This window comes from Salvelinus fontinalis, chromosome 3 (assembly GCF_029448725.1).
Source record: "Salvelinus fontinalis isolate EN_2023a chromosome 3, ASM2944872v1, whole genome shotgun sequence".
Taxonomy (NCBI): domain Eukaryota; kingdom Metazoa; phylum Chordata; class Actinopteri; order Salmoniformes; family Salmonidae; genus Salvelinus; species Salvelinus fontinalis.
In genome coordinates, this window is record NC_074667.1 from 11727023 (window position 1) to 11799111 (window position 72089).

Sequence of the window (72089 nt, forward strand, 5' to 3'; positions counted from 1 at the left end):
TTGGCGAGTGTGAGATTTTTTTGTTTACTTGAATGGGTCTGTGTATAAGACAGCTTCAAGTTACACGTGGGAAAGTGTTTATGTTTACATATTTGGAAGCGGACATGTGAATGGGTAGCTTTCTTTTGAATACATGTGTGTCTGTGCTGCTGCTGCTGTGTGTGTGTGTGTGTGTGTGTGTGTGTGTGTGTGTGTGTGTGTGTGTGTGTGTGTGTGTGTGTGTGTGTGTGTGTGTGTGTGTGTGTGTGTGTGTGTGTGTGTGTGTGTGTGTGTGTGTACGTGAGAATGCGTGCGAATGGGAGCGCGTCCAAAACTATTTCGGTGCACTCATCAAGAGGGGACTTAAAGGTCATCGTCAGGCACAGGGAGGTGTTTGTGCGTAAACAAGTCCCCGTTACCAAGGTTGTGTATCCGCCCCCTCCCGTAGCGACGACGCAGGCTATTTTAGGGGAAAGACGCCTAACCAGTCATCACCCCCCCCCCCCCCCCCCCCCCCCCAGCAACCCCCTTTCCCCCTTAACCCCCTTAAAGCATCCCAGCCACGGCAGCTTGTATCCAGGCTCCCTCCAGCTGATCTCTCCCAGGCAACCATCTCATCCAGATGGGGGCAGTGGTCCAGGTATTTGGCCTTGGTCATCTATCATTGTCCCCCAACAAATGCTACAAAGTGTCCCTCCTCGACATTTCAACTCTGGCACGAATGCACTGTTCCTGACATGAAGCTTAAACAAAGTGAGCGATTCATGGTCGTTCAAGGAAAACCTGTTAACGCCAGAGTCCCAGGGAAACACTATGGAGAAAACAAAGGGAGCAGTCATGGTGATGGGCCATGTTGCTAGCAACTGCACACGTCACTAGCTCACCGAGGCTACCCAACAAAAAGTACCTGGTAGAATGCATGACATACGGTTTTCTCACTTTGTATTGTTTGAAAGCTTGGGACAGGACTTGCTAATCTCCTCCCAAAAACCATTATGGCTGATAAATATATCCAATGTCCAATCCAAATATATCCAATAAATACATCCAATGTCATATAAACATTGGATGAAGACAATGCTAACAGTGCTAAAAATACCATTACAAAACAGTGACAATGCTAACAAGTAGGCTACAATATCCCTCTATTTTGTGACGTTTCTGGTTCATCTCTCTCCTTTTCTCTTCAATTTCATTCACGTTAAGTTTATTTCATATACAACCGTGGCTGCAGTTATGTTGTCTTTTCAGGGTTCGACCACCATTTACACATTTTTCACTGCAGCCTACAACAATAGCCGCCACTGACAACAACACAGAGAAGGCAGCAATCCTGCTGCTTCGCTCTGGACCTCGCTGTGATCTCCCCTTGTGGGTTTAATCAGGAAAAGGTTCAGCATTTCAACATTAATCCTCTTTGTTTTGTTCTCCCTACATAGAGGGAACGGGCCCTTTCTCTCTCTCTTTCTCCCTCCCTCTCTTTCTTTCTATTTCTCTCTATTTCTTTGTCTCCGCACCATTTTAATTAAAGTAATGGCAGAGGCAATCCAGAGAGGTGTAAGACTCTTTTGTTTCTTTCGGGATGACATCAATGTCATCGCCATGATGCCGCTTTCTCATTTAGGAGATTAAAGGAAAGTCACACTCAGCTAAAGGTTTAGAGCTGTGTGTGTCCCCGACATGCTAGTGTGCGATTTAGTACACTCTGCCTGCATATCACACCAAGCTAAGAGGTAGCCTTTGCTAGGCACCGCATCACTAGCCTTTGCAAGAACAGATCGGAGGTGGGATAAGAAGACACAGTGCGAGGGTAAGAGAGTGTACAGCCACACTAATCAAACACTGATGACTTGCACTTTAGCTGACACAGAGATCAATGGCGGTCCAGTTCACTCCTGTTTTTCATTAGCGAGAAGCAAAGGAAAAGACTGCTTCCCAAATGGCACCTTTCTCCTTTTATAGTGCACTACTTTTGATCAGGGCCCATAGGGCTCTCCCGTAAGTCTCTGGGGAAAAAAGTGTTGCACTATATAGGGAATAGGGTGCTATTTGGGACGTAAACAAACTCTGTTGGATAACCCTTGAGCAAAACCATTGATTGGTTCTGTAGATCTCCAGGACTGATTGCAGCACATTGTCACCAGGGAGATGAAAGGGAATGTATGGTAGGAAGTTGTGTCTGTGGATTTTCAACTTGTTATCAGAATCAGGAACCTTCTGGGTAGAAAACACACACACAACCTGAGTCGCATCCAATGCCACGGATTTCCCTTTTATTAATCAAGAATGGACTGTTTACTCTTAAAGCTGTCAACTCTCAGGTTCTTTCAACGTCCCACCCTGTTTTTACGCCATGTCTCAAAGACATTATCACTATGTTACATTACATCAGAGGTGCGTTCAACTTGGCGAATGTTTGCAAACCAATTGGAGAAACCTGATGAAGACCTACGGGTTGATCCCTTGTCATTAAAGCACATGGCAGTATGCGGTCTTTTTTTAACCTTTAGTGCAAACTAATTGGAACATGTTCTATTGTTAACTTGTTTCCTTGCACTCCTGTTTGTCCGTCAGTCAGTCTGGCCTCTAGTGCTAAGAGGGTGCTGGACAGACTACGTACAGTAGCTGGTTTAGACTCTATAGCCTCCCTGCTCCCTGCTCATGGCACAGAGATCTGCTGAGCTGGCAGTCAGACAGAGTTCCTGTTAGAGCACATGGCGGGAGTTTTCCAGGAAACTCACACACACACACACACACACACACACACACACACACACACACACACACACACACACACACACACACACACACACACACACACACACACACACACACACACACACACACACACACGCACACACACACACACTTCTATCCACCCTTTCCATTGGCCCCTGAACAGTGTCACTGTGAGAGCCAGTGTAGACACAGTTGAGGAAGGTGAAATGTGCTGCCATATCTCTGAGTGGTAAGATACGATGTTCCCTTTGAGATGGGAGCAGGGTAGCTGAGTTGCCAGTTCTGTTTCTGCTCTAGCAAACACAGGTGGTTGTTGTTGTAGTCAGGTTTGACTGTTGGCTGGAGCCGTAATGGATCTGGCAACCAGGCTAGTAGCAATGGGAAGAAAAGAGATGGAGAGTAGCTACTATAGAACAACCTCCTGTATAGAGAGAGAGAGAGAGAGAGGAGAGAGGAGAGAGAGAGAGAGAATGAGGTGGGTGTTTGTTCCCGGGTGGCGCAGTGGTCTAGGGCACTGCATCGCAGTGCTAGCTGCGCCACCAGAGACTCTGGGTTCACGCCCAGGCTCTGTCGCAGCCGGCCGCAACCTGGAGGTCTGTGGGGCAACGCACAATTGGCATAGCGTTGTCCGGGGTTAGGGGTTAGGGAGGGTTTGGCCGGTAGGGATATCCTTGTCTCAGTACGTAAAATGTAATAAAATGTATGCACTCTACTGTAAGTTGCTGTGGATAAGAGCGTCTGCTAAATGACTAAAATGTAAATGTAAAATGTAATGAAATTACAAGTGACAGTATGTATCATAGTGTGTCTGTTTGGAACTGATTGATGATGGGTGTCTTATCTGTCGAAGTGTGGCTGCGTGTGCCGCTGTGTTGGTAACAGCTGTGTTGGTCAAGTGGCTTTGATCATGTGTGTGTGTGTGTGTGTGTGCGTGTGTGTGTGTGTGCGCGCGCACCGCATGTACACTACAGAGGTAGGATAGGGTGTCAGGCCAACGATATCCATCACCTAGGGCAGCTTTCCCTCTCTCTGCTTAGTCAAGGTGTTGGCTTTGTTCCAATGCCTCCATCCATGCCGATTGGTTTTCCTCCTCCCCTCTTTTTAGGTCTAGGGGAGAGAGAGTGTCAGACGGGAGAGGAGGTTGTCCTTGATTGGTTCAACAGACACAGTGTGACATCCGATCGCTACTCTGAGCACTCGCCACAAATCATCATCTACATTCTTAGGAAAATGGGTTGCAAAAGGGTTCTGCGGCTGTCCCCATAGGAGAACCCTTTTTGGGAAGGGAAAGGGTATATTTAGTCAGTTGCACAACTGAATGCATTCAGTCTTCCGCATTTAACCCAACCTCTCTTAGTTAGAGAACTGCAGGAGGCTGCCTCATCGGCACCCGGGGGGGGAAGTTGTTGGCTCGGGGATTCGAAAAACAACCTTTTGGATACTGTCCCAATGCTCTAACCGCTAACGGGTTCTACATGATACCCAAAATGGTTCTACCTGGAACCAAAAGGGTTCTTCCTGGAACCAAAAGGGACTCATCAAAGGGTTCTCCTATGGGGACAGTCGAAGAGTGTACTTGAGGGGTGTGAAGCGCGAATGCTAAACCCCTACCCCGTGTAAGACAATACAATGCTGTACGTACTCTGTGCTCAGCTGGGGTTACTGTTGCGGCTAAATATAACTGATTCACGGTAGCTGGGGTTGGCTTTCACTGTCTTACATGAGCACTGGGGCCTTCTCGCTTTACGCAAATACACAGAGACCGAACCCATGGACATGCTGGAAACCACGTGTAGATAAGGTTACGGCTATGGACGAATACACATACAGTGACTTCAGAAAGTATTCACCTCCCCTCCCAAAAAATGAATATATATGTATATACATATTTTTGATTAGATAAGTTTTCAACCCCCCCTGAGTCAAAACATGTTAGATTCACCTTTGGCAGCAATTACAGCTGTGAATTTTTCTGGGTAAATCTCTAAGAACTTTGCACACATGGATTGTACAATATTTGCACACTATTTTTACAATTCTTCAAGGTCTGTCAAGGTGGTTGTTGATCATTGCTAAACAGTCATTTTCAAGTCTTGCCATAGATTATCAAGCGGATTTAAGTCAAAACTGTAACTAGGCCACTCAGGAATATTCAATGTCGTCTTGGTAAGCAACTCCAGTGTATATCTGGCCTTGTGTTTTAGGTTATTGTCCTGCTGAAAGGTGAATGTGTCTCCCAGTGTCTGTTGGAAAGCTGACTGAACCAGGTTTTCCTTTACGATTTTGCTTGTGTTCAGCTTTATTCTGTTTCTTTTCAACCATAAAAAACTCACTAGTCCTTGCCAATGACAAGCATACCCATAACACAATGCAGCCAACACCATGCTTGAAAATATGAAGAGTGGTACTCAGTGATGTGTTGTGTGGGATTTTCCCCAAACATTTCAGGACAAAAAGTTTATTTCTTTGCCAGTTTTACTTTCATGCCTTGTTGCAAACAAATATTTCTGAAAACAACAACACACAATTTGTAGACATCGCAGTACTTGACTTTTAAAGGTAGTTTATCTTTGAGTCGACATCTGCAGAGTTTACCTCTGAACGTCAGGGAAACTGCCTTTAAAGTCAAGTGCAGTGCGGTGTTTGCACAATAGTTTGCCAATAGAATGCCCCCCCCCCCCACTCCAAGGTGACTCACCTCCAAAAGGCCTTAAAATAACAGCTGGGTCCTCTATTTGGATCTCAGTCACGTAACACACACACACACACACACACACACACACACACACACACTTGGCAGAGGCAGCTGGCCTAAAGGCCAAGGGTGGTTTTCTCCATGTCAGGGCATGCAACTGACACCCTCCATTCTCGTCCTATTTCTTCACTTCATTACATACGATCAGTCACATCCAGTTTCACTGTACATTTCCATGTGAACTGGTGCAACCTTCTCCATTTTTTTGTTACTGCATGCAGTAAACAGTGCGTGTGGCATGCTATAGAAGAAATGTGCGTAACACTTTACATTTAGGTAACGTTTATAAAGGTAAGTCATGTTTATTTAGTCGTTTATAAGTGCATTATAACAATGAATAACTACTGAAATGTGTATCTTGATACTTTATGTTGCTGATTAAATAAACGTGTCTTTTCAGAGACTTTTGTATGGATAAATGTTTGAACTGATAGACCCCCGCCTTCAACCTTTGCATGCAATAGCATTGTTGATCCTCTCAATATTTCCCCATCTTTCTGCATGGTTTGCCAAATCGATCTTCTTACTCATTGCAATTTTACACACGTGTTCCCAGGGAGAAAAAACAAGTATAAACATGTCGTTTACTTGGCGAAGAGTGATAGATACATACATCATCTGAAACTTTCCCAGCACAAATATCCCACACTCTGGCACAGACAGCATGAATCAAAATGAGGAAAATCTCTTGAATTCACTTTTCAAACGTGATATTAATGAGAGTACTTTATCGAGATACTTTATTTATTTTTTACATAGTGTATTTTCACTATCAGGCTTAACTCCAGTGTTTGGGTGAAAAATGTGGCCTTGTGTTTATCCCCAAAAAACTGAAAAATACATGAAGGATGCCATGCCATGCAATATTCATGTGGACAGCCCCTACAGCCCCCCCCCCCCCCCCTGAAAATAGCATTTACAAACCAGGGTGTCCTGTTTAATAATACAAATAAACAAAGTGGGGGTGTTGGTATTGAATTAGCAGAGGGGTGGTCGGAGTTACAGAGTGTTATTGGGGGTGGGGGGGGGTGGGGTGGGGGGGGGGGGGGTGGGGGCTGTAGGGGGGTTCTCAGAGCCTAGTTTAAATATAAAGTGCCACGCATTCCAAAAAAAGGACCTCACACAACTTGCCAAAAATCCCCCCCCCCCCCAATCCCCCCTCTTCGGTCTCTCAGAAGGGGTCGACTTTGAAAATGTTAGGTGTCGCGGGCCAGTGGCGGTGCGTGTTGGAGTCCGAATGGTCTCCAGGTCTATTTATACAACCTGCCATGCCTTTTGGAAGAACATAACACCCTCTGCCCCCTGCCCACCTCCCAACACCCACCTGCCCTCCCAGGTGGGCAAGGGAGCAAATAGTGGGCGAATTTGAGGGGGTCATACACAACTAACAGGTCACACATCGATCCAGGTTTGAATTCTGGAGGGGCCAGTCAGCACATTGTCAAACTGGCGTCCGGCCCAATAAACAGGCTGTCCGTCCTTCTCCCTCGCTTACCATAGCAACCCGGAGCACCTGTCCCACAGTCCAGATAAGGGGGACTTTTTATGTCGATGAATATCACGTTAATGAAGATTGGGTTAAGGCTGACAGGGTCAAAGACAGTTCTGGAATAGTCTGTGATTTATCTGGAATTTAGATGGCCCTAGTGCCAAGAAGCACCCTTTAAATACATACAGTGGCAAGAAAAAGTATGTGAACCCTTTGGAAATACAATTTCTGCATAAATTGGTCATAAAATTTGATCTGATCTTCATCTAAGTCACAACAATAGACAAACACAGTCTGCATAAACTAATAACACACAAACAATGATACGTTTTCATGTCTTTATTGAACACACCGTGTAAACATTCCCAGTACAGGGTGGAAAAAGTATGTGAACACTTGGATTCATAAACTGGTTGACCCTCCTTTGGCAGTAATCACCTCAACCAAACATTTTCTGTAGTTGCGTATCAGACCTGCACAACGGTCAGGAGGAGTTTTGGACCATTCCTCTTTACAAAACTGTTTCAGTTCAGCAATACTCTCGGGATGTCTGCTGTGAACTGCTCTCGAGTTCATGCCACAGCATCTCAATCGGGTTGAAGTCAGGACTCAGACTGGGCCACTCCAGAAGGCGTATTTTCTTCTGTTGTTGATTTACTCCTGTGTTTTGGGTCGTTGTTCTGTTGCATCACCCAACTTCTGTTGAGCTTCAATTGGCGGACAGATAGCCTTACATTCTCCTGCAAAATGTCTTGATAAACTTGGGAATTCATTTTTCCGTCGATGATAGCAAGCTGTTCAGGCCCTGAGGCACCAAAGCAGCCCCAAACCATGATGCTCCCTTCACCATACTTTACAGTTTGGATGAGGTTTTGATGTTGGTGTGCTGTGCCTTTTTTTCTCCACACATAGTGTTGTGTGTTCCTTCCAAACAACTCAACTATAGTTTCATCTGTCCACAGAATATTTTGCCAGTAGCGCTGTGGAACATCCATGTGCACTTTTGCGAACTTCAGATGTGCAGCAATCTGTCCTCCCATAAACACCATCATTGTTTAGTGTTTTACGTATTGTAGACTCGTCAACAGAGATGTTAGCATGTTCCAGAGATTTCGGTAAGTCTTTAGCTGACACTCTAGGATTCTTCTTAACCTCATTGAGCATTCTGCACTGTGCTCTTGCAGTCATCTTGGCAGGACGGCCACTCCTAGGGAGAGTAGCAACAGTGCTGAACTTTCTCCATTTATAGGCAATTTGTCTTACCGTGGACTAATGAACATCATGGTTTTTAGAGATACTTTTGTAACCCTTCCCAGCTTTATGCAAGTCAACAATTCTTAATCTTAGTGCTTCTGAGATCTCTTTTGTTCGAGGCATGATTCACATCAGGCAACGCTTCTTGTGAATAGCAAACTCACATTTTGTTAGTGTTTTTTTATAGGGCAAGGCAGCTCTAACCAACATCTCTAATCTCATCTCATTGATTGGACTCCAGGTTAGTGTGACCCCTGACTCCAATTAGCTTTTGGAGAAGTCATTAGCCTAGGGGTTCACATACTTTTTCCAACCTCCACTGTGAATGCGTGATGTATTCAATATAGACAAGAAAAATACAATAATTTGTCATGTGTGTGTTATATGTTTAAGCACACTATGTTTGTCTATTGCTGTGACTTAGATGAAGATCAGATCAAATTTGATGATCAATTTATGCAAAAATCCAGGTAATTCCAAAGGGTCACAAACCTTTTCTTACTTGATTATCTAAGTATTCTAAAATGTTCAAGTCTTTACTGTATTTGAACCTGTAACGGCGTTCCGCTTCTTGACATGACATATTTATTAAATTAAAGACGAAAACACGAAAACACTTTAACAAACTACAAAACAACAAACGACGTAGACGCACCTGAACATAAGAACTTACATGACACGAAGAACGCATGAAACAGGAACAGACTACATAAACCGAACAACCGAACAAACAAACCGAAAACAGTCCCGTGTGGCGCAACGTACATAGACACAGACACAGGAGACAACCACCCACCACAAACAATGTGAAAACACCTACCTTAATATGGCTCTCAATCAGAGGAAATGAAAACCACCTGCCTCTAATTGAGAGCCATATCAGGTCACCCTTTAACCAACATAGAAACACATAACATAGACTACCCACCCAAACTCACGCCCTGACCGTCAAACACATACAAAATAACAGAAAACCGGTCAGGAACGTGACAGAACCACAAATACTACTAATACTGCAAATATTTCTAATTTGTTGACACTTTATATTAAGGTACCTTATTAAAGGTACTTTAATGTAGTGTTCCCACAAACTCTCTAATACATATGAATTTCGTCAATTTTCTTTTCCAAAAATTCCATATTAAAAAGATTTCCGTATCCCTGTCATTTCCATGAGTGTCCAGGTCAGCAATACACCTATCAGAGATTGATTTTGATGCTCTAGTGACTTAAGTGGACGAGAGAACATTGATGGAGATCAATGAAGGAAGCCGTTCACTCTCTCTGTCTGTCTCTCTTTCTCTCAGTCTCTCAATCTCTGTCATTAACTCGCCACTTCTCTGTGTACACGTCTTTCAACCCGTAAATAACCTGCATGTCATCAGGATCAGAGTTCAGTTTGGAAACGACTTAACTGTTTTGGTTGTGTTACTTCTTTCTTGGTGAGGTTTTACCGCATGTCTGGGGGAAATTAACCTCGGAAATGCTCTATTGAACTTTTTATGATGCTTGGTCTTTCTTGTCATGTAGCTTCCCTTTATACCACATTGACATCAAAGCTTGTGTCTCTATAGATATATCCTGTCAATCACACACACACACACACACACACACACACACACACACACACACACACACACACACACACACACACACACACACACACACACACACACACACACACACACACACACACACACACACACACACCTTTTTGGACACCTCTCTTGAAAAGCACTCAGACATTGACAGTTCGGTAATACTTGACATTCAAGCCATGCCTGATGTCTATAAGTGGGCCAAAGAGCAGAAGTTTCCAGAAACAGGTGCTGCTGGTTCCTGCTGGCTGCTGCCTGCATGCTGGCTGAGCTGAAATACTGCCAGTCCACATTCAGAACAATAACCAACGCCCTCAATCTCATCCTCCCTCATCCTCCCACTTGGCAGCTAGCCCGGCAGACTCAAACATCCCCTTTCCCCCTCGTCCTCCCTCCTCCCTCCACTCTCCCATCTAAACATATCCTGCTTGGCCCAGTGGACAACTTTCCATGTGGCTTCGGGTGACTTTGGATACTTGTCTCTTCCCACAAACCCCAGCCCTGCCTGGCTGCCAGTGGAATGGTACAGACAAGATGGAGGGAGGAAGAGGGGAGAGACAAAGAGAGGAGACCTTCTCTTTCCTACTTGAATCATGACTGTGTACACTCGTAGAAAGAAGGTTTTCCAAAAGAGTTCTTCGGCTGTCCCCAAAGGTTGATCTTTTTTCGGTTCCAGGTAGAACCGTTTTTGGTTTCAGGTAGAAGTATTTCGTGCTCCATGTAGAACCCTCTGTGTAAAGGGTTCTACATAGACCTCAAAAGGGTTCTACCTGGAACCGAACGGAGTTCTTCAAAGGGTTATCCTGCGGGGACAGCTGAAGAACCCTTTCAGATTCTAGATAGCACCTTTTTTGAAAGAGTGTACCAGATATGCTCCATTAACAATAATAGAGAGGAGAAAGAGAACGCTCCCATGTTCCCTGTGTTTTAAGCTACCATGCAAAAGCTATCATTAAAAAAAATCCCTGGCTTGGGAATGAAGGGAGAGAGGGTGCTGTGATTTGGGGTTGAGATCCAGCCTGCCTGCCCCACCCCTGGAATGAATAGCCAGGGATCAAAGAGATCCGGTGTAGGGAGTGAGTGTTTGTGTGCGTGAGTGCATCATTGCATCAGTGGGTGCGTGTGGTTGAGTGTGTGTTATGTATGTGTCTGCATGTGTGTGCTTGTAAGTGTTCTATTTGAGGGCAAGCAATACAAATGTACTGTGGTTATGTGTCTCTACTCTCTTCCTTCATTTCCTGTTGTCACATCCATACCCGGGGGGGATTTTTTCTTTGTTCTTCTGGTGGGCATTTTGTGTTGGCCTGTATTGCAACATATGAACTTCATTTTTGTGGGGGGATAAATCAATTACAGCAAGTGCTGGCAATTGTATACACACTAGCTGCCAGGAACACAGAAAAATGAAGTCGGATTTCTAACAGGCAGAGCAGCAGACGCCTTGAAAGAAAGGGAAGGCTCTTTGATCTGCTGGGATGTTAGAAATCAGCAGCATTATTCACAGTCAGGGTTACGTAACTGCAAGGAGCGGTGAGTGAACAATGAGTGCATGCCTGTCTCTCTCTCTCTGTTATCCCTCTCTCTCTCTCTCTCTCTCTCTCTCTGTCTCTCTCTCTCTCAGCAAAGCAATCCACTGTTTTCACAGGAAATAAAATATTTATATTCAGATCTGTCTATGCTATTAACTGTTCAATGCAATACTTTAACTTAGTTTCAGCCATTGGTGAATAAAAAAGCTTAGGAAAAAAAAGAATATTCAAATATCTTGGCCTGGACGGTCTAAAATAAGTGTGTTTCCATAAAAGGAGATCGAAGAGTCTAGGCTGGCTGTAATAGGTCATAGCTGTCGCCGGGCGGGAAATGCAAGGTCAAAGGTCACCGGTGGAAAAACCCAGTCAGTTGGCTTGAGAACAATATAGGAGGAGGTAAGAAGGTTTTTCCTGAAGACAGCAGTTGTTGCAACAGCATGTTGCCTTAATGCCTGGATTCGTTTGAATCCGGTCTGCTTCCCAAATGGCACCCTATTCCCTATGTAGTGCACTACTTTGGACCAGAGCCCTATGGGCCCTGATAAAAAAGTAGTCCACTATATAGGGAGCAGGGTGCCATTTGGGACACAGTCCTTGGACCCTTTTTTAACTTCCTTTGACACAACCCAGACAAAACAAGGAGAGGCCAAAACAGCAAGAAGAAAAGAGAGCTGGAGGGCAAACATTTCAACATTTGCTTCATTTTGCGATGTGTGTTTACTGCTGTCGATCCTTTTGAAATGAGCAAAGTGAAGCCAAACGATTGCACCTCTTAACCTGCTGTTGGATTTAGGAACATGTCTGTTTTCATTTTATTTTTCAAACGAGTCTCCCTCTTGAAACACATGTCCGTTTCACTTTCATTTGCGAGCCGTCCTGCGTGACAAGTAAAAAGTGTGTGTTGAAAATTAACGTGGATTTGATACAGGGTCTTGGTGCCACATTGTACTCTATCCCATCTACTGCATCTTGTGTATGCCGTTCGGCCATCACTCATTCATATATTGTTATGTACATATACTTATTCATTCCTTTACGCATGTGTGTAAGGTAGTTGTTGTGAAATTGCTAGGTTAAATTACTTGTTAAATATTACTGCATGGTCGGAACTAGAAGCACAAGCATTTCGCTACACTCGCATTAACATCTGCTAACCATGTCTATGTGACAAATAAAATTTGACATCTGGAGTATGTGTGTTCCTGTAGACTGTGTTTGTGTGCGTGCATGTCCTACTACTCTGCATGCGTGTGTGTGTCCTCTTTGTGTCTATGTGTCTATATGTGTGTGTATGTCTGTCTGTGTGTCTAAGTAAGGAGTGGTAAATCAGGGCTAATTTGGAGGTGTGAGTAAACTGTAGAGTCAGGCATTCCGGGGCTATAGCTAGCTGCTGCACCAAAGACTGCACAGTGAGCTGCAGACGCCCTGATGCATGGCTGTTGAGAGAGAGAGTGGTGACACAATCAATGACACATCGATGTCCTGGAATGACGCCAGGATCACACTGCAGTCAGCAGCTGCTTCTGCTCAACTTCCTGTCATGTGCTCTCCTGGTTGAAGTTTCCCCTAGATGCAGGTCGAGGATCAGCTTCCACTCCCCAACCCTATCCTTAACCATTAACCATTAGAAGGGGAAATACAACACTGACCCAAGATCAGCATGTACGTGGAAACTGCTCCAGGCGAAAAAGCCCCATGCCCCTTTGCTTTGCTTTTGTCTGGCTTACAGGGGACACTGAAGCTTCTAGCTTTTACCTTGTTGACACACTTTATCAGCTGATTCCAATCTGGCTGCAAATCCTGAGTAATGTCTATTGCACAACAAAAGGCCCTCCTGTCAGCCGGGGTTTGCTTTTTCTCCGCTTTCTTCTCCCTTTCTCTTGTTTAAATCTGTTTTAGCTGTCGCCTTCATTTTTCCTCCCTCGTCTCTTGCTCTCTTTTATCTCTCTCTCTCTCTCCCTTCATCTCTGTTCTCACAACTTGCTCCAGTTTTGTGATTGGACGGCGCTCCAAGATCTGAGAGAAAAACATTCTGAGGCGTGGAGGCAGTGTCGTTTTTCACGTGGGGGAGAAAAAAATGAGAATTTCACAGCCTCGATTCACTGCAATATCAGCGAGCGAGAGAGGGAGCAAAAGAGAGTCTGAGAAAGAGAGAGAGAGGGGAAGAGAGGGAGAGGATTTTGAAATTATTTCATCCATCATGTGAATCGTGGCCAACAAAGGATCCTGGCACCCCTTGACATCACTGTCTAAAAATAGACGTCGCCGTGGCAGTGCTGCAGGACATTAATCATGCAGTAGAAGAAGAAACAGAGGTAGTGGAGGAATGAGCCCTCCCAGCTCCCGCTTCCATCTTAATTAGGTACCTCCAGCACCAGAGAAGAAGAGAGGAGAAAATAACGGAGGGGTTGGATGACAGGGGGATTTAAAAAGCAATTGACTAAGTTGGAAGCCACGTAATAAACGATCCAATCGTCAAGAGATGGACGCTTCTTGGCACTGATGGTGGCGCAAAATGGCTTCCTCTCACTTCTCGTGTTGGCGAGAGCTATGTGTTTAAAGTATCACGTTATCCCATTTGATAAGAGAAACAGGAAAGCTGTGATACCGTCTGGGGCTGATACGAAACTATCTTGATGACCCTCGAGACGAGGTCATGAAGAGATAGGTGGCCGTGCACTTTGCCCGACTCTGTTTCTCAACCAATCACTAAAAATGTGTTTACTGAACCCTACAATGTCACATTGCTTATACTATTACAAGATTGAAAACAGAGGACTTCTCATTCTGGTTGTTACAATTCAAGCTCCTCAAAGCACTTCTGTGATGTCCGTCTTTGTCCCCTGGAACCTAATAGGTGACACACTGCTGGAATCAGAGTAAGAATAACCACACCACTGACAGGAACTGCATGACTCCAATGAAAATAGCCCAATCTATAAATCCCTGTTTTCCATTATGTTTTAAAGTGGAAAGAAAAAAACAAGAGAAACTATGTTCTTGTTTTCCAAACAGTGGTGACCTGATTTCGCCCAGCTAGTCTGGCAGTGGTGACCATTATCCCAGCGCTCTTATCAGCTGACTCTGGATCAGATGGACAGGGATGAGGGAATCTCTTCCACGCCATCCCGCCATGGATGGGATACATAGGTCATAGGTCATTTGGATTTGTTGTGTTGTCCGCCCCTCTTTCTGGCTAAACCACTTGTTACTATAGGTCTTACACAACAATGCTGGATTGTAGCCGGTGCATAATGCTGCTCCGACCATCTGCCACCTACTCATTTGCAGTCACATTCCTTTGTCTGAGTACATCACGTAAGAACGGATGAATCACGTGGCATAAACAGTTGGACGATTGACAAAATGCGCTTCACTGAATACTGAACCACACACAGAATGGAACTGTCTCTACTCTCTAAGTACTGAGGAGATTAACTGAATGTGTGTGTGTGTGTGTGTGTGTGTGTGTGTGTGTGTGTGTGTGTGTGCGTGCGTGCGTGCGTGCGTGCGTGCGTGCGTGCGTGCGTGCGCGTGTGCGCGTGTGCGCGTGTGTGTGTGTGTGTGTGTGTGTGTGTTCTACAATGTACTGACATAAACAAATGAGAACAGACTTTGTCTCTGCAACGATCCATTCCACTCACACTCATCATCCCCAGTGTACATTGCCCGACGTTGAATGTCGGCATTTCATAGATAAGATTTGTATTCTTTTACTTTGCCGACTTGCATGGACAAAGGTTAATAGTTTGCAATAAAAATGATCCAGAAGAGAAATAAGTCCAATGGCCAGAGAGCTTTCCCTGCCCCTACAATAATGTGGAAGATTTAGACAACAGAAGAACCGAAATAGCCCCCCCCCCCCCCCCCCCCCCCAAAAGAAATGTAATACTCACAAACTCACACACAACCAAAATCACTGGATCATTGGCTCAAAATGAAAAGAGGCGGGGTGGATTTCAAGGGCCTACTTTGGTTTCACAACAAAAGGTTGTGCAACGCTCGGCAAACGCCAACAAGGCTGTAACACATTTACCAAAGGAGGTTCGGGGGTGGAAGTGGGCTCTCCTTTCTTAAAGGGGACGCACCATCCGTGTGCCTTGCTGTGTAGGGATATTTAATTACAAAGCAGTCCATTTCACAGATCTGAGGGAGATAACACATGCCCCCCCTATCAGGAGCAAAACCCATGTGGCGTCAAAGCCGCTCTGTATTTAACGCTTTTTCAAAGCCGAACACAACACAGAGGAACAGGAAGGATGTGAAATATCTACATTAAAGAGTGAGAATCTCAGAGATTACACCCCTTGGGGCTGGAGGGGCTGGGGGGCTGGGGGCTGGGATCTCCATTTCATCGTTGCCAGAGGGCAGAAGATGAAAACAACGCTATTGGACGAGACCTCCCACTCCAAATCCGAGCACCCTCTTTCTTGAAGCAGTACAAGACAAGACGGCCCCCGTCGTCCCCTTTTAGAAGACGCCTCATCAAAGTGGTTATTTGAAAAGCAGAACTTCAAGGCCAACATTCAAGCATCCACAAATTAGGAATTGATAGAAGTTGAGGAAAAAAAACTTGGCTCTGAAATATGGGATAGAGAAAAGTTATATTTAAAACATAATACAGAAAATTGTCTGATGGGAAAATCGTCTCGCAATCTGATTAAATTGTCCTGCATAAAATATATTTCAATCGAAATTGTAAAAAGTGGTTTCAAATGCTTATTTAGGTTTTTGTTTAATTTATTTTGCGAGGCCAAATCTCACTTAAATTGTTAACATCAGATACGAGGCATCCAACTGTTGATAGTCACTTCAATAAAACATTTCCAATGGACAATAAAAGTCTGTTCCGGACCAGTCTGCTTCTCCGATATCATTGTCTTGACAACAAGTCAATGACATATGAGCTATAGCAGAATCAATCTGGTACTTGGACAAAAAAAAAAAACTTTTCCTTCAATAAAACAAGGTCTAGAACTGTAGAAGGCCAATTTTGTGTACTTGCTTCAATTTACCTTTCCTCCTAAACATTGTGAACACTCACCCAGTAAGCAATTCAACATTTTCCTGCAGCAGTTAGGTCATAAACGCCCAATATGGGCCCCACTTAGCGGGTAGCTATTTCCTCCGCATGCAGATTGACGTGGCACATCCACATTGCCTGGTGTTTACTTTTCGCCAGAGAGCGGTAACTAGGCAGCGGGGCCCACTTTCACGATACACACAAGGTTCACTCTCTGTGTGTCGATCACTATATTTGGGCCGTCCATAAAACCTATTTTCCAGATAAAGGCTTTGGGAGAGTCAACAGAACACGCGTTCCTTCCTTGGTGTTGGCTGCTGGGTGATTAATGGCGGCAGAAGCTTGCCTGTTTTCTGTCTAATTATAGCGAGAGCAGCTGCTGGATTTGACCCTTCCTTCTTCCCCTCTCACCTCCCTCACTCCCCAGCGTTCCCCCACACACCTATCACAATCCCCTTTTTTTTTCTTCCCGGGACAGCAAAGGACCCTGGAATGTTAGCATGGGTATCCCCCCCCCCCCCCCCCCCCACCACCACCACCACCACCCCACCCACATCACTAGCTTGCTTCAAGCCAGCCGTATAACACACCCGGCAAAGCACAGTGGCCCCCACATGATTTCCAAAATCCCCAAGGCGAGATCTTTTAAATCGCTGTTGCGGCAGGCCAGGGCTCAGACCATTGTGCATGTGCAGCCACGACCGGCGGCCATTTGTCACGCGGGGCTGTTGGGTGACCTTTTGAACAGAGTTTGGATTTGGACAACCTCCAGATGAGACTATGCTATCCTAGTTAGCCTAGGCAGGTCGTTGGGACACAGCTATCACGTTTAAAATGCACACGGCAAACACAACCTTAAACAACCTCGGGGCCTTACAAACAAACATGGAAATGTTAGTGGCACTTGTTGCTAGCGATTCGTTGCGTCGCCACGAGGAGATGGTAGAAGCAGCACAGTAAGGCCGCTAAGGTTGAACTGAAAGAACGTTGGCCATCCGACGCGTTCGTCCTTTCAGACAAGCCCTGACATTTCAGGTCTAAAAATACAGGGGGGAATGTTTTAAGGGAATTTGTGGGAGAGTTATTTACATTACATTTACATTTAAGTCAGTTATAAGCAGTAGAGGCTCAAATAACCTCAAGAGACAAACATTGACATGGCAATGGTTAAAAATGAGTTACTATAAAAGTGTTCAAAGGGAGGATACAGTGCGCTGCTCTATTTGGATTGCTCCAGATTAACTAGGCCTAATACTGTAGGCTACATGGACTGGCGAACACCCTCAAAGTTATTTAGAAATTGTTTTGTGGAATAGCTATGGCTTTTAGTTCGATATTACATTTGTGTCATTCAAAACCAAATCGTGGATGTAAAATACATGTAGTTACATTTCTCCAAAACAATCACCATTCCCTAGGTTTCATTCAATTGAATGTAGGCCATGTGCTTTTTATTGATGTTGTTATTTGATAACTCCCTCAGGATCTATGTGAAAGCTGTGTGGTATAAATCAAAACGTTTAGGCTTCTGAGGCTATTTTAAGACGGAGGTAGGTAACATTCGTTCAACAAACCTGTATTGGAAAGTTCACTGTTGCAAATTCCACATGGCCGACCTTGTGCGCACACTCCTTGTGTGTTTATTGTCATACGGCCTTCCAACTTCATCTACTGTTTCCTTCACAGGAACCATCATGTATTTTGGAGTCAGGAAGAGTAGAGAAGGCTGATTGGGGGGGGGGGGGCAGCTGAGCAAACAAAGGGAGCGAGAGAGGGGGGGAAAGCCTTAAATTCTTTCTGAGTGTGCCCCGTAATTTGAGCAAACCTATTAATCTCGGACGACTGGCTCCTTTTTCGCCCTCAGGGTGTTGAGTTTCGGTGACAGATGAAAAGGAATGAGCTGGCACGGCTGGAATTCGAAGCAGAGAGCTGAGCGCCAGCCAGCGTTGCAGATGAGCTGGCACCAACGTAACAGAAAGCCCGGGTCAGGTACGAACCGTCTGCTCCCCTCCCTCCCTCCCTAGACATCAAACGAATCAACATCGATCCGCACAAAATGGAACCTGACAAATCGGCTGCGGCCAAGTCTGTGTAGGTCTACTGTGAAATAGCTACAGTGCACATTGGGTGAATCACTGCATCAGTCATTTTATTACATGAGCCTAAAGTGCTCGCCACAACATTGGGGGGAAAGAGAGAACATACAAAATAAGTGCAAATATTTTTTAGCAATGTAGGCCTAGCCTACTCATTATCAGTGAGTGGTTTCCATTTACTGACCAATAAAATGTAATTCTACAAAAACAACAGTGGGCTAATGTTTGATTTATGTTGAATTTGCTACGTCTCTTAAAAATGACATGAATTGAAAGTACAGCTACAACGTGTGCCATGTAGGGCTATATCTAGGCCTATTTCCTTCCAAAATAGAGCTTGCTAGCTTGTAGTCTATAAAACCTAGAAATTAGTTAACCTGTGGTTAATTCAGCCATCCCTATGGGGAAAGAATATGGTTTTGGGATCAACGCAGAAAATAAAGGGCTGAGGTTATCGCAGGCTTCAAATATCTTATACGTTTTGTTCTATGAGATAATATCAGTGATTTAACTTGACCTTTATGAAAAGAATGTGTAACATAAATGCTTCAAAATTCACAAAAAGGGACATTAACTGACGAAGATTATCTCATAGAACAAAAAGTATAAAAATCTCCTTAAACCTGTGTTTACAACAGACCTTATTTCTGGAGTTTATCCAAAAACCCTACAAAAACTCCATTTATTTTCCTATTGAATGTGTCCAACAAACCATGGCGGAGCTAGTGCCTATAAAAGGACGGCATTACCATTGCTCTCTATACCAACCTGGGACCGTGTTGTCGTCAAACTGGGTCAGTAAAGGGTTAAGTCTGGATTTGGCCGCTCCCCTGAATGGTGGGTGAATGCGAGGCGAGGCCGCAGAAAAACACAAGCCTTCCATTCATCTCGTCACCGTGTGATCAACCTTGAACAGTGGAAGGCGTGTTATTGCACCGGAGGTCCCGAGCAGGCAGCAGCAGAGACGAGAGGGGGACAGGGGGGGACGGGACGGTGACTCAGGAATTCCACTGAGGCGTGCACATGACCAAGCACCTCTTTTGTGGAGGATGATATTCTTGAGGACTACAATGCAGCCATTGACTCAATGGGGTTCTGATGGCGAACCATGTCAAACGCCCATGTGTGTTTTGTTCATGTGTGCACTGTAGCCTATAGAGGGGATGATTATATATTCATTTTCAGATAGTTGCCAATAAACAATTGATCCAGAGGGGAAATGAACAAAAATCATCATCTACAAAATAATGCATTGTTTGTTGTTTATGCTGTTGGGTTACTAGGGAGATATCTAGGTTATCACCGAATGAAATATGTATCCAGTCAACATTGGCTGTGGCTTGCAGATGAATAAGAGATTATCTCCAAAGCTGGTTAACCCGTTTCGAATGGAAGAATCCCTCTCACACACAGTGCACACTACATGTTTGCTTCTACAGTAGCCTCAACGAATGTAGTCAAACTATTACTCTGGATCACATGCATACTTCTTGACAAGCATGCAGCGTTGAGTTGTGGGAGAAAGCCAATACCTCCAATCAAAGCTCACATGTACTGAGCTCACAAGTAGTCACATGACGTAATCATTCGTGACTTCACATCCTTACTATGTTTTGTTTTGTATTAGGGCGTGGATGCAATGTGTCAAAGGCAATGGCCCTGGGGGCGAAGTGACAAGAGAATAGATCTGAAAGAGATTTAACTGAATATTGTGTAGATCTTATTGATCAACATGACTTCCGTACATTCTGGCTCCATCGCTAGCCTAACTACCTATGAACATGAAATGAAACAACTCCCTCCATTTAGGCTGACTTAACCAGAGATAACGCACGGCTGTTTCAATTGTGCAGAATCACTCGAAAATTAACATCCCCAATAAACAGTGGTGTGGAATTAGCTTAGTGAACTGATTAAATTAACATTTAAGTCCTTTTGGGTTAACTGTACCTGTACTTCTAGTATGACATACTAAGAATACTTTTGTTTTTACCAGCATAGGAGACACGCGGTAGATTTAACTAACTTAGTGGTCATTAAATGTACAATAGCCTCATAACTGCTGTAAGCAAAGTAAATCACGAGTATTAAAACCATCTGAGGAATTTTTTATGCTGGCCTATATTCAACTGTATGTTTACTGCTGTATAGAAAATCTCCCCTCACTTCTTTTCCTCCCTCCCTACTCCCTCGCTTTGCTCTCCCCCGCCCCCCCCCCCCCCAATCCTCCCTGGGTCCCATTTTGTTCTTGTCAAAGGTATTGCATCACTGCCCATGAGTGATTCATAATCGGGACATGACTCTCTCTCCCTATGGCTTCACTCATTACTAATTGCAGTGAAATAAGCAAACCAGACACTAGTTATTATTACAAGGTCAGAAATTGTATTTGGCAAGTTTTTTTAAACAAGTGCATACAAGTACAGCTAGAAGCAATTCAGTTTGCCAAGTGCTCGTAGAGTCATATTAGTTAGTCACATTCTATGTTTAACAGGGACTGCCACCAGAACTAAAAGTACATCGAAAAAAAGGGGGAGGAAAGTAGTCTGTTATGATGAGTACATACCTTTATCTTCAAAAAATATATAGAAACACAATGTATTGAAAAACAAAAACAAAATAATCAAAAAAAAATTATACAGCCATGTTTACGAAGCATACAACTTCCCTTGTGTCCAATATGTACACGTCCATCAGTTTCTTTTGGATGGTATGCATGGTACGAGGATTTATATTCAGTTGTAATGGTGTACATGTTGGTTTTTGTTTGTTGTTGTGGTAGTTTAAAAAAAAAAAACGCTGGTAAAATCAAGGGTCTCTCTCCTTTTTTACTTTCACGTCCCCTGCCAAGATGGTGGCTATTTCGCCCTGCATGAAGGCCCATGGTACGTTGGAGCCCACCAGTGGGCACTTCTCCCCGCTGGGGCAGTACACCTCTCCCGTAGCCCCCTGCTGTTTGATACTCTCCCGGGAGCAGGGGAAGCAGAACTTGTGCGAGGGCACTGACGGGCACTGGACAAAGTGCGTGTCCTCCAGTCTCTCGTGGCACAGGGTGCAGCACAGTGGCACGCTGCCCGGCACTGACGAGTCTGGAATGCTCTGCGGCGGTGCCCCGTGAGGGTCCATGCCCTGCGAGTGGGCCGTGGCCACCACCTCCCTCTGGGTCAGCCGCCGCTGGCCTGCAGAGGACGGGGACAGTGGGCTCCCGCTGTTGCGCCGGCCCGCTGCCGTGGTGGAGTGCACCTGGTTGGCGTCCTTGGGCGAGCCAGTGTTGCCGGCATTGTCAGCGGCGAGGATGAGGGCTGCCATAGGCGACTGGCCGTTCTGTGCCGTGGCCGCCTCCGGTGGGGTGGTGCGACTGTGGGGGGAGATGGTGGAGGGTGGAGCGGCAGAGAAGCCTGGCAGGGATGCCGGCGGCATCTTGAGGACCTCTGAGGGCGACGGCAACCAAGGCTGGCCCTCGCCGCCATTCATCTTGGGGGCGGAGCCCTCGCCGTCGGGCTCGGGGGAGGCTTTCCTCTTCATGCTCCGCGGGTGCTTCCCTCGGTCTGTTGGAGAAGAAGGAGGAGGGGTGGGGGGTAGAGAGAGGAGTTAAGGGTTAACAAACATTCCAAACACCACAGCAGCAGCAAATGTGCATGCACTGTAAATTAAATGAAACATTTCTCTCAAAGTTGTATGTTATTTCATATGTAAAACAAAACGTGCAGAGGAAAAACAAGTTGTCTAGTCGGTAGCCTGCTGGGGATCTGACTAGAGGAAATGTAAACATGCATAAACAACCATTCAACAGAAAACCCACGTCAACAGTGGCAAAGTAGCTGACTAAGAACACTGCCAGTTCCTGTTTTAGTCTTCCAAATGAACGCATTCCTGTGTGAAAAAAAAAATACAATCCTACCTGGTTTTGAAGAAGTTGCACTTGTCTCATATCCCATGACGCGCTGCATCGCCGCATGGTCTTTCTTGAACCTGCTGTCGAATGTGTGGAGAGCCATCAAATCCCTCACTGTTTTGCCCTTGCCCATCCACTCCTCTGCCCGCTTGTGGCTCTCAGACATGTCCGACATGCTATCCGGTCTATGCTTGTCTTTCATATCCTCCCCGCGCTTGCCGTGGTCGCCTTGACCAGGAACATTCAACGCGCCCGGCATACCCATTTGAGCGGGCCGACCATTGAGTGTGTGTACTGGACCCATGTTTCCGTTTACTAAAGGCACCAGATTGGGAGGAACCGTGCTAGTCCTGCGAGGGTTGGGGCTCTGGCGGTTCAGCTCCGGTGGGTCGTCAGGTTTTGGAAATCCATTTGGCACAGGGATGCCGTTAACTTGCCTCCCCGGTTGGTACTCCGGTCCCAACCTTGGCGGTCGGTCAGAGAGGGGATAGCGATCCAGAGGCTGAGGCGGACGCGAGCCGGGGTCTCCAGCCGAATGGTTGTGGGACTGAATTTCCTTCCCTGAGTGCTGAGGTTTGCCTGGCCCCGGAGATCTCCCGTCCTGGAATCCATGAGCCCTCTTCAGCTGTCGGGCAGTCTCAATTACAAACTCAATCCGGTCGGCTCCCTCGTAGTTGACACATCCCCTGCAAACGGGTTCGGTAAAATCCCAGATCATCGCCCATGGCATGCGGGGCAAGTCACACAAATAACATGACTGCCTCCTCGAAGCAGCTACAGCCGCGGACGACATAGTTTTCGTGAAAAGTGGATACCAAATTCTCCAAATCTCCCTGGGATTCGTTTTATTCTGTAGAAAAAAAGGAATCGCGAATAATTTTGTATTTTCCCTCTAGCCAAGCAGCCTTAAAACAGCCAAGTTACACTGAGAAGTTCATTGCAGTTGTGTACTTTACTACGGCGCGCCTCTATCTATCTCGCACTACAACTCACAGCTCGAACTCAATGTAGGGCGGTGACGTCACCGACGACACACCACTAGTGCCTCCAGCAGCTCCAATTCTATTTACTTGATTCTTCGACAGCCCCTCCAGCGCATGCTCACCCTTTTTTTTCTCTCTATCCGTAGGCCCTACCACTTGTGCAAGGAGTTAAACTGCCAGCAAGCCCTAAAGAGAAACTGGTTAGATGCAGTTGAGCCCTGCTGCTAAAAATAGTTATTTAACGTCAACGTAAATTGTATCAGATGTTGATGATAGGCTTCTGATTACTGAGAATCAACATCCAAAGACTTCAAAGCAACAATTATTGCGGCTCCTAAATTGTCTCACGAATATATAATGCCTTTGCATGCAACTCAACAAGTGGCGTCACCTATCTTGCGCCTTTAGTTAGCCTATGCATGCTCTCCGGGGCTGGCACTAGAGCCCTATTTAGTAAATCCTCATTCCAGTCACACTGCCAGCACAACGTCACGAGACAGATAGCTTTCACCCAACCATACAATTCGACGCTGTGTTACTATGGCAGATTTTACCCCCCCTTCCTTCGTCCTTTTAAAATGGGATAGCCTCTTTCCAATCCATAGTTTACGAGTTCAGCTTTGCACTCTCGACTTGTTTAGACATACACATAGATTATAATAGTTGCATGATGAAAACTAACGTCGAAATGTTTATCATTTTAGAAATATCCGTTATTAACTGGTGTTTGGGCTACTTTGTCAATCGCTTGCTACACACGCCCCCTATTCTAAGCAACAATGTATCACATAACGAGGTAATTGATACCTTGTTGCAGTCATACTATGACGTGGCGCGTGCCTGCAACATTGTTGCAATTCGACATTTGAGAATATAGCGCCTAACCACCGTGTGATAGCGATGTTCTTCATCGTTATCACAAAGAGCGACTGTGAATTTCCTCATCGTCCAAATATTGGATGAAGTTCAGCATGACTAACTCACACCAATCAACGCCTCGTGATTCAGTAAACTCGACAACTCACAGCCTGTCTGACTGGCGAACACGGAAACCCCCAGATCAAAGTCACAAACCGAGACATCGTTTGCACTTTTTTTCAATTACAGCTCCTTCAATTCTTAAGTCTAGAGGCTATTCGTGTGGATAGTTCATTTACTTTGATAATAATTCCACATAGCCTAAATGTCATTCCGGTCTGGTCTTGTTAGACTGCGAGGAAGGTCAACAAAATAGCCTTAGGCCTACTCAAAAACGTGTTGCTATTGCATGAACTGTGTTTGTAGCCTATATAGCTCATTGTAAGATTTGGCAAAAAAACGATGTCTTTATTGCCAACCGACCGAGGAGTTTTCCGTAATTTACTTTCTCTCTTTGTTAGGGTTAGCCACAAAATTGTAGAGTGTGAGGCAATACCGCATATGAGACCTGCGGATACAAAGCAGTTTTTTGTTTTCAAGCATGTAGCCTACTTTATGATGACGTTCCAAACAGGAAGTGGTTTTTAGTCACGTACTCGCTTCTTAACTCGCCCATCCGTGGAAAAACAAACTACCCATCCTGGCTCGCTGCCAAAGATCACAGACATGCGGGGTAGGACGAGCGAGTCACAGCAAGCTAAAGCCAAATACCAAAGGAAATGGTTTCTGAAAGAAAGCATGCCCTTTGTTAAATAGACAGTCGACTAAATGTGATGAATAGTTTCATTTTTGGCTACACCTATTTGTTTCTAATAGGCTAGACATGGAAAATGGCAGCTATTCATTGTATAGTGGGCTCCTGAGTGGTGCAGCGGTCTAAGCTACCTCGACTTTTTCAATCCAAAATGATTAACTGGAATTAATCAATAAACACAAAAGCTGACAGAGACTGTGAGTACATTTTTAATTAGGCCTACAGTTGCATATGACAGAACTACATGATGCATACCTGCATAAAGTAAGCTCAGCCCTGTGAGTTTTATTGTCCAATCATGTTACTTTCTCTGTGTATAGGAAACCCCACCGTGCAACTGACTAAATATACCCTTTCCCTTCCCTTGAAAATATAATTAATATGAACAAGGCCAGACATTTTTCCCAGGATAAAAAACTAAAACATGTCACCTGATTAGAAAAACTCTGGTCCCATCATAGCCCATATTAAATCATTTTACAACAGATTAATCATACCATATAAGGTTCAGAATTTTAGCTGGTTAGGTGGGTTACCAGATCAGGAAAAACTACAGACCCCAGAATTTTGGGGACTCCGGGACCTGTGCTGCCACCTCTACTCTGTAATACTACTAGCCACTTAGCAATTTTATGAAGTTGGCTTTAGCTATCCCAGTGGTGGAAAAAGTACCCAATTGTCATACTTGAGTAAAAGTAAAGATACTTTAATAGAAAATGACTCAAGTAAAAGTGGAAGTCATCCAGTAAAATATTACTTGGGTAAAAGTTTAAAAGTATTTGTTTTTAAATATACTTAAGTATCAAAAGTAAATGTTATTGCTAAAATATACTTAAGTATCAAAAGTAAAAGTATAAATCATTTCAAATTCCTTATATAAAGCAAATGAGACGGCACCAATTTCTTGTTTTTAAAATGTATGGAAAGCCAGGGGCACACTCCAACACTCAGGCATAATTTACAAATTAAGTAGATCAGAGGCAGTAGAGATGACCAGGGATGTTCTCTTGATAAGTGTGTGAATTGGACCATTTTAAGCATTCAAAATGTAATGTGTTCTTTTGAATGTCAGGGAATATGAATGGAGTAAAAAGTACATTATTTTCTTCAGGAATGTAGTGAAGTAGAAGTAAAAGTTGTCAAAAATATAAATAGTAAAGTACAGATACCCCCCAAAATGACTTAAGTATTACTTTAAAGTATTTTTTACTTAAGTACTTTACACCACTGAGCTATCCCAACTAGGTTCCCAATCTCCAGGCTATCAATCAATTTAACAGTAGCTATCTTGTCTAACTGTCTTAGCTGGCATAACTGCTTGCATGTTTGTTAAGCAAGCAATAACTAAATGTTGAATAATACTCACATTCCTTAAAATCTTTTACCCAGATTTTAGCAGAGATGCAGAGACGAATATTTAGTTTCTTTAAAAAAGAAGGATACTAACAGCTCAAGAGGTATGCTTCGATATGCAGAAAAATAGACACATTTGGACATCAAATGAAGCATAATGATTATGGCTATAGATGGCAAGGGAAAGCTGTTTCAGGTGTTTGAAAAATGCTAAATTATCAAATTTACGGATAGCCCTTCTCCGGACCATACCCTAGCCATCCTCATGTACTTTATGCCATCTCAGATTTTTGGGGTGCATGATGCCCCTGAATGTAAACAAACTAGTTGTGGAACGATGACTGGCCAACAGGAGAGCAGTGAACCACTGACAATGACTCAGCATTAACAGTAGCAACACAGTCATCTCTTACTCAATGGTTTGTATGACTGTATCACGTCGGTGTGGATCTGCATCGACCAGACAGCTGACTTGATGTAGCCGTGGCCCATCTTGTCTCGTCCTTCTCTCTTGGCTGCAACACTGTGACATGCCCTGTCTCGCTCGCCCAGTCAGCTGTGTGGAGAGAGAGAGAAAGAGAGAGAGAGACACGAGGGGGACACGTAGGCTACTGTAGGTGCACCAGTGAACAATGTGTCCTATTTCTCTGCAGCCCGAGGCAGAAGAGGCAAATGAGCACTGAGCAGTAATAGCAGTGTGGGCTATTTGCATCCAGGACAATGTGCCCATGTGAACGGTGTATAAGCAAATCCCAAGCGATGGCTGGGAGAGATACTGTAGTTATTAAAATAGAAAGGAAAAGTTTTGACCCAAAATAAGAATGTACTTGGAGGTCAGATAGGTTGGATGTGGTGAAGTTTGCATTGTGATTTGTATGTTTGAGTATGCATTTAATAATGGAGCACACACACACACGATGCGAGTGTGCACATGCGCACGTGTGTGTGTGTGTGTGTATCTAGACTCTAACAAAATACATACTCAAGCTAACACAATATTGTGTTTCGTCATCATGGCTGCCATTCAGCTTAGACATTTCCCCACTACCATGCCAAGACATCTACAGAGCAGCAAGGTAACCCACGTTTCAATTAAGACTCTTTAGTAAGCTGGTTAATTAGAGTTGGAACATCTCTTACGCTGGTGTCCTTGTCTTGAGCTGGGCCGGCGTGAAGAAAAAACAATCCCCCTTATGCGGTGCGATTACAGTTTACACACACATACACAAAGTCAATCACAGACACAAACACAAAGTAACAGACGCTGCACACACACACACACACACATGCATAACAATCCACCTGAGCATCAATTGTGGCTTGTCACGAAGGTTGGAAGACCTTAAGACCTGCTGATCTGCTGATGGGATGGGGAGGGAGGGATGAAGGAGGGGGGTCAGGGCACTCTGGTGGCTTATGTGGCACGCTGGTATCGCTCAGCGTCCCCAGGTGCTCCGACTTGGTGGCAGCTTGAACAGCGGCTCACACACAAACACAGATGACTACATGTCACGCAATCAGAGGTTGCCACAGTGTCTTGACATGAGCCTGCTATTGTTACTTTTAATCTTGCTTCTTAATGGTTCGAGGAAGAGAGTGGCAAGAGTGGTTAAAGAGAAATTAGGGTAACTTAAAGCTACCCTTATAATATTTGATCATTAACTAATATCTTACCTTGTGTCTTTTTTATGTGTTGTTTTTGGCAACATCTCAGGATCATTATGACGTATGATACTAAGACATTATTCATCGGTTGCACATCCGTCACTTGCATCGTTGCCATTCTTATCAACGTTTTACAGATGCCGCAGCATATTAATGTCTGACTAATGGTTAGTGATGTCTTTCTGAATGGGGGCTAATGACTGTTTCGTCAATGTTACACTATAGTGGCTTGGAAATACGAGGACATTGCCAAAGTAGACAAATAATTAGTAGAAAACAACTTTGCCCTCATTATGATGTCGTCAAGTTGACTTGTTCGTTAGAAATAGATAGCAATGCTAACATTAGCTGGCTAAAATGTCGGTGCTCTCCTCTGTCTCAGTTAGCCAAAGTTATACGGTATCTAAAGTAAATCTGCCAACGTCACAATGATGGCAAAAGCTTGTCCTACGAAGTCTTTGCCTCCTTTTGAAATGTCATGGGGTTTCCAAGCCACAGTGTTGTACTTTAGATGAAATCTTCATCAGCATTCAATGAGACTGCATTGACTCAGCTGGGCCTCAATCCTAAAACTAACGTTCAAATCAATATTGTGATGAAACGTGCAACACATGAATAAGAGTGTCATATGACAAGTCCTACCGTGCATTATGACCACGTTATAAATGCATTATACCTGTTGGCTTAAAGTCAAGTGTCAGTTCTTTCAAGTCAGCCATTCCTTGCCTGCATAACTCTCGGGCCCTTGAAAAGTTTCCCAGTTGGTTGGAGTTAGTCAGATGTGATATTTGCAGACATGGCCTCATGGCGAGGAAGAGGGTCAAGGAGTCAGTTTATTCAGCTTAGCCGTTTCACATGGGAGGAAGTCTGCTCGATGGGAAAGAAACCCAGGAAAAGCAGACTGGAGAAGGTGACGTTGAGGTCAAACTGTAGCACGGTGTCCAGCTTTTTTCAGATGGACTCCTGGCCATTCGCAAAAGTATCCAACGATGGCAAAAACAAATAAAGACGATAACTGAACCACATGACTCCATGCATTTGCTTGCCAAAGTTAGGGAGGGAGGATATGTTTGATTAAAAAAAATAATGAATCTTATCAATTTGCCCTTGACCAGGAATGTTTACGGTTCGGCAAACCCCCCTTATGACTCAGTCAATGGACTTTTGTTCCTCTGTAATCTGTCAGTAGACAGACTCAGTAACTAGGTGGTTGTATGCGCAAGCCTTCCAGTATGTGACTGAGGCAAATTAACAGCATGGAAGTCGTTTAATAATTGAACAAATGCCTTTGTAGTGGCTTCTCTTTGATGTGTTTAAGCCTTTCAATTTTTAAACAGTACTTTTCGTGAATTAAGCATTACTGTACACAGCACACGTACTTTGAAGTTATGAGCGCATGCTGCTGCATGTAGCTTTCGAGAGCAAAAAGAAAACAAATGGCCTTTTACTTTTGCCTCTGTCGGGAAGCAACTGACAGAGTTCCAGATAAATAGCTGTTTGGCTCCCAATGCTTATAAATGATCAGCTTTATAGTACCAAAGGGAATTTCCTTTCCGAGGTATTTGATTTAATGTGTGCATTTAATTGACATGCATTCTAAATTAAATTCGTAGTATTTTTGTCAGAGGACGTCTTCGGTAGTTGCCAAGAAAGTGTAGGCTTACAGTGGCGCCTAACCTCCCATTTAGGGAAATTCATCTTGTGGGCGGAGGTTGTTGCAACATGGCCCTATTCCTACGTTATTAACTGAAAACCATTAGCTAGTTATAGACCTAATGGACTAATGGACTTATTTTAGAGTGGGGTCGATGACATTGTGTTGTTACTAAGCTTGGAGCACTGACCTAGCACTATTGGCTATTTTGCTTAGTCACATTTGGTTCTGACAGACACAAAAGCAACATGCTGTGTAAACTCATCCGAAAAACATTATTAAAAAAAAGATGTACAAAAGAAGACTTATTCCCGATTCCCTGAAATCACACTTTAGTTTATCGTCATCAACATTTGACTTTAAATGTGGCGCAATGGAAGAAAAAACAAATCCTCATCATAATACTTCCATGTTTTTATTGTCAGTGCAGGAAGGAAAGGGTTACTATGGAGATCACTCCTATCAGGATATTCTAAGTAATGAACCATTTCCTGTTTACAGACGTGTTTTTTTCTCTCTCATCTTAATCATCCGAGCTTGACACAATCTATGCCCTTGCCTCACATAGAAAACATATCCCACATTTAAAGCCCTCTTCACTGCTCCCCGAAATAGCACTTAAAGCTAGGTTACAGTGTGCACACGGACGTGAATAAATAGTGTGGTCTACGCTTCAGACAACTGCCCACAGCTCGCTGAGTGTGCATGCACTAAATCGCCAAATCACTTCCTGCTTTGCTGCAATGAATCCACTCTCTGACCCTGACAGCCTGTTATGGTTCGAACGGCTGAGGCATATGCCACTTAAAGAGATAGCTTCTTGGACGGGGCAGAAGAAAAATGTACTACCCTATTGATTGTCCACAATGCTTCTCTGGCAGATCAATAAGCAGAGGTAACAAATGCTGATTGAAAAAAGAACAATACATTGGGCGCTGCAGCATTGACTTTGCAGCGTTCTTAAAGCGGCGACAGTCTCGAGAAGCGGCATTGACTTCAGTGCTTTGATCTTTGATGCAGTGTTGCAGTACGGAGTGATGCAATATCCTGACAATGTCACAGCACGAGCACTTTATTGTTTAGGAAGGGGTGTGATGTTAAAGCATCACTTTCACAAAGCAGGGTTTGCATTCAAGTCAACGCTTGGAAACTGCATAGGCATTTGGTGCAGATCTAGTCCTCTAGTCCTTACAAGTGCAGTTAGTCAGACTACAGAGAAAGATGCCATTTTGGGCGCTCAGGCTTACCCTCAATATAGCGACTGACGACACTGTTTATAAAATGGAAGGCCAACTCAAATAAAATGGCGCGTTTGGAGAGAGAGGGGAAAAACACTTTTGGACGGTGTGCATCTGGAAACGGAGGAGAGGCGGTGATGTCACAGGGGCAAAGTGAGGAGACAAGAGAAAAACAAGGCTTTCTTTTTCCCCTCTCTTGCTCGCTCGCTCTCTCTCCCTCGCTCCCTCCCTCACTCCACCCTAATCCTCTTTGCAGGCCTGGAGGGAAAAGGTGGCGGGCTGCCAAGGCAAAGGCTGCTGGGAAAACGCAGAGGCTGCCAAGCGGGGTCCTGTCGCCGGCGTTAGAAGCACACATCTTTGTTCTCTGAGACCTGGTGTTCTGCCAAGGGCCTCATTTCAGCCAGGCATTATGGTTGCCCTGGATCGAAGCCAAACTACTGAGAGCTTACTCCCTTCTCCCTCCCTCCCTCCCTTTTTTCTCTATACCATCACTCTCTCTCTTTTTCCATTCCTCCCACTCTCTCTATCACACACATACACACACACACAAACACCCATCGCTAGGCTCTTATTCATCCCTGGATCCCTCGACTAGGGCTTCCTGCCAAACATTCATCAGTTGCCATGGCAGCAGGAGAGAGAGAGGGAGAGGAGTGGAACATCAGAACGAATAATAATGAGTCACTCCTGGAGCCAGATGTGCCACATCTGCAAAGCCACCACACTAAGGGGGAGGGAGTTTGGGGAGGATGGGCGGAGAGGACTAGCAGTTAAGCAGGATGGGTGAGTGAAGGAACGGGGGACGTGGGGCATTTAATCAAATAATAGTCTGCATTCACTAATATACTGTAAGGGAACATTTTGAAAAATAGCAAACAACCGAGCATATGATCGCATGCTCTTCACAAGCATGTGGGGAAATTGCTGGAATCTCCCCCGCAATTTCTCTAGTGTGGGAAAATATGAAGAGCAAAATCGCAAAGCAGTTGAGGACACACATTCCTAAGAGGATAGAAGAGTGAAATCATATGATATGCAAACTGAGAAGCTACACTAGTGGACACCAGCAAAAATAAGGCTTTCATTTATGTGAAAAAGAAGATCCAAAGATCATGCTAGCCAACGTTCCTCAACTCGACAGTACCTCAACCAAAACAAATCAATATTAGGCCATTACACATTTCTCCTGGTGGAGAAAGGCGAGCAAAACCCAAAACACACCATGTTTGTGCATTGGTGCAAAATACCATAGAGTTTTGCTTATCTTTGAGATGCAGCATCTGCAACATACTTATTGCACGTAGGCTATCCCTACTCGGATGCAACTCTGTGTCTTGGGGTATTTTCTGCCACGCTCTGCAAGTTTCCCCTCGATTCACTCTTTCCGATATCCACATGCATCTTCGGGGAGCGAATGGGAAACTCATCAACAAAGTGCTGCTTAAATTTCATGGATTATTTTACGGTCTGGGCCGTTACGGGAGAAAACATTTTTGTTCCTGTTTTCCCCGTTTTTCCTCTTCGCCAGTTAGTTCGCCAGGGTGCTAAGCCAGCTATTCTCCATTCAGGTACGTAACACAGGGCTGCCAGAAATAACATCAGCGTCGCACAGCAAAGTTCACCATGATGTAACTAAGCCCTGAAGCAAGAAACTACAAATAATGACAGCTTACGTAATGTCCAGACAGACAGTGTTTTCAGGCCACTACAAGGCAGCAAGCCCATTAAAGGGGGAGTTTCTGACTTTAAAAGATAATAGGGCAAAACTTTAAGAGTCTGAAGTGTCAGGTTGAAGTGGATGACAGGAGGTGAATATGTATTTTTTCCTGACACTCAAGCTTTTTTTCAGTGTCTCACAGAGGAACAAGGCAGATTCTAGGGGATGGTGCTGGGCTGGCCATTGCCCCTTCCAAAGGTACATTTTGCCCACCCACTCAGAAATGACACAACATGATGATTAAGGACTGGTAGGACCATGTGATGCAACATGTTGATCATGTGACCAACTGTGTCACGGTTACCTTTTTTACCACCTAGCAAGTTGAGAGTTGAGCAGCAAGAGGGTCCAGTATCCTAGAGTATACTAGCAGGTTTAAAAAACAGGTTGTCTACCCAACAGAAGACAGTGTTAGCCCCTAAACTAAATCCTTGCTCGGGGAGGTAACACTTAAGTCTTTACCCATCATGCAAGTGTACTTCAGAGAACCATATCTGCTACATATTTATCCTAAATGGTAATAGATTCTCTGCGAGACTGTGTTAGGTCACTAAGCTTACTCTGGGAGCTAACACACAACCTCCGCTACTTATATATCCTAACCGGTAATAGATTCATTGCTAGCAGAGCCCATATGTGCACGTCAATCTATTTCTGCCTGGTCTGGATGAGAGACTCGTAAAAAAAAAAAAAAAAAAAGCCCGTCTCGCTAGTCCTTGTGTCAAGGAAACGGTTTTACGACATCTAGCACATGAATCAAACCGTCATCTGCGCAACATTTTCAGACATTTTCCAACTTCCCCTCTGTTTTTGTCATCCGGCCTCAGCCGCTATATTCCTCGAGAGGCCTCGCCATGCGGTCACTGCCGCACTAAAACTATCAATCCCCTTCAAACCGCCAACGGCAGCGGAGAAGCTATTTATCTGAGCTATGAAATTGCTTATTCCAGTTACTAATAAGCACGCACCCATTAAGAAAATTACTGTAAAAACTGTTAAATCTCCTTGGATTGATGAGGAATTGAAAAATTGTATGGTTGAGAGGATGAGTATGGCAAATAAGTCTGGCAGCCCAACTGATTGGCAAACGTGCTGTAAATTAAGAAATCATGTGAATAAGCTAAATAAAAAGAAACTATACTATGAAACAAAGATAAATGATATAAAGAATTATCGTAAAAAGCTTTGGAGCACATTAAATTACATTTTGGGGGAACAAGCCAACTCAGCTCCATCATTCATTGAATCAGATGGCTCATTTATCACAAAACCCACTGATATTGCCAACTACTTTAACCTCTACACCAGGCCTGGGCAACTCCAGTCCTAAGGGGCCTGATTGGTGTCACACTTTTGCCCCAGCCCCAGCTAACACACCTGACTCCAATAATCAACTAATCAGGATCTTCAATATAGACATATCTGATATGGGCAGAAAGCTTACATTCTTGTTAATCTAACTGCACTGTCCAATTTACTGTAGCTATTACAGTGAAATAATACCAGGCTATTGTTTGAGGAGAATGCACAGTTATTAACTTGAACATTTATTAATAAACCAATTCGGCACATTTGGGTAGACTTGATTCAACATTTTGAACAGAAATGCGATGGTTCATTGGATCAGTATAAAACTTTGCACATACACTGCTGCCATCTAGTGGACAAAATCTAAATTGTCCCTAAACTGGAATAATACATTGTGGCCTTTCTCTTGCATTTGAAACATGATTCAATTTTTTTTTTTTAACACATTTTTTTTTAAATGATCTTTTACCAGATCTAATGTGTTATATTCTCCTACATTAATTTAAAATTTCCACAAACTTCAAAGTGTTTCCTTTCAAATGGTATTAAGAATATGCATACATGCTTGCTTCAGGTCCTGAGATACAGGCAGTTAGATTTGGGTATGTCATTTAAGGCGAAAATTTAAAAAAAAGGGTCCGCTCCTTAAGAGGATTTATTAATTACTTTTTCATTGGCAAGATTTAAAAAAACTTAGGGATGACATGCCAGCAACAAACGCTGACACTACACATCCAAGCATATCTGACCAGATTATGAAAGACTTTTGAATTCCGTAAAGTCAGTGTGGAAGAGGTGACAAAATTATTGTTGTCTATCAACAATGACAAGCCACTGGGGGCTGACAATCTGGATGGAAAATTACTGAGGATAATAGCAGACGATATTGTCACATCAATTTAAGCCTACTAGAAAGTGTGTGCCCTCAGGCCTGGAGGGAAGCTAAAGTAATTCCACTACCCAAGAATAGTTAAGCTCCCTTTTTTTAACGAGGCAAGTCAGTTAAGAACAAATTCTTAATTACAATGACAGCCTACCCCGGCCAAACCCGGACGATGCTGGGCCAATTGTGCGCCGCCCTATGGGACTCCCAATCACAGCCGGATGTGATGCAGCTTGGAATGGAACCAGGTACTACAGTAATGCCTCTTGCACTGAGATGCAGTGTCTCAGACCACTGCACCACTTGGGTGTAAAGCCATAACACGTACGTTTTCCAGCAGTAGATTATGATAGATCATGTCAAAAGCTGCACTGAAGTCTAACAAGATAGCCCCCACAATAATTTTTTCATAAATTTCTCTCAGCCAATCATCAGTCATTTGTGTAAGTGCCGTGCTTGTTGAGTGTCCTTCCCTTCATGCGTGCTGAAAGTCTGTTGTCAATTTGTTTACTGGAAAATAGCATTGTATCTGGTCAAACACAGTTTTTTCCAGAAGTTTACTAAGGGTTGGTAACAGGCTGATTGGTCGGCTATTTGAGTGGCACAGCAGTCTAAGGCACTGTATCTCAGTGCAAGAGGTGTCACTACAGTCAAGGGTTTGAATCCAGGCTGTATCACATACGGCCGTGATTGGGAGTCCCATAGGGTGGTGCACAATTTGCCCAGTGTCGTCCGGGTTTGGCTGGTGTAGGCCGTCATTGTAAATAAGAATTTGTTCTTGACTGACTTGCCTAATTGAATGAAGGTTCAAATATATATTTTTTAACCCTGCTATAATGGGGATAAAGAGTTTCTTGTCTAACAGAACACAGAGGGTGTTCTTTAATGGAAGCCTCGCAAACATAATTCAGGTAAAAGCAGGAATTCCCCAGGGTAGTTGTTTAGACCCCTTGCTTTTTTCAATCTTTACTAACGACATGCCGCTGGCTTTGAGTAAGGCCAGTGTGTCTATGTATGCGGATGACTCAACACTATACACGCCAGCTACTGCAGCAACTGAAATGACTGCAACACTTAACAAAGAGCTGCAGTTGGTTTCAGAATGGGTAGCAAGGAATAAGTTAGTCCTAAATATTTCCAAAACTAAAATATTTTTATTTGGGACAAATCATTCACTCAACCCTAAACCTCAACTACATCTCATAATGATTAATGTGGAAATTGAGTACGTTGAGGTGGCTAAACTGCTTGAAGTAACCCTGGAGTGTAAACTGTCATGGTCAAAACATATTGATTCAACAGTAGCTAAGATGGGGAGAAGTCTGTCCATAATAAAGTGCTGCTCTGCCTTCTTAACAACCCTATCAACAAGGCAGGTCATGCAGGCCCTAGTTTTGTCGCACTGTTCAGTCGTGTGGTCAGGTGCCACAAAGAGGGAAAATTGAAAATTGCAGTTGGCTCAGAACAGGGCAGCATGGCTAGCCCTTAAAAGTACACAGAGAGCTAACATTAATGACATGCATGTCAATCTCTCATGGCTCAAAGTGGAAGAGAGATTGACTTCCATATTACTTGTTTTTGTAAGAGGTGTTGACAAGCTGAAGGTACCGAGCAGTCTGTTTAAAATGCTAGCACACAGCTCGGACACCCGTGCAAACCCTACAAGACATGCCACCAGAGGTCTCTTCACAGTCCCCAAGTCCAGAACAGACTATGGGAGGCGCACAGTACTACATAGAGCCATGATTACATGGAACTCTATTCCACACCAGGTAACTGATGCAAGCAGTAGAAGAAGATTTAAAAATCTGGTAAAAAAACACCGTATGGCACAGCGGGGACAGAGAAGTAACACAAACATGGGCACAGACACATGCATACACACACATGATAATATACGCACTATACACAGACGTACACATGGATTTTGTGTTGTAGATATGTGGTAGTGGAGTATGGGCCTGAGGGCACACACTTAGTGTGTTGTGAATTCTGTAATGAATGTATTGTAATGTTTTTAAAATTGTATAACTGCCTTAATTTTGCCGGATCCCAGGAAGAGTAGCTGCTGCCTTGGCCTCTCTTTCTCTGGATAATTTACATATGAACTTTATACCTGTGTTGTTTTATGTTCGCTCCTCCTCCTGTAATCTGTTTTATAGCATTGTTCCCATTCCCCTTTCTTTCCCTATTTTGAGCCACTGCCTAAACCTTTCGACACCCCCCGTGTCCTGACTTGTCCTGAAGAGGTCATAGATACAATTGGTAATTGTCCGGGGTTGTATTCATTAGTGAACACCGTAGCAAGTCCTTCACCGTTTGGGTCTGTTTGCTTCTGGTTTTTCATAGAGAATACAACCCTTTTTATAGCCACGAGGGCCGAATACTTGCTTGAGATTTGTGCAAATATACGATTTGTAAGTACACATATCTCCCTATAGCAGCAATGCAGAGTTAACACAAATGTTGAATTTACGTCTGCGCTGCTCAAGCTGAGATTCGGACCAACGAGCGCATTGATCTCCAAACAAACATTTCATAGTGTGACAGTGTCGCTTAGCAACAATGCATCAGTCCCAATTAATTTCCTTTTGGTTCATAGCCTCGGGTCTAGACTATAGCAAGGCTGGAGAGTGTCAGTGCAAACTGTTCTCTGCAAAGTGCTTAATAATAGGCCCTTCCTATAGTCTATTCTATAGCATTTAGGTTCAGCTACAGCATTAACCGCTTTGGGCTAGAATGTATGTAGTACATCTAAAAGCTCTGTGCCATAACCTGCAGACGTAACGCCCCACCGCGACTGCCTTGAATGACACACACTAACAAACAGCTCACACACTGACACACAACTCATCTACACCTACACACAACTTACACACACTAATAAGCAACTAATGTAAGCCTTACACACTCATTCAAGGCTTACGTGAGCGTGTGTATGAGTTGTGTGTTTGTGTGTGTAAGCCTTGAATGTGTGTGAGTAGTGTGTGTGTTAGTGTGTCGTGTCCCAGAGGTGAGGCAGGGCACTTGGCAGACTGTATTCTCTGAGCTAAGACGAGCTGAGTGGGCTAGAGAACATCAGTGGCTTTAGCCAATCTGTTGGGCTGTCTCCCCAGCCACAACCCACCTGTCGACACCCCTCCTCTCCCCCTTTCTGTCTCTACACCTCTCTAACTCCATTCTCCCTCTCTCACACCCACCAAAGCCATTTCTCTCTCCCTTTTCTTCCTCTTAATTGTTCTGGTTTCTCTCTAGCTCTGTATCGTTTTTCATCTCTTTCTGTGACAACAGAGCACAACACAGCCCTGGGCGGCGGGGCAGAGTACACTAGGTGCCCTTGGCAAGACAGATAAACCGGTGTTATATGATTACGTGGCGCAGCGTTATTGTGCAACCCATGACTCACACTCAGCTTTAATTGCAGCGCCGCTCGCTTGTGCATGTTTTAGTGTGGGCGGAAAGAGAGACAGACAAGAGGGAGAGGGTTAGCACTTTTGCAGGTCAGCATTCGGGGAGGGGGGGGGGGGTGTACAGGCGGTAAAGCCAGGGGGGTGGAGGCTACCGGGACTCGGAGCATGGACCGACCGCAGTGGCGTGTTTTTTTTTACTACTCGTTTACACATGAGTGAGGCACATTTTGATGTAAAGCGAAGGCCGTTCGGCCAACAGGACCGATAACGTCAAATCCTGCACTGATCAAAGACCATGCTGCACTGACAAATACACAAGATCATCTACATGATTGTTTTGTATTATGTAAATTGCATGATATCATTACAGAAAGGCCTTGAGTTTCACAACAAGTAAGAGTTCAGCAAGTAAGCCTATGAGTAACACTCCTGACTGCAAAGCCGATTGCACTCGGCTAGACTTGGCAAGGCAGTCACAGCGAGAGGTCGGCTTATCCTCTCTTCGCCCGGGGCAGCCATTTTGGAAATTAATTTGGAAAGGAATCACATCTCAGGCGACCCTGAGAGACCGAAGCGGGGTGTAAAGCCATTTGTGTGGGTACGAGGGGCTGGGCTGGACTGGATGACCTTGTGGTTCGACACTCACACACACACACACAGCTTTCCTTCATTTTCAGTCGGACTATTGGAGAACAACTTGGCGGGAAGCCTGTGCATGTGTGTCTGTGTGTCTATGTGTGAGAGAGAGAGTTTTGAGTGGCTTCAGCTCCCTGCCAATTCCTATTTGTGCCAAGCCAACCTGCTCCTATGTTAGAAAGGATGGGGAGCCAAGTCCAAACATGAATTTGTCATTCTTTGGAGGTCAAACAGAGATGAATCATTTTCAAGGCAGGCGGAGAAATGGTCGATTGTTATACAGTATAATCCTCCCACTCACACGTTTACAGTATATACCTTTATTTATTATGTTTTAATTATTTTTCAATATATTGGGAATAGTGACCAATATATTGGGAATAGTGACCTTTTGCAAGACACTGAGTGAATTTCAAGGACACATTATAATGTTGAGGTGTTAAACATAAAATACATAGATAATGTTGAGGTGTTATACATAAATACACATGCTCGAGTAATTGTCTATCAATAGTTAACTAAGTAAGCAATGAGGTTTTTATTCCTAGAAACAAGAAGCAGTGTAGTCATATTGTTTTTTAAGACTTTTCCAGGTGGAAAAGAAATTGCTACTTTCTTTTCATATTTTTTTGCATTGATAAAAAAGACAATTAAAACGAATTTCTGAAGTTGACGTGTACTTAAGCCTGACGAGTTCATCATTTTCCGGATTGTTTGGTCTGTCACCTTTTTGCGGCAACCTCAGTGACACGTACGATAAGGTGTTGTCAAATAAACTGCACTCTGATTGGCTCACCCAACTCCCAGGTTGGATTACATCACCACAAAGCACTGTTTTCACCTTCATGCCAAAATCAGTACTCATGGGTAACGCCCCACCGCGACTGTTTCTGTGTCACAAGATTGCCCAATGTGCTGGATAAGGGAGTTACTGATCCATCAAGCCATGTTCACCTCACTCTATCAAAGTTAGCCATTAACCCAATGTTAGGTGCAAAAGTAAACTATTAGAGGTTACAGGTAGTAAGGACATAATGATAGACACAAGTCTAAAGGTCATAGATGATTCCAAGAACGGGGACTTACTCAGAAAAAGATGTGCTACACACACATAGAAACTATTCCTGGCCTGGGGTTGTCTAGCAGTCTAAGCCGCAGCCTCTGGAGCACATGTACAATGTACCACTGCCAGCATGGGTTTTAATCCGTCTCACTGCTCTTTCAGCACCCTTCTACATCTCACATTTATCTCTATCTATCCAATGAACATACAAAATACTTAAAAAATATATTTTCAAAATATAGCGGCGAGCAGCAATAAACGGGGTTCACAGGATAACAGAAAGGACACAAGATCAGTTGAATAACAAAGCAAGCACTCTAAAAAATCTATCCTGATGGAACTCATGGGTCCTTGAGGCAAATGTGTTCAGCATGAGGAAAGACACCTACATACAAAGTTCAAGTCTTTAGGTCAAACAGGGCGGCGGATATGAGGGTCTAAGTGAGACTGCTTATAACAGTGCCACCTATAGGCTAATCGGTGCCATTCTTTTTGACCAATTTACTCATGGCCTCTAGTTACTGTGTGCCAAATTAGAAAAAAGTTATGCTTGAGTTATTTGACCATGTCAATAAAAGAGTTATCAAAGACATTCGCTGTGAACCCCTAAAAATAAACTATTCTGAAGTGCCATGTAAAAAACAAACCTGTAAACATGTAGCTAGGTTGCACTAGTCCAATAAATGTACGGAATAAACATTAGACCAAAAAGGTTATCCTTGGTGAGTTACCCTGCACAACTACCCTGTACAAAGTGACCAGTCAAAGTTCACAGCCCCTTGTGTGTGGTACTCTTTAGTAGGTCCTGACTAATTTCATAGTTAGAGGTCGTATCTGACGTGAGTTAAACACCAATTATTGCCACCCGTGAACTTTTGGAGTGTCACAATGGGCAATTGGGCAATGTCGAGTTCAAGGGCGCTGTGCACCGGTCACATGCCTTCCGAAGTTAAATTGCCCCATTGATGCAATAAGCCCACTAGTCCAAGGGCCAAGACTTTATCTCAACGAGACAAGGTATTTACGATGTGTAAACAGAAATACTATGGTGTGGCCTAGATGGTCCTATTGAAATATCTAACACGCTCAGTAGGACATTTCACAATGGTTAACAATGCAATCGATAGAGTTATCTAACTGGTTGTTGTCACTTTGAAAGATTTGCTAAAGACCTTGGATTGTCTATCGATTTCTGCTATAATTCTCGTATACACATACACCTAACCTGGAAAACAGATGAATTTGAACATGACTTTTGTGCGGAAAATACCTTTTGTTTTGGAATTATTTTCTGTGCTTAGCATAGCAGATGAATTCATGGCTGAAAAAAGCCAATATGACGAGTCCCTTAAGGCTGAATAGCCTACTGGAGACCACAGTTGAAACAAAGCCAAGTTTTTATTGGTGGATTTCCGCCTACTGCCATCTTGACAGCAGGTAGCCAGCTGTTTTTCTGCTCGATTGTTCTGTCCGAGCTCTCTGCATTTTTAACAATGGGGAACAATTCCAGGAAAAGGCAGGAGAAAAGAGGCCGTCTCTGCTCTTCCGCTGCCCTCCAAGGCCTTCGGTCTTCCCAACACTGATTTCTATCTGCTATATTCCCGACTTTGGATACACGGTGAAAAAATACACAAACATATAATGTACACGACAACAATGCCTCACCATTTCCTTGACAACTGTCACGTTCCTGACCTGTTTTCCTTGTTTTGTATGTGTTTAGTTGGTCAGGGCGTGAGTTGGGGTGGGCATTCTATGTTAATTGTTTCTATGTTGGGTTAATTGTGTTGCCTGATATGGTTCTCAATTAGGGGCAGGTGTTTGACGTTTCCTCTAACTGAGAACCATATTAAGGTAGGCTGTTCTCACTGTTTGTTTGTGGGTGATTGTTCCTGTGTCTGTGTCTGTTTGCACCACACGGGACTGTTTCGTTCGTTCGTTCGTTCGTTTAGGTAGTCTGTTCCTGTTTCATGCGTTCTTCGTGTTTATGTAAGTTCTTGTTCAGGTCAGTCTACGTCGTTTGTTATTTTGTAATCAATTCAAGTGTTCTTCGTGTTTCGTCTTTCATTTATTAAATTCATTATGTCTACATACAACGCTGCATTTTGGTCCGACCCTTAGTCCTTCTCCTCATCCGAGGAGGAGGCATTAGACAGCCGTTACAGAATCACCCACCAACCAAGGACCAAGCGGCGTGGGAGAAAGCAACAGCGATCGCAGGATTCATGGACATGGGAGGAAATATTGGACGGAAAATGTCCATGGGCACAGCCAGGAGAATATCGCCGCCCTCGTGAAGAGCTGGAGGCAGCTAAAGCCGAGAGGCGGTGGTATGAGGAGGCAGCATGGAGGCGAGGCTGGAAACCTGTGAGTCAAGCCCAAAACTTTCTTGGGGGGGGCTACAAAGGAGTGTGGCGAAGTCAGGTAGGAGACCTGCGCCAACTCTCCGAGCTTACCGTGGAGAGCGAGAGTACGGGAAGACACCGTGTTATGCGGTAGAGCGCATGGTGTCTCCTGTACGTGTGCATAGCCCGGTGCGGATTATTCCACCTCCCCGCACTGGCAGGGCTAGATTGAGTATTGAGCCGGATGTCATGAAGCCGGCCCTAACGCATCTGGCCACCAGTGCGTCTCCTCGGGCCGGCATACATGGCACCAGCCTTACGCATGGTATCCCCGGTTCGCATACACAGCCCAGTGCGGGTTATTCCACCTCCCCGCACTGGTCGGGCGACGGGGAGCATACAACCAGGTAAGGTTGGGCAGGCTCAGTGCTCAAGGGAGCCAGTATGCCTGCATGGTCCGGTATATCCGGCGCCACGTCCCCGCCCCAGCCCAGTACCACCAGTGCCGGCACCACGCACCAAGCCTCCTGTGCGTCTCCAGAGCCCTGTTCCTCCTCCACGCACTAGCCCTATGGTGCGTGTCTCCTGCCCATTACCACCAGTGCCTACAGTACGCACTAAGCCTCCTGTGCGCCTCCAGAGTTCTGTGCGTCCTGTTGCTGCTCCCCGCACTAGCCTGAAGGTGCGTGTCCTTAGCCCGGTACCTCCAGTTACGGCACCACGCACCAGGCCTACAGTGCGCCTCAGCCGGCCCGCGTCTGCCGTCTGCCCAGCGGCGCCTGAACTGCCCGTCTGTCCAACGGTGCATGAACTGCCCGTCTGCCCAACGGTGCCTGAACTGCCCGTCTGCCCAACGCCGTCTGAGCCGCCCGTCTGTACTGAGCCTGCAAAGCCGTTCGTCTGTACTGAGCCTTCAAAGCCGCCCGTCTGTCATGAGCCTTCAGAGCCATCTGCCAGACAGGAGCCGCTAGAGCCGTCCGCCAGACAGGAGCCGCTAGAGCCGTCCGCCAGACAGGAGCCGCTAGAGCCGTCCGCCAGACAGGAGCAGCCAGAGCCTTCCGCCAGACAGGAGCAGCCAGAGCCTTCCGCCAGACAGGAGCAGCCAGAGCCTTCCGCCAGACAGGAGCGGCCAGAGCCATCCGCCAGACATGAGCGTCCAGAGCCGCCAGCCAGCCATGAGAGGCCAGAGCCACCAGCCAGCCAGGATCCGCCAGAGCCAGCCAGCCAGGATCCGCCAGCCAGTCCGGTGCTGCCCCTCAGTCCGGAGCTGCCCCTCAGTCCGGAGCTGCCCCTCATTCCGGTGTTGCCCCTTAGTCCGGTGCTGCCCCTTAATCCAGTGGGGTTAATTGGGAGGGTGGCCATTTGGAGGAGGCTACGGAACTATGACTATGGTGGTGGTGGGGTGGGGACCACGTCCGGAGCCGGAGCCGCCACCGTGGACAGATGCCCACCCAGACCCTCCCCTAGACTTTAGGTGGTGCGCTCGGAGTTCGCACCTTGAGGGGGGGGGGGGTTCTGTCACGTTCCTGACCTGTTTTCCTTGTTTTGTATGTGTTTAGTTGGTCAGGGCGTGAGTTGGGGTGGGCATTCTATGTTAATTGTTTCTATGTTGGTTTAATTGTGTTGCCTGATATGGTTCTCAATTAGGGGCAGGTGTTTGACGTTTCCTCTAATTGAGAACCATATTAAGGTAGGCTGTTCTCACTGTTTGTTTGTGGGTGAATGTTCCTGTGTCTGTGTCTGTTTGCACCACACGAGACTGTTTTGTTCGTTCGTTCGTTCGTTCATTTAGGTAGTCTGTTCCTGTTTCATGCGTTCTTCGTGTTTATGTAAGTTCTTGTTCAGGTCAGTCTACGTCGTTTGTTATTTTGTAATCAATTCAAGTGTTCTTCGTGTTTTGTCTTTCATTTATTAAATTCATTATGTCTACATACAACGCTGCATTTTGGTCCGACCCTTACTCCTTCTCCTCATCCGAGGAGGAGGCATTAGACAGCCGTTACAACAACCCTACATTATCTAGGAAATGATGTAGCCTAACCTTAAAGAGGTGTGTGTGTGTAAGCATGTGAGGGGTTTTGTGCATCCAGTGTATATGCAAAGGCCCTAAGTCTATCTAATACCCCCCCCCCCCCCAAAAAAAATGAAACAAGGTAGAACTCCAAACTCAGGAGATAAAGATGTACTGATCCAACTCCAGGTTCTACACTTGAGCAGCATCATCATTCGGCGGCAGAACAGTTACCAGTTAGGTTTGCAAGCTTGATTAAAGCACTGATGAGTAGCTTCATGTAATGACAGTCAGCAAGACACAGTGCAAGGCCTGATAGTGCATTTTGGGTTATGAGAGTTCTGCAGCATTTCCACTCCACTAGAAGTGCCCATAGGCACTTGGCTAGGTCCCCAGTTGGCAGCGTCTCTGCAAGATTAGCAGCTCTGCTAGCATATGCTGCCCCCCCAGCTAGAGATGGGAAATGATGCAACGAGTTGAATAGGGCTACTCGTATAGCTAGCCTGATTTTTTCCATCAAGAAAGGCAGCTGACTTTCTTTTTATAGACTAAAGGCATTGCAGAATATTGCTCCTGTTGTGAGCTTCACTTTGATATTTCTGTGCCACTGTGTGGGTGAGAGTTTAGATGTTTCCTCTCAGAGCATAGACCTCCCCTTTTCGAGCACTGTGAAATTGTAATGGGTTTAGTGGTCTGTTTGTTTGTGTGTGTGTGTGTGTGTGTGTGTGTGTGTGTGTGTGTGTGTGTGTGTGTGTGTGTGTGTGTGTGTGTGTGTGTGTGTGTGTGTGTGTGTGTGTGTGTGTGTGTCAAGGTTCTGCCTTTTGACCTGAATCAGCAGCTAGCTCCTTTTTCTAGGAAAAAGGGAAGAGGAAAATATGTAAATGTAATATATATATATTTTTTCATTCGCAGGAGGAAGAAAAAAAAGGGCACCCAATCAATGATAATTTTTTTAACAATATGGGCAGTCATACTCTCTCTAAGGAGGGCTTATATACAGTGTGGGTTGTTGATGGTTTGTGACCTTTTGAGGCCCATGTTACACAGTATAAAAGGGTAGTCATAGATGTCATGTACCATGGCTTGGCATGAAATGGACCCGCATGACCCTAATTGCATCAACTCAACTGTCAGTCATGGTTAATTTCTGGCAATCAAACACACACACACACACACACACACACACACACACACACACACACACACACACACACACACACACACACACACACACACACACACACACACACACACACACACACACACACACACACACACACACACACACACACACACACACACACACACACACACACTTCCCTTTTGATAAAAGGCAGAAAAACCCCAACACCCACAATGCAGGCTTGTGACATCAGTTGTGACCCAACACAAACCTCCCTACCTTTGTTATCTCTCAAAACATTGAATAAAAAATAGAAAAGGAAAAACACACACACACACTAGTGTATGAATGGCAGCCCCCCAAAATAGCACTAAATCAACACCATGTGATGAGGACAATAGAGAGAGAATGGGGGTGGGGACCCAGGCTAGCCACAGGGTGAGTGTGTGTGAGTGTACGTGTATGTCTGTATGTGTATGTGCTTGTGCTTGTTTGTGTGTGTGAATTCATGTGTGTAGCAGTGTGTGTGTGTAGTGAGTGAGGGTGGTTTACAGAACGATGAGACTCAGACAGCCCCTGCTTACTCAGCAACTCCTGTGCCAGGGCTTATTTCAATCGCTCTTTTTTTAAATGAATTGCGTCGCGCCGGCCCCACTGAATAGCCCTGAGGTGCGTCAGACCCTTCACAGCTGACTGGCCTGATATATGCCTGACAGGAAAGCAGGAAGCTGGCGTGAGAGAGAAAGAGAGTGGGGGAAGGAGGGGGGAGGGAGGAGAGTAGTCCTTGAGGCCAGAGAGAGAAAGAGCTGGCAAGAACGAAAAAAACATTGTTTCTTCCCTCAACCCCATGCCGAAGAAGGAAGGGAAAAACCTGCTGTGTGTCGTGATTGTTTACAAGTCGCCCAGGGCAAAGGTCAAATCATGGCAGCCATCTTTGTCCCTGCTGCTACTTTGAGTTGTTGTTGTTTTTGTCGTCCTGGAAGCACAACCAGATGTCACCTCAATGTCCTTTTGATTCACTTCACCCTTCTCTCCTTTCCTTTTCCTTCCCTCAATTTTTATTTTTATTTCCCCTTCTTTCGTTCTTTCCCCTCTTCCATCACAGCGGGAGAACAGACAGGGTTGACCCAGATCTCCAATTGTGTATGTGATGGCACACAGGGATGAAGGGAGGGAGGTAAAGGGGGATGAGGGGGGAAAGAGGCAGAGAAAGGACTTAAAAGGACTCAGGATAGAGTGGTTTTGCTTTGTGAGTAACGCAGCACTCCAGTGGATGAGATTTATCTGGAACAGCGCACATGAATAAATACTATGGTATAAATACTATAGTATTCAGTGTAGTATTTTAGCTGACTTTACTGTAGTATTTACTGTAGTATACTATAGTATTTACAGTTAACTACAGTATAAATACTGTACTAAAAGAAAACTGTAGTGTATATATTATAGTAATTAATGTAGTGTTTTTGCGGATTGTAGTACACTGTAGCATTTACAGTAGTGTTTTTGCTAACTGTAGTATACTTTTGCGGACATTACTGTAGTATTTACTATAATGTTTTTGTTTTATTATCTTTGACATAGAAGTGGAGGCTTTCTCATTGAGGAAACCTACTGGAGAAATACTAAACGAGACAATTGTTTATAACCTGTAGGTAGGTAGGACTGGGGTCTAAACAGATAGTTTAGCTCTTTAGATAGCTTCTGCTCTTTTCTATAACCTGTAGGGAACACAATATATGGTCTATACTTGGCATGTAGGTTTCTCACTTATGTATATGGGGGAGGGGAATGGGGATGGAATATGCTAATTAAATACTGTATTATTTACCATAATTACAAAATGTAGTGTTTTTACAGACTAGTGTTTTGGTGAACATTACTGTAGTATTTACTACAGTGTTTATTTGTGGATAATACTGTGGTATTTACTATAGTATTCTACAGTATACATCAACATTCTATAGTATGTACTAGACATGATTGAGTACTACGGCGTGTAGTATAGCATTCTACAGTATACTACAGAATTCTATAGTAAGTGGTCAAAAGACCAATCGGTGACAAAAGATCAGACTTTGGCGGCATGTGTAAACGCAGCACTATTGTCTGAGTGAGTGAAACATAAATAAATTCTACGAGGAGGACGAGGAGGTGGCACAAATTTCAGAAATAGACCAAGTTTTGGTAAAAGGCTCCTATATACATCAAGTCCATAATTATTGGCACCCTTTGAGAAAGATGAGCAAAAAAACCTATGAAATAAAAAGGACTAATACGAAGCTATATTGCATGTTGAAAGAATTGGAAAATGATATTATTGTATACTAATACAATTGCTCAGAGAAAGAGATTTTGTTTAACAAGTAATAAAACATTTAAAAGATAAGGGTCAACATTATTGGCACCCCTGTTTTCAGTACTTCAGCACACCAGTGGTGTGTTCAAAAACATATATTTTTGGCCATGCACACCAGTGGTGTGTTCAAAAACATATATTTTTGGCCATGCACACCAGTGGTGTGTTCAAAAACATATATTTTTTGCCATGCACACCAGTGGTGTGTTCAAAAACATATATTTTTGGCCATGCACACCAGTGCAATAAAGTACCTCATACCTACGGAAAAATATGGTGGTGCATCTTGGATGTTATGGGGCTGTTTTGCTTCCACTGGTCCTGGGGCCCTTGTTAAGGTCAACGGCATCATGAACTTTACCCAGTACCAGGACATTTTTGCCAAAAAACCTGGTTGCCTCTGCAGGAGGCTAACACTTGGCCTCAAGTGGATTTTACAGCAAGACAATAACTCCATGCACTTATCAAAATACATAAAGTAATGGTTCATTGACCACAAAATAAACATTTTGCAATGGACATCTCAGTGTCCGGACTTGAACCCCATTGAAAACCTGTGGTTTGAATTGAAGAGGGCAGTCCATAAGCGCAGACAAAGGAAAGCAAGATTCTGTTTGGAGGGTTGGTTTAAGATCGCCCCTGTGTTCTCCAATCTCATAAAACCTTTTTAGGACAAGGCTCAGTGTCGTTATCTTCGGAAAGGAAGGGTGCTAGAGTATTGAAAACAGGGCTGCCAATCTTATTCTCTAAGCAATTGTATTAGTATAAAATAATACAATTTCCCTTACAATGGAGCTAAGTATTTCTATTATTTATTTTATACAGTCTTTTTTGCTCATCTTTACCAAGGTCCCAATAATTGTGGACCTGAATGTAGCTTCGCTGCAAAGTGTCTGTATTTGAATAGTTTCTGAAGAATGCAATTAACACGAGCCATAGTCAAGGCTCTAAAGTGCAAAAAAAAGATTTTGCTGTGCGACCAAGAGTTTTATTTTGAGAGCAGAGCTTTCTTTCGTATTAGTATCGACACATGCCTCAACGACAGACTTAGCAGACATTCTATCTGCGTGGTGTTTTAGGAAAAAAATGTTACATCTGCGGCCGTTGTAGGAAAGATTTACCAGTATATCCAAACATGTGGGGGCACAAAAAGAAAGGAAAAGGGATAGCTACTTCTGGAGATCAACGATCATTGCAATGAATGAATGACAGATCTCTTGCATTTTGTCATCACAAACCTGACGTTTTTAAAGAGACATTGTACAATTCATTGTAATGCATCTCAATAGGACAATTGTGCTTTTACACAATGTAAAATCTAATATTCCACAAATGACTTTCTAATTTCAATGACAGGTATTCATATCAACATATCATCTTTTATAATAAACAAATGTCTTCACAGTGTTACATATTAGTTTCTAGGGCACGACATGTGCTTCAAAAGTAGCTGGAATTCATATAGGCTGTATCTCAATCAATTTGCCTAAATTTCACATGGTGCTCCTAACTTTTTAAAATTGGGAGCACCAGTGCTACCAATGGAAATGTTTCATTTAGAGCCTTGGCCATAGTTCACTTCGCTCTACGGCTTATACAGTAGCAGGGGGTGAAACGTCTATTGTGGAGAGACGGATAGACTTTCTCTTGAATGTAATGAGCTTCTTCACCTCGTTATCTTGAGGCCTATGCAAAAAAAAGTATAGCTCAAGTTCACTGACTTCTCACAATGTTAAAGCGCTATTCTCATCCTCCCAGACGGCCTCATTCACTCGTATCTACATCAACTGTTCTAGGACCAGCTTAACCCCTTTCGTATTTAACCACCTCCTTTCACTCGTATCTATGAACTGTTCTAGGACCAGGCTTAACTTCCTTTCACATGTTCAACCACCTTCACACCATTGTCTGAAAAATCTATTTTATTCTTGACATTCACACTGTTCTCGTATTTTTGTTTTTAGGTCAGTCTTCCTCAATCTCAACCACCTTGTTCTGTCCTCTCCTGTCCTCTCTTCCACTCCCTTCATCCCTCTCTCTCTCTTCAGTGTTTAACATTGAGGCATCTCCCATGATCAGGTGAAATGGATCTCTCCACCCATCTATCGCCCTGTTCTTGCTGAAGCAACCGGATCTCGCTGAGAGAAGCTGACCCACAACTTCACAGGGGATCGGGTGGCGGCCATGTTGAATTGGCTGAATGAGTGCGACGGTGTCCGTTTACCGTCTTCCCCAATAGGACAGCACAATGGGGAGAGACAGGCGAGAGGCCCTTGCACAGCGAGGTAGACAGACAGGGCATTGAAGGGATGGGGATGGGTCATTCTATGGTGAAGGTGTACCAGCTAACACTAGCTTAGCATTGCATGGCGCTAACTCCAGACTGAGAATGAATGGAGTTGTGTGTTTGCGCTTGTTGTGTTGTTCACTTATCCTGGGACTGCAGGTTTGATGGCTAACTCTTGTACTAACAGAGGGAATTTAAAGTAGAATAATAAGGTCCCTTTTCGAATTGATATGCTTATTTGCCAGGTTGGGGCTAGGAGGGAATATGTTAGCATTGATAGCATCCACAACAGTGGCATCATTAGTCCTGGGCTTCCAAGGATTCAGCCACGGATGATTTTGGCCCAGCCCTGGATGTTACTTTTTATTTTATTTTAGTCTGATATGAGTTTTCATGTCCCTGAAAACAGGTTACTCTGCTTTCTGTCGACTCTGCGGAGAGTGCCTCTGGAGAGGCACAGTTCATGCTGTGATTGGTCGAGATTTCACAATGCACTGGATGCTCACGTCCCTTAACCCCTCCCCACCCTTACAACACCGATTAGATGTAAATTTCATCACTAAGCAAAATTCCTGTAACTCAGTCAGTCTACAGCATAGCACAGAGCAAATTTGGATATTCTGAATATCTTCAGAAAGATAAGCAAAAAAGCGATCTGTTTGAGCTTGTTGAGCACGAGCAGGCAGCAGTGAATGAGGTGGAGAGGGCAGAACAGCCATAAAGTCAAAGTCCAGCAGCAGCAGCAGAGTTAGCCACAGGTTTGTGCAGGGTTGGTGGTAGCTAACTAGCTAGCTAGTCTCGCTCGGCATAAGGTTTAGCTAATGCTAATAAGCTAGCATTAGCACTCAGCATCCTTAAGCTATTGGATGTTGGTCAGAGTTATTTAACTGTATATTTAGTGAATGGACAAGGTAAGGATGTTGATATAAGTCATGAGGTGAAGTGTTTATTTCCAGCCAGTGTATTTGATGGGTTTCGTTTCTGTATCTAGCTTTGCTAGCTACCGAAGAGATGAGAAAACGTTTTTATGACTGAAGCGCATATCTTCTGACAGTGTCACAGTGCCCCCCTGTGGACTGAAGCTGAACTTTACTACAAATTGATAAATAACCCTGTTTAAAATGGGCAATGTTGAGGTGACCAAATGAAATGAATCATCGAAGGCTTATAACCTATTCCATTCTCCTGCTAAACATGCTAGGCTATGTAACTATTTGTAAAAAAAAACAAAAAAAAACTGCCCTTTATTAAATTTATTAAATTATTTTATTGAGCTTTAATTTTTATTATCCATTTTATTCACTTAGCTACTTACTTTTTCTATTGTTGTCCTGGATGGCAGTCGAGCTCCCTGCCATTCAGGACCTCTATACCAGGTGGTGTCAGAGGAAGGCCCTAAAAATTGTCAAAGACTCCTGCCACCCAAGTCATAGACTGTTCTCTCCGCTACAGAACGGCAAGAAGCACCAGAACGGCAAGAAGCACCGGAGCGCCAAGTCTGGGACCAAAAGGCTCCTAAACAGCTCCTGAATGAAATGGCTACCCGGACTATTTGCATTGACCCATTTTTTTTGTACTGGAACTATGCACACTCCCTAGACTACACACAACCTCACATATACAGTATGCTCCAAAAATATTGGGACAGTGACACATTTTGTTTTGTTTTGTTTTGGCTCTGTACTCCAGCACTTTGGATATAAAATGATACTGTTAAAGTGCAGACTGTAAACTTTAATTTGAGAGTATTTTCATCCATATCGATTCAACCGTTTAGAAATTACAGCACTTTTTGTACATGGTCCTCCCATTTTAGGGGACCGAAAGTATTGGGACGAATTCACTTATAGGAGTATTAAAGTAGTAGAAAGTTATTTGGTCCCATATTCATAGCACGCAATGATTACGTCAAGCTTGTGACTCTACAAATTGGTTGGATGCATTTGCTGTTTGTTTTGGATGTGTTTCAGATGATTTTGTGTCCCGAATAGAAATTAATGGTAAATAATGTGTTGTGTCATTTTGGAGTCACTTATATTGTAAATAAGAATTGAATATACAGTATCAGTCAAAAGTTTGAACACACCTACTCATTCAAGTGTTTTTCTTAATTTTTTCTAAATTGTAGGATAATAGTGAAGACATCAAAACGATGAAATATCACATATGGATTCATGTAGTAACCAGAAAAGTGTTCAACAAATCAAAATATATCTTAGATTCTTCAAAGTAGCCACCCTTTGTCTTGATGACAGCTTAGCACACTCTTGGAATTCTCTCAACCAGCTTAATGAGTAATTATTTTCCAACAGTCTTGAAGGTGTTCCCACATATACTGAGCACTTGTTGGCTGCTTTTCCTTCACTCTGTGGTCCAACTCATCTCAATTGGGTTGAGGTCGGGTGATTGTGGAGGCCAGGTCATCTGATGCAGCACGCCATCACTCTCCTTCTTGGTCAAATAGCCCTTACACAGCCTGGAGGTGTGTTTTGGGCCACTGTCCTATTGAAAAACAAATGATAGTCCCACTAAGCGCAGACCAGATGGGATGGCATATCGCTGCAGAATGCTGTGGTAGCCGTGCTGGTTAAGTGTGCCTTGAGTTCTAAATAAATCACAGACAGTGTCAACATCACACCTCCTCCTCCATGCTTCACGATGGGAACCACTCATGCATCCGTTTACCTACTCTGCGTCTCACAAAGACACAGCGGTTGGAACCAAAAGTCTTACATTTGGACATCGGACCAAAGGACAGATTTCCACCCGTCTAATGTCCATTGCTTGTGTTTCTTGGCCAAACAAGTCTCATCTTATTATTGTTGTCCTTTAGTAGTGGTTTCTTTGCAGCTATTCGATCACGAAGGCCTGATTCACACAGTCTCCTCTGAATAGTTGATGTTGAGATGTGTCTGTTACTTGAACTCTGTGAAGCATTTATTTGGGCTGCAATATGAGGTGTAGTTAACTCTAATGAACTTATCCTCTGCAGCAGAGGTAACTCTGGGTCTTCTTTTCCTGTGGCTGTCCTCATGTGAGCCAGTTTCATCATAGTGTTTGATGGTTTTTGCGACTGCACTTGAAGAAATGTTCTCTTTGCTTATTTGAGCTGTTCTTGCCATAATATGGACTTGGTATTTTACCAAATAGGGATATCTTCTGTATACCACCCCTACCACGTCACAACACAAACTGATTGGCTCAAATGCATTAAGAAGGAAAGAAATTCCACAAATGAATATTTAACAAGGCACACCTGTTAATTGAAATGCATTCCAGGTGACTACCTCATGAAGCTGGTTGAGAGAATGCCATGATTGTGCAAAACTGTCATCAAGGCAAAGGGTGGTTACTTTGAAGAATCTGAAATATAAAATATATTTTGATTTGTTTTACACTTTTTTGGTTACTACATGATTCCATGAATAGGTGTCCAAACTTTTGACTGGTACTGCATTTCTAAACAATTCTACATTAATGTGGATGCTACCATGATTACAGATAATCCTGAATGAATCATGAATAATGATGAGTGAAAAAGTTACAGACACACAAATGTCTCACCCCAAAGACATGCTAACCTCTTACCATTACAATAACAATGGAGGTTAGCATTTTCTTTTTTTGGGGGGGGGGGGGGTATGATATTTGAAATTAGGCAAACTATTAGAATTTTAGCAACCAGGAAATGGTGGAGTGATTTCTGCATATTGCACCTTTTAAAGCTGCTCTATGGATTCTAATTACTGCATAGTGTGTGTGCGTGCGTGCGAGAGAGAGAGGGTCTTTGGGAACTGTAGGATTGATTCTTAATCAGTTTGGCTCATTGGACAAGTCAGTCTATGTTTGAAGCTGTTGAGTGGTATGGATGTTTTTGGCAATATACTGCACCTGCTGTCTCTATCTCTGAATGTTCGGCTATGAAAGCCAACTGACATTTACTCCTGAGGTGCTGACCTGTTGCACCCTTTACAACCACTGTGATTATTATTATCTGACCCTGCTGGTCATCTATGAACATTTGAACATCTTGGCCATGTACTGTTATAATCTCAACCCGGCACAGCCAGAAGAGGACTGGCCACCCCTCAGAGCCTGGTTTCTCTCTAGGTTTCTTCCTAGGCTCCTGCATTTCTAGGGAGTTTTTCCAAGCCCCCGATATTGAAATCCATGTGAGTTAGAGTGTGCAATGTTCATGCTACCGTTTCTAGGCCTTTCCCCAGCTGGGGTGAGAAGTGGTGTTCCTAAATAGGGCTGCTCAGACATACAGTGGTCTGCCAGGATCAGCTGCCTCTCAAATCCCAGCTGCTGATGACCAATAGCCCTGTGACAGACACTACTGTGCAGGGGCCTGGCTAGGAGCTTCCAGGTCATTCAGTCCTGCCCCCATTACCCAGCACCTCGTCACCAATAGACTTTAATGGTGCAAGAAATTTAGGTGGATATTATTTAGAGTGACATGGTGATGCGCTTGTCCGAACATCACTTCTTCGCTATTGGAAAATGGACTTGGAAAAAAATCCAAGACGACCAGCACCTCTCCACAGCTGCAGGAGACTGCCGGAACTCCAGTCTGTCGGAGGACCTCCTGCCGACAGCACGTTGCTTTTCTCTCAGGCTGTGCTCCCCTAGCCGTTGTCTTCCCAGACTTACCCACAGGGCCTGCGCACCGCACCTCTGGGGACCACTGCTGCTCAGAGATCCCTTGCCGAGTTAGCCTGGGGGGACGCCCAGTTACCGTGTGTTGCCACGAGGAGGCCCGGCAGGAGTCTTAGTGAAGGAGAGGCTGTGTACTGGCAAGGGAAGGCTTACGCGCGTAGCTGCTTCCTGGTTTACCACAAGGGCTAGCCAGCGCCAGCGAGCTGTACGCGAGAGGTTTGCAAGCAGGTGGGAAGTAGGCATGCTCAACTGCACTAGATGCAACACAGCACCCTGTGTGCTACACACACACAAACTAGGAGGAACATCTAAAATATTCACCCACTTCATATTTAATCTCCAGTTCCCAGAGAGAACCATAATATAAAGCTTGTGGATCAGGGGCGTTTCTATGATTTCAAGATATTAGTCCAAAGCCAGAAGGGGGGTCTGAGGGCATCCTCCCCTGGCAAAAAAAGAAGGATGCATGAATTTGGCGCACTTTGAGATGAACATTGAGAGATTTGAACATTGAGAGATTAGATCTTTTTCAGGTTACTTGCACCTTCCCACCTGCCACAGCAGACACTGCCAGTACGCAATTAGAGTAGCTACTGTGGGTGTCTACTCTGTAACACATATATCTATCAATTACATTTATTGATAAAGCCCTTTTTACATCAGCCGATGTCACAAAGTGCTATGCAGAAACCCAGCCTAAAACCCCAAACAGCAAGCAATGCAGATGTAGAAGATATCAGAGCGCCTGACAATCATGTAGTCCTTGAGGTGCAAGTGCTGTGGTTGTGGGTGCATCCAGGAAGTGTTTATATTTGTTTTTCATATGGAACATGGTGTTGTTGATGTTCAGCACAAAGTCTCCACTCCATATCTTACGATCTCTCTTGATGTCACACAAAAACAAGATTTTTGCATTTTTGTGTACTTCCAGAAGAAGGTGTAGCCCTTTCCTTCCTTCCTGAGCAACCCTTCACCCAGGAGTGTGGTCTTACTGAGAGCAGTGATGTCGATGTTATATCGCTTCATCTCTGCTGCAATGAGTCTTTCGTTTGGGCATGTCAGCGGCATGGTTGGAGTCCAAGAGAGTCCTTATGTTCAATGTTGCAAGTCAGAAGGCATATTTAGACATATTTAGTTTTATTTCATTTTTGATTGCTGAATGACATCAGGGATGTCCTCATTACGGATGCCTTGAGAGGAGCGGAGTGCTGGACAGATCCTCGGATGATCTTAACCAAGCTCAGAAACGTTCGCCCAGCTATCCGTCTCAAGATGTCCACCAAGAAAAGCCTGCACTGTGCTCGACTTCAGGAAACAGAGGCACGTGATAACCTACACTCTTAGAAAAAAGGGTTCCAAAAGGGTCATTGGACAGCTGAAGAACTGTGGAAAGGGTTTTACATGGAACCCAAAAGGGTTAAACCTGGAACCAAAAGGGTTCTTCAAAGGGTTTACCTATGGGGACAGCTGAAGAACCCTTTTAGGTTCTAGATAGCACCTTTTTGTTCTAAGAGTGTACGTCGCTCTCCAGCAGAAAAACTAGAGATTCAAATCAAAGTCTAATTAGAATTTTCACATGCTTCTTAAACAATAGGTGTAGACTAACAGTGAAATGCTTTCTTACGAGCCCTTCCCAACAATGCAGAACACAATAAAATAAAAATAATCATAATAATTGGAAACAAATAGTAAAACGAAAAATAAACAATGAGCAATGAAAGCTTGGTTACATACAGTGCATTCGGAAAGTATTCAGACCGCTTGACTTTTTCCACATTTTGTTACATTACAGCCTTATTCTAAAATGACATTTCCTACAGATGTGATGCTTGGCATTCAGGCCAAAGAGTTCCATCTTGGTTTCATCAGATCAGAGAATCTTCTTTCTCATGGTCAGACTCCTTTAGGTACCTCTTGGCAAACTCCAAGCAGACTGTCATGTGCCTTTTGCTGAGGAGTGGCTTCCGTCTGGTGACTCTACCATAAAGGCCTGATTGGTCGAATGCTGCAGAGATGGTTGTCTTTCTGGAAGGTTCTCCCATCTCCACAGAGATACTCTGGAGCTCTGTCAGAGTGACCATTGGGTTCTTGGTCACTTCCTTGACCAAGTCCCTTCTCCCCCGATTGATCCGTTTGGCAGTGCGGCCAGCTCTTGGAAGAGTCTTGGTGGTTCTAAACTTCTTCCATTTAAGAATGATTGAGGCCACTTCAATACTGCAGAAATGCGTTGGTAGCCTTCTCCAGATCTGTGCCTTGACACAATCCTGTCTTGGAGCTCTACGGACAATTCCTTCGATCTCATGGCTTGGTTTTTCCTCTGACATGCACTGTCAACCGTGGGACCTTATATAGACAGTTCTGTGCCTTTCCAAATCATGTCCAATCAATTGAATTTACCACAGGTGGACTCCAATAAAGTTGTAGAAACATCTCAAGGATGTTCAATGGATACAGCTGAACTCAATTTTGAGTCTCATAGCAAAAGGTCTGAGTACCTATGTAAATAAGATATTTAAGTTTTATTTTGTACAAAAATTTGCAAAACTTGCTGAAAACCTGTTTTCGCTTTGTCATGATGGGATGTTGAGTGTAAATTTTATAGAAAAAATATATATTTAATCTATTTTACAATAAGGCTGTAATGTAACAAAATGTGGAAAAGTAATGGGGTCTGAATGCTTTCCGAATGCACTGTACATGAGGTACCAGTACCGAGTCGATGTGCAGGGGTACGAGAAAATTGAGGTAGATTTGTACATAAAGGTGGGGTTAAAGTGACTCGGCAACAGGATATATAATAGACCGTAGCAGCAGCTTATGTGCTGAGTTTGAATATGTGCCTGTGTGTACGTGTTGTGTGTGTGCGTGTGTGTTGGAGTGTCAGTGTATGTGTGACTGTGTGGATAGAGTCCAGTGTGTGTGCATAGAGTCAATGCAGATAGTCTGTAGGTATTTGGTAACTATTTAGCTGTCTTATGGCTTGGGGGTTGAAGCTGTTGAGGAGCCTTTTGGTCAATGACTTAGCGCTCTGTTACCGTTTCTGTGCAGTAGCAGAGAGAACAGTCTATGACTTGGGTGGCTGGAGTCTTTGACAATTTTCAGGGCTTTTCTCTGATACCCCCTGGTATACAGGTTTTGGATGGCAGGGAGTTCGGCCCCAGTGATGTACAGGGCTATACTCACTACCCTCTGTAGCGCCTTTCGGTCAGATGTAGAGCAGTTGCCATAACAAGTAGGAATGTAGCCAGTCAAGATATTCTCAATGGTGCAGCTGTAGAACCTTTTGAGGATCTGAGGGCTCATGCCAAATGTTTTCAGCCTCCTGAGGGGAAGAGGCGTTGGTGTGTTTGGACCATTATAGGTCCTTAGTGATCTGGACACCGAGGACCTTGAAGCTCTTGACTTGCTCCACTACAGCCCCGTCAATGTGGATGGGGGCATGTTCGGCCCTCCTTTTCCTGTAGTCCACGATCATCTCCTTTTGTCTTGCTCACGTTGAAGGAGAGGTTGTTGTCCTGGCATTGAGATTCTCCTGATTGACGACAAATGGTCCTCCCTAAGCACATCACTCTATGAGTCAGCAGCCCATGCCATCGGCTGCATGAAGAAAGAAACATTAGGACTGGTTCAATGAAAACGCCATGTACATCTCCACCCTACATGACAGCATACACGAGGCACAAAAAGACACACTGAACAACCCCACTTCCGGGGCCCTCAAAAAGAAATGGGAGGGAGGCACTGAGTGCTCTTAGACATCTTCAAAATGAGTGGTGGATCACCAATGCACAAGAAATCCAGTCTCGTGCGGACAGAAATGACATTCACAACTTTTATGAATCCCTGAAGATGCCGCACAGCCCAAGAAGTTACTTTCTCTGTCCCCTCAGAAGCGCAGATGGGTCCACTCTGATAAAAGACTAAACTAAGATAGTCCAGAGGTGGGGTGAACACTTTGATGCCCTCTTCAACCAGATGAACCCAGTTGACTTCTCAGTCCCGGATGAGCACCCAACCCTGCCCACCATCCAGAGCCTTGTACCCCTACCCACCTCTCCTGAGGTCTGCGCCTCCATCAGGTCACTGAAGAACAACAAAACTCCTGGACTGGACTCCATCCTTGCTGAGATCCTAAAACAGGGGGGGGGGTATCTCTGTACCAGAGCAGTTCACCTGTTCATCTCTGAGATATGGAGACAAGAGAGCATCCGCCATCAATGGAGGGATGCAAACATTGTCACTATATACAATAACCAAGGGAACAAATCCATCTTCGGCAACATATCCCTCCAGTTGCTGGCAAAGTCCTGCCGAAGGTCATACTCCGCAGACTCATCGTCCCCATCCCTGAAGACCTGCTACCAAAGTCCCAGTGCGGAAAGAACAGAAGCGCGGTGGACATGATCTTGTGGGAGTATGGGAGTATCACTTTAATTTGAGATCGCTGTACCTGACCATTCTATGTTGTCTGACATTTCTGGTTGGGGTTCGATCTTGTTCGAATGTTTGTAATGATATATCTGAAGGCCAGATTGATGTACGTATCAAGCGAAGACCCAGAAACCTACCTGGTAATTTCCTTTCACCGAATATGTGCTGTAATGTTCTGCTGGAGCTTATTGATCAACTTGAAATACACCAGAAAACTCAAGATGGTATTGACTCCTGGTATGACAGATTCTGTGATGTGCTATATAGTGAATTGGATGACTGTGTCAAGGCTAAATTTGTAAATGCTTCCAGATAAAATAAAGGGCCAAAAGTGGGTAAACCCTTCTGGAATAAGGAACTAGATGTGTTATGTTCACAGATGAGGTTGTCTGGAAAAAAAAGTTTCTAAAAATAGGAAATAGAAAAGTTGTAAGGAAGACCTAAGAAATTAATTTAAAGCATATTAACATACATTTGATAAAAGATTACGGTGTACAAACCGTAGATTTAGTTGTGGGCAAGCATTACAACTGGAGCCGCTTCAGACCAACAACCCACAACCGTTTTGGGATGAGATAAATAAGTTGGGCCCCAAAAAGGTAAAGCAAATTCCCGTGGAAATTGTATTGGAAAATGGAGAACTTCGTTATTGAACTGATATTGTTTTTGTTCGGAAATGGGAAAGAGATTTTGCACTTTTATTTTCAGCCGTTAACAGCCCTTCTATGTTTGATGATCATTTTTTTAAGAAACATGTTCTCGTAAAGATGAGTTGGAGGAGGAAATGCAACGGAAGTCATACTCCCCTAACCAGTATCTGAATGTCAGTCTTACCCTAGAAGAGGTCAGCATGGTGGTCGAGGGTGCTAAACCAAAGAAATCTTCAGGAATGAATGATTTATCTAATGACGTTTTGAAGCCACTTAAATTGTTCCAAATACTATTTGAACTCTTCAAGGCTTGTTTTAATCATCTGTATGGAACATAACCATAATCAAGCCTATCCCCAAATACTCCAAAAATGACCCTAAAATCCCATTGAACTATAGAGGGATAAGTCTCACTAGCAATTGTATTCTTGCATTCTAAATAACAGGCTCTCCCACTATCTAGAACTGTAGAACTGTCTGGTCAGCTTGCTGATGAACAGAATGGCTTTAGTAAAAGCCAGAGGGTGTATAGACCATATACACTATATAGACAAAAGTATGTGTCCACCCCTTCAAATGAGTGGTTTTGGCTATTTCAGCCACATCCGTTGCTGACAGGTGTATAAAATCAAGCACACAGCCATGCAATCTCCATAGAGAAACATTGGCAGTAGAATGGCCTTACTGAAGAGCTCAGGGACTTTCAACTTGGCACCGTCATTGGATGCCACCTGTCCAACAAGTCAGTTCGTAAAAATGTTGCCCTGCTAGAGCTGCCCCGGTCAACTGTAAGTGCTGTTAATGTGAAGTGAAAACCTCTAGGAGCAAAAACGGCTCGGCTGCAAAGCCACACAAGCTCACAGAATGGGACCGCCGAGTGCTGACGCGCGTAGCGCGTAAAAATCATCTGTCCTTGTTTGCAACACTCACTACTGAGTTCCAAACTGCATGTCCGAGCAGCCACACACAAGTGGTGTAAAGACTCTGGAGCAGTGGAAGCGCGTTGAATTACATGGACGAATCTGGATTTGGCGGATGCCAGGAGAACGCTACCTGCCCGAATGCATAGTGCCAACTGTAAAGTTTGGTGGAGGAGGAATGATGGTCCGGGGCTGTTTGTCATGTTTCGGGCTAGGCCCCTTAGTTCCAGTGAAGGGAAATCTTAACGCTACAGCATACAATTACATCCTAGACGATTCTGTGCTTCCAACTTTGTGGCAACAGTTTGGGGAAAGCCCTTTCCTGTTTCAGCATGACAATGTCCTCGTGCACAAAGCGAGGTCCATGCAGAAATGGTTTGTAGAGATTGGTGTGGAAGAACTTAACCGGCTTGCACAGAGCCCTGATCTTAACACCTTTGGGATGAATTGGAGCGCCGACTGTGAACTAAGCCTAATTGCCCAACATCAGTGCTCGACCTCAATAATGCTCTCGGGGCTGAATGGAAGCAAGTCCCCGCAGCCATGTTCCAACATCTAGTGGAAAGCCTTCCCAGAAGAGTGGAGGCTGTTATAGCAGAAAAGGGGGGACCAACTCTATATTAATGCCCATGATTTTTAAATGAGATGTTCAATGAGAAGATGTCCACATACCTTTGGTCATGTAGTGTATCATTACGAAATGGGTGATGGACATCCACAAATGAATACAAACCATACGAAACGTATTTCGGATTTACTTACAGAATCGTACGAAATGCTCTGAGACCAGGTCGGTGTGTCACAACAGCCGTGTCACAACAAGGCCATGGAAACAGAGAGTGGAGTGACCCTGGACTTCAGATTGGACGGGAACCTCTTCAACATTAAGAGGGTCCAAGCTGCCACAAAGCTCAAATCTGAACGCATACTTGAGCTCCAGGACACCGATGATTGCCCTGAAGCGCTACATGCCAACCTCACAGCGGCTGTGAGAGCATATAGCAGAATGTCTGCTAACATCTCAAAAAACAGAGGTCCCATGTCAGGTGATCAACTGAAACAACCGCGCTCTCCATCTCAGACTCATCACTTGCCATTGTACCACACTTTAAATGTCTTGGAAGCATCCTCTCGGGAAGACTGCAACATCGACCAGGATATCCAGAATCGGGTCAAACAGACCTCGTCCTCCTTTGGACGGCTGAGGTAGAGGGTTTTTAACAACAGCAACCTGAACCTACACACTTAAGTTGCTGTCCACCAGGCAGTGTGTGTAACTACACTCCTTTATGGATGTGAAACATCCAGTCTACAGCCGACACTTTAAACCACTGGAGTCCTTTCACATGCCTCCAACACATTTTGAAAGGGACCTGGCAGGACCGCGTTCCGCACTCCGATATCCTGCAGACAACCAACAGCCGGAGCATTGAGGCGTCCATCACACGCCAGCTTAGATGGCTCGGCCATGCCATCAGGATGGCAGAGAATCGACTGCCGCGGAAGATGCTGTCTTGCTACAACTGGGCCGTCGCTCAGCAGACGGATAGAAAAAGTGTCTTAAGGACCAACTGAAGACACCACTAAAGAAATGTGGGATGAACCCTGCCTCCTTCGAAACTGTTGCTGTGGACCGTTCCACCTGGTGCGGCCTCTGCGTCAAGGAGTGCAGTGGTCAGAGAAAGAAAGACTCATGAACATGCTGCACTGGCCTCAACGGGACAGGCCTTTGCGGGCTCTGTCCGTGGCAGACGGTGTGCATCCCGCATCGGATTACGCAGTCATCACCTGACCGTACTGCTGCTCCAGTTTCAATTGTTCTGCATGCGGCTATGGAACCCTGACCTGTTCACCGGACGTGCTACCTGTCCCAGACCTGCTGTTTTCAACTCTCTAGAGACAGCAGGAGGGGTAGAGATACTATGAATGATCGGCTATGAAAAGCCAACTGACATTTACTCCTGAGGTGCTGACCTGTTGCACCCTCGACAACCACTGTGATTATTATGAACATTTGAACATCTTGGCCATGTTCTGTTATAATCTTCACCCGGCACAGCCAGAAGAGGACTGGCCACCCCTCATAGCCTGGTTCCTCTCTAGGTTTCTTCCTAGGTTCCTACCTTTCTAGGGAGTTTTCCTAGCCACCGTGCTTCTACACCTGCATTGCTTGCTGTTTGGGAGTTTAGACTGGGTTTCTGTACAGCACTTTGTGACATCAGCTGATGTAAGAAGGGCTTTATTAATACATTTGATTGATTGATTGATCAGCGAACACACAAGCAGTAGAGGAATTCATCATCGGATACGATGAACTACCTTAAGCAAGTAAGTGTGTGTGTGTGTGTGTGTGTGTGTGTGTGTGCGTGTGTGGTTTGGTGTCTCGACCGGCTGAATAGAGGCAGATATTTCCTCTATTTCCTCGTCGCTCACACACACAGACACACAAAAAAACATACATACACAGAAGCATGTACACGCAAACTAACACATGCACACACACACACACACACAAATACACACACACACACACACACACACACACACACACACACACACACACACACACACACACACACACACACACACACACACACACTGCAAAGTCTTTGTGAGGAAACAAGTCAGAATTTCACACCCACGGCTCAGACAGCTCGTCAGCCCAAGAACTGTGCCACAGTTCCTCCTCCAGTCCAGACACAGCTAATTGAGGAAAATATGAGCCTGTAGAACACACACACACATACACACACACTTACACACTCACACTTGCAATTACATACACACATGCACACACAGACACAATCCCTCCCCCTACCCACACACAGTCCTACAGTATATAACATATTTATGTGTAGAGTGTCCATATTTTATGTACCGTATGTGTTGTGTTTATACAGTGTTAGGTCATGTGCTCAGGGTGCACTGTACTGCAAAGGTGTGTGTGTGTGTGTGTGTGTGTGTGTGTGTGTGTGTGTGTGTGTGTGTGTGTGTGTGTGTGTGTGTGTGTGTGTGTGTGTGTGTGTGTGTGTGTGTGTGTGTGTGTGTGTGTGTGTGTGTGTGTGTGTGTGTGTGTGTGTGTGCACTGTACTATATGGAGATGGGACTGCTAAGCAGACTGAATGGAAATGTGCCGGAGGGGCCTGCAGTGCTGCAGCAGATGGGCGGGCCAGCGTGGTGCACCCGCACGCCAATGTGTGTGTTTGTGTATGCGTGTGTGTGTGTATGTGCGTGTGTTTCTGTCCCACCTAGCATGCTATGTAAGGCAGTCTGACATTATGAGGTCTCTCTTGTTATCATGCGACCCGCTAGTGTGTGTGCGTGTGTCATTCTACCCCACAGAGCATGCTCAGCGAGGCAGCCTGACATCATGGGGTGTCAGGCCTCTGTTTTGAGGCCTCTGTTGAAAGGCCTATGTTTTGCCATGTGAACAGCTAGAATCGTGTGTGTGTGTGTGTGTGCGTGCGTGCGTGTTTATGTGAGGAGTCGGCAGGGAGGGTGCAGAAGTCCACATTTGTTTTCTCAAAGAACTCAGTCTGGCTTTCAACTTACTCTTGAAATGTGTAGTAGTAGAATGCACAAAGTGCAGTTTCGAAATGAGGTAGTGCATCATCAGTTCCTCTTGTCATGTTAGTCATTGCAAACCTTAGAGAGCTATTTACAACTTGTCAGAAATGTCCACATCAACTAGCCCATGTCAGCTAACATTTTTTATTGAGTTTTTTTAGTCCATAGAGATTGTTGTAATTTTTTTTGTCACTCAAATATCACATGAATACACCTTAAACATGGCAGAATGTATAGAATGGCAAGAAAATTTGCTTTAAAACTGCTAAATGTTCTTAGCACCCATGACAAAATGTGTAGATTTGCAGGATGTAATCTTTAAACCAGCTAAATTCTCTCTACCAACAAGAGTTGTGTGAACAGTTTGTGTCATGAACAGTGGTTGTGCCCATAGAAATAGATGTGGCGCGCACAGGCGGGGCATGGAATGTTCCCTAATGCTGGAAGGGGGGCACCATGTGAAAAAAGTTAGGGAACCCCTGGTCTAACTATTTAATAAGTTCTGGGGGGAAATATATTTTTAAGAAAAATTATGGCATTTTTTATCTTAAATGTCAATGATCTAATAACACTTAAACTCAGATTTTTTTCATATTCACATGTGTTGTATTTTAGACTCTATTCTACGTCATCTGAGGTTTTTATGTTGTGCACGCCAACGGTTGAATACAAGCGTGGTGTCATGTTTTGGCTGATAAAGGTACTAAAATTCGAATAGAATTTAAATATCAACTTTCAAATGGTATCAAAAGATGATTGGAATTCCACACATCAGAGAATGTTGACTTGAATGGGAATATCTGCTGTTTTAAATGATGCGGTCAATCCTCCATTGGAAACCTATCGAAATCATAGAAGTATAGGCAATAGAATAGAGATGACCATTCCATTTACATTTCAATGGTGTACCAGCTAAATTGAAGTAGTCTGAAGGGTTAGGCCCATTCTATGAGTCTCTTCTTCTATGAATGAAATGACACCCACCCTGTATTCAAGAGCATGTTGTCTCAACCAATAGCAGGCACAATACAAAAAAAAAATCAACACAAAAAGTGCCTTTGTTATGCACACACTCACACACACACACACTCTCACACACTTTTACAGTAAAGAACACACATGAATGCACACACATACAGTACACACACACATACTCACATAGTATTACACAGTGCACACACTCACACATGAATGCACACTCACTACTCACACACACATGTATGGTACACACTCGAATGCGTGCACATTCGTTTCTCACATACACAGTGCACAGTTACACGTGAATGCACAGACGAATAGTCATACACTCGCACGCAAGCACACACACATACACACAGCCCCCAGACAGCTGCTGTTGATGTCTCGTGCTTTTTCCTGTGTCCTCCTAACCTTTTCTTCACCCTGTTACAAACTGGGCTGCAAAATATTCCTCCCTCCCCCGCTCTCCTTCTCCCTCTCTCCTATGGTCCATGGGCGGCAAAATCATCCTCTCTCTCGCTCTCTCATATCCACACAGTGAGGTGGTGACGAGAGCTTCAGTATGCATGACTACCTGCTCTCGACACCACCCCCCATTCACTTACATGTACCTCATGAATATTAAATTGGGGAAAACAGAAGAACAGTATTGCTGATCGGGTCCATGTGTCCGTCAATGACACGCCGTGGCCAGACATACACCTATTTTATGAGATCTTTGGTAGCGTCCCACGCAGACACCCACACACACACATGCAGGAATGCACGCACACAAGCGCACACATACACACCAACCCCCATAGCTGAAACATGGAAACCCTTAAATCAAAGCATCAGCATCAGGCCCTAGTTACCAAGATAACCTCTTTCCTGGTTAACCCCACGGGCCCTGGTTGGAAGTGGAGCACTATATAGGGAATAGGGTGCCATTTGGGACGCAACCATTGGGTTCTCTGGTTTTCTACTCTGACATTTATCAGACTTTTAAAAACATGGCCAAGTCTATATTTGAGAATCAGCCACTCTCACACCCTATTGGTTTCACACATGTTTTCCCATCATACAAAGTCACCACCTGTGGTCTATTGGTCGACACACCCAGAGGCTCCACCCTCCTGTAATAGCCTGGTTTTGGCCTAGTATACCAAGGGGACATAACTTCTGTAGGCCATATATTCAAGAGCCAGCATGTTTATGTGAGAAGCTACAGAGGCCGACTATGTATCATTTTTTACAGTATATTGTATACTGCGTCGCCTTCGAGTTTCGCCTATTCGCAAGTGGAGGAGTTTTGATTTGAGTGCACTGAGTGCATGGTTTGTGTTGGTGTGTAAAATAAAATAAAAAAGAAGTGTCGTTTAAAAAAGAATCAACATTTCTCTTTTGTGCAGAGACTTACGAGTTAGTGTCCGTGTATAGTTTCTCTGTAGAGAACATGATGCATATTTGCATGCACATTTTTACTGCACCGGCTCTCGTCGACCGGTCCAAAGACTGATTCAGACAGTCTGTGCAGTGTGTGTGAGGGTGTGTGTGTATGACTGTCTTGCGTTTGTGTGAAGGCCAAATCAAACGAAACGCGAACGAGCGTTGCTTCGCGTAGACACGAGAAAAATGGACTTGCTTTCTAATTTGAGGGTAACATTTCAGAGAGACATCAGAGATTGTAACGTTCTCTGCTTCACAGAAACATGGCTCACTCAAGAGACGCTAACGGAGTCGGTGCAGCCAGCTGGTTTCTTCACGCATCGCGCCGACAGAAACAAACATCTTTCTGGTAAGAAGAGGGGCGGGAGTGTATGCCTTATGATTAACGAGACGTGGTGTGATCATAACAACATACAGGAACTCAAGTCATTCTGTTCACCTGATCTAGAATTCCTCACAATCAAATGTCGACCGCATTATCTACCAAGGGAATTCTCTTCGATTATAATCACAGCCGTATATATTCCCCCCCAAGCAGACACATCGATGGCCCTGAACGAACTTTATCTGACTCTTTGTAAACTGTAAACCACACACCCTGAGGCTGCATTCATCGTAGCTGGGGATTTTAACAAGGCTAATCTGAAAACAAAACTCCCTAAATTCTATCAGTATATCGATTGTGCTACCAGGGCTGGTAAAACCTTGGATCATTGTTATACTAACTTCCGTGACTCATATAAGGCCCTGCCCCGCCCTCCTTTCGGAAAAGCTGACCACGACTCCATTTTGTTGCTTCCAGCCTACAAACAGAAACTAAAACAACAAACTCCCTCGCTCAGGTCTGTTCAACGCTGGTCCAACCAATCTGATTCCACGCTTCAAGACTGCTTCGATCACGCGGATTGGAATATGTTCCGCATTGCGTCCAACAACAACATTGACGAATATGCTGATTCGGTGAGCGAGTTCATTAGAAAGTGCATTGACGATGTCGTACACACAGCAACGGTTAAAACATTACCAAACCAGAAACCGTGGATTGATGGCAGCATTCGCATGAAACTGAAAGCGCGAACCACTGCTTTTAACCAGGGCAAGGTGACCGGAAACATGACCGAATACAAACAGTGTAGCTATTCTCTCCGCAAGGCAATCAAACAAGCTAAGTCCCAGTATAGAGACAAAGTAGAGTCGCAATTCAACAGCTCAGACACAAGAGGTATGTGGCAGGGTCTACAGTCAATCACGGATTACAAAAGAAAACCAGCCCCGTCGCGGACCACGATGTCTTGCTCCCAGACAGGCTAAATAACTTTTTTGCTCGCTTTGAGGACAATACAGTGCCACTGACACGGCCCGCTACCAAAATCTGCGGGCTCTCCTTCACTGCAGCCGAGGTGAGTAAAACATTTAAACGTGTTAACCCTCGCAAGGCTGCAGGCCCAGACGGCATTCCCAGCCGCGTCCTCAGAGCATGCGCAGACCAGCTGGCTGGTGTGTTTAAGGACATATTCAATCAATCCTTATCCCAGTCTGCTGTTCCCACATGCTTCAAGAGGGCCACCATTGTTCCTGTTCCCAAGAAAGCTAAGGTAACTGAGCTAAACGACTACCGCCCCGTAGCACTCACTTCCGTCATCATGAAGTGCTTTGAGAGACTAGTCAAGGACCATATCACCTCCACCCTACCTGACACCCTAGACCCACATTTCAATTTGCTTACTGACCCAATAGGTCCACAGACGACGCAATCGCAACCACACTGCACACTGCCCTAACCCATCTGGACAAGAGGAATACCTATGTGAGAATGCTGTTCATCAACTACAGCTCAGCATTTAACATCATAGTACCCTCCAAACTCGTCATCAAGCTCGAGACCCTGGGTCTCGACCCCGCCCTGTGCAACTGGGTCCTGGACTTCCTGACGGGCCGCCCCCAGGTGGTGAGGGTAGGTAACAACATCTCCACCCCGCTGATCCTCAACACCGGGGCCCCACAAGAGTGCGTTCTGAGCCCTCTCCTGTACTCCCTGTTCACCCACGACTGCGTGGCCATGCACGCCTCCAACTCAATCATCAAGTTTGTTGACGACACTACAGTGGTAGGCTTGATTACCAACAACGACGAGACGGCCTACAGGGAGGAGGTGAGTGCCCTCGGAGTGTGGTGTCAGGAAAATAATCTCACACTCAACGTCAACAAAACAAAGGAGAGGATTGTGGACTTCAGGAAACAGCAGAGGGAGCACCCCCCTATCCACATCGACGGGACAGTAGTGGAGAAGGTGGAAAGTTTTAAGTTCCTCGGTGTACACATCACGGACAAACTGAATTGGTCCACCCACACAGACAGCGTTGTGAAGAAGGCGCAGCAGCGCCTCTTCAACCTCAGGAGGCTGAAGAAATTCGGCTTGTCACCAAAAGCACTCACAAACTTCTACAGATGCACAATCGAGAGCATCCTGTCGGGCTGTATCACCGCCTGGTACGGCAACTGCTCCGCCCACAACCGTTAAGGCTCTCCAGAGGGTAGTGAGGTCTGCACAACGCATCACCGGGGGAAAACTACCTGCACTCCAGGACACCTACACCACCTGATGTCACAGGAAGGCCATAAAGATCATCAAGGACAACAACCACCCAAGCCACTGCCTGTTCACCCCGCTATCATCCAGAAGGCGAGGTCAGTACAGGTGCATCAAAGCAGGGACCTAGAGACTGAAAAACAGCTTCTATCTCAAGGCCATCAGACTGTTAAACAGCCACCACTAACATTTAGTGGCCGCTGCCAACGTACTGACTCAACTCCAGCCACTTTAATAATGGGAATTGATGGAAATTATATAAAAATGTACCACTAGCCACTTTAAACAATGCCACTTAATATAATGTTTACATACCCTACATTACTCATCTCATATGTATATGTATATACTGTACTCTATATCATCTACTGCATCTTGCCATCTTTATGTAATACATGTATCACTAGCCACTTTAAACTATGCCACTTTATGTTTACATACCCTACATTACTCATCTCATACTGTATATACTGTACTCTATACCATCTACTGCATCTTGCCTATGCCGTTCTGTACCATCACTCATTCACATATCTTTATGTACATATTCTTTATTCCTTTACACTTGTGTGTATAAGGTAGTAGTTGTGGAATTGTTAGGTTAGATTACTTGTTGGTTATTACTGCATTGTCGGAACTAGAAGCACAAGCATTTCGCTACACTCGCATTAACATCTGCTAACCATGTGTATGTGACAAATAAAATTTGATTTGATTTGATTTGAGGTGCATGGCGCTTTTGACGCCGTTGGCGCACGCGGCTCGTCTGTTTTCTGTCATTCACACCGTGCATTCTAATTCCAGCGTGTACACGCTCGTTTGTGTTTCGTTTGATTTGGCTTTGAGGCTACATAAACCTGTCCACACAGCAACCCTACAGCTTGGATGGGCCATCTGGGTTGTCAATAGTACCCGTAGCTACAAAACCCACCCCCCCCAAAATCCCTCCATCCCCAACATCAACCCATCTTATCCAGAATCCTTCACTGCACTGCCCCGGCTCCCTACGGCTGACAGGATTACAGAGATTGGACTCAGCAGGGGAAGGTGTGTGTCTGTGTCTGTGTGTGTGTGTGTGTGTGTGTGTGTGTGTGTGTGTGTGTGTGTGTGTGTGTGTGTGTGTGTGTGTGTGTGTGTGTGCGTGCGTGCGTGCGTGCGTGCGTGCGTGCGTGCGTGCGTGCGTGTGTGTTTGTTCGTGTATGTGTGCTGTCCCATTTCTCGAGGATACACACCATGAATGAGGGAGTAGGTAAATTGGCCCTAACCACTGATTCAGGATCAGCCACAGATTATCTGATCCTAGATCTGTTGTTATAAGGGCAATCCCTTTCTCCAGCATGAATAACAGAGGAGGGCATACCAGTCATCTAAAACAGACAGGTGATAGCCCGATAAATGTTTGTGCTGGGAGACAGTAATATCCTCTTTATAACCCCCCCCCCTCTCTCTTTTTCATTCTCTCTGTGAGATCTAATAATATTATCCCTTAATCTCTCTCTCTCTCTCTCTATAACAATATCCTGTCAATGTCATTTCTTTTTCTTGCACGCTCTCCAATAATGCTTCCTAAACTCTATCTATCTTTACTGTATTTACTTTCTCCCTAAATGCATTTTGAGGTTATATAACTCCATATGGACCGTGTCCCTTTCCCTGTCTCACTCCCTTTCCCCAATCCTATCTCTCTTTTCCTATGTATGTTTTGATGTTTTCCTCTCTTCACCACTCTCTCTCTTCCGGTTCTCCCCCTTTCTTCCGTCAGCCCAATGTTTAGATACTTCAGCCCTGTGATGAAATGCCTCTTCTCCCTCTCTCTCTTCCCCTCTGTCTCTCTTCCCCTCTCCCCATCACAGGGTGGGGTCCAGTCCAGACACACACACCCACTAGGCAGAGTCATCCCCCAGAGCGCCGTGATCTGTGGCGTTGCATAATGTTCTGTAGCGTTGCATAATGTTCCGTAGTGTTCTGTACCCCCCCCCCCCCCTATGAGTTGTAGTTCCTCCACCCGACTCCACAGATGTTCAATCAGGCCAAGCTGCCCGAGCGTTTTCCCGTCTCAACCCTCTGATTTATTTGACCTCAGCATTTTGAGATGGGCCCAATGGTAACAACATGTAGATGTGTTTGTTTTCATAACTACTGTTGTAATGTGTACCACACCGTCTATTGGGTTTCTTTGGGGATACATGTGTGATCACTAAATGAAACTAAACCAAAGTTGTTGTTTCTGACATACAACACATGCTGAGCACCGATAGTCACTGAAAGTTAACCTGAGATTGTCACTAGAATTCATACCTGTACAGTTTTCACACTCAGTCAAAAAAGGTTGACAATGGTATTGAGACGCTGATTAGCTTTCAATGTACACCAGCCACCCCCTTTAGTGTGTCCGCTATATCGGTCCCACCAGAAATGAGCCACGGTGTTTGATCACCTCCACCTCTGTGTCTGGGTTCTAGCTGCGACGAGTGTGTGTGTGTGTGTGTGTGTGTGTGTGTGTGTGTGTGTGTGTGTGTGTGTGTGTGTGTGTGTGTGTGTGTGTGTGTGTGTGTGTGTGTGTGTGTGTGTGTGTGTGTGTGTGTGTGTGTGTGTGTGTGTTAGACCCCAGCCTTGTGAAAAACGTCAGAGGGGCCCGTGAGGCTACACCCCTCAGTGGTTTCTCTGATGTTACTGATACTCCCCCCTGTCCTTCATACACCACTACCTCACCCCACCACCACCCACCCTTTGAACTCTTACAGAAAAGTAGAGAAATACGCACAGGCACATACAAAGACACACACACACACACACACACAC

At 44.6% G+C, this 72089-nt stretch overlaps 1 protein-coding gene across 1 annotated transcript; it reads right to left on the reverse strand.

Annotated features, from left to right (window-relative positions):
* Positions 1-20824: 20824 nt before the first annotated feature.
* LOC129838890 (interferon regulatory factor 2-binding protein 2-B-like) lies at positions 20825-23760 on the reverse strand. Its single transcript, XM_055906146.1, has 2 exons — positions 22364-23760; positions 20825-22010 (listed from the first exon to the last, which is right to left on the reverse strand). The coding sequence occupies exons 1-2, from the start codon at positions 23148-23150 to the stop codon at positions 21271-21273; spliced, it is 1527 nt and encodes a 508-aa protein (XP_055762121.1). The 5' UTR covers positions 23151-23760; the 3' UTR covers positions 20825-21270.
* Between the last annotated feature and the right edge of the window lie 48329 nt (positions 23761-72089).

What these genes read in the sequence shown, in the direction of transcription:
- LOC129838890 (XM_055906146.1), bottom strand. Translation starts at nt 23,150, where the DNA reads ATGTCGTCCGCGGCTGTAGCTGCTTCGAGGAGGCAGTCATGTTATTTG. An exon ending in TGCAACTTCTTCAAAACCAG is followed by an intron (nt 22,011 to 22,363) that starts GTAGGATTGTAT and finishes CTTCTCCAACAG; the next exon opens with ACCGAGGGAAGCACCCGCGG.